Source organism: Urocampus carinirostris, chromosome 1, assembly GCF_059441175.1.
Source record: "Urocampus carinirostris isolate Australia breed hairy pipefish chromosome 1, RoL_Ucar_1.0, whole genome shotgun sequence".
Lineage (NCBI taxonomy): Eukaryota > Metazoa > Chordata > Actinopteri > Syngnathiformes > Syngnathidae > Urocampus > Urocampus carinirostris.
The window spans coordinates 72345958-72400301 of record NC_142349.1 but is presented as its reverse complement, the minus strand read 5'-3'; the positions used below and the strand labels follow the sequence as shown (position 1 = coordinate 72400301).

Genomic DNA, 54344 nt, shown 5'->3' with positions numbered 1-54344 from the left:
TTTTCATGAATTATTTCTCTTTTTTCCCTATTTACTACTTGTTCATTCATTTTCCCCTATTTTCTTTTTCTTCCCCTTTTCCCTTCCTTTTACCCCTTACTCTTCTTTCATTTTGTCAACTTTATACCCTTTTCTTTTTCTCCTTCCCTACTTCTTCCCTTTTCTCATCTTCTTTCACTCTCTCCATTTTCCCTATTTACCTTTTGTTCTTTCCTATCTTCCCCAGTCTCTTTTTCCTATATACCACTTGTTTATTCCTTTTCTTCCCCTTTTCTCTTCCTTTTACCCCTTACTCTTCTTTCATTTTGTCAACTTTATACCCTTTTCTTTTTCTCCTTCCCAACTTCTTCCCTTTTCCCATCTTTTTCTTTCACGCTTTCTCCTTGTTCCCCGTTTAACCTTTTTTTCTTTCCCATCTTCCTACTTCTTTCCCTTTTTTCCATTTTCCCTTTTTTCCGTCTTATTTTCATTCTCAGTTTCCCCTTCCCCTCCTTTATTCTTTCATTTTTTCCCTCTCCTTTTTCCCTATTTACTTTTAAATCTTTTTTTCCCTTTTTTCACCTTTTTTTTCCCTTATTTTCCCATTATTTTCTTTTCCCCCCTTTACCCTGAACAGAAGAAAAGACAAAGAACTATAGTGACATTCAAATTCATTTTCCAGTGGATGGACAATTCACCCGAGCGCGTAGTCCTTTTCTTATCAGGGTCCGAGAGTCCGTCCGAGGAGTGCTGCCATAGGTGGGGGGAGGGGCGGGGCCGCGGGGGCGTGTCCTACTTCTTCTTCTTCTCCGCGGTGTTCTGCCCTTCGGGGAGGGGCCTCATAAAGTAGGCGGGGCTGTTATGGCAATGCAGCGCCAGCAGGGCGGGGACAACCGCCAGCAACACGTTAAAAGTCACCACGCTCCAAAATTTGTCTGCCGGAACCCGGTAGGTGAAGGGCGTGCGGGAGTGCAGGGAAGCCCCTAGGTGGCACCATTGCGCCTGAAATTCAAAAAAAAAAAAAAAAAAAAAAAAACAATCACAGTACCAGAAAAAAATCGAAAGGTGAGAAAAGTGACTTTTACCTGGGCGCTGGCTCCGGCGAAGAATAAAGTCCAGTCCAGCATCCAGCTACAGCCCGGTCTCGTCAGACCATAGATGAGGAGCGTCATCAGGGGCACGGCGTAAAACAGATAAACCAGCATCTGAGGGGGAGACCACGTCAATCTATATGGCATGTTTACTGCCCAGGCTGGAAATAAAGGTCCAAAGAAAGATGCCTGAATAGGGGGGAGGAATTGCACCCTAGCTAGCTAGCTCAAACTATCACAAAGCTAGCTAGCTAGCTAGCTCAAACTATCGCAAAGCTAGCTAGCTCAAACCATCGAAAAACTAGCTAGCTAGCAGGCTGGCTCAAACTATCGCAAATCTAGCTAGCTAGCTGGCTGGCTGGCTCAAACAATCGCAAAGCTAGCTAGCTAGCTGGCTCAAACTATCACAACGCTAGCTAGCTAGCTAGCTCAAACTATCACAACGCTAGCTAGCTAGCTAGCTCAAACTATCACTACGCTAGCTAGCTAGCTAGCTCAAACTATCACAAAGCTAGCTAGCTAGCTGGCTGGCTCAAACTATCACAACTCTAGCTAACTAGCTCAAACTGTCACAACGCTAGCTAGCTAGCTCAAACTATCACAACGCTATCTAGCTAGCTCAAACTATCACAAAGCTAGCTAGCGGCTAGATGGCCTCAACATCTGCCTTGGTATAAAAGTTAAAGGGACTGTGTGTATTATTTGCCCGCTAGATGTCGCTGTATTCTGTCGTGCCACCGAAAAACGAGTGCTAAAAGCACAGCGGAAGAGGACAAAGTACGGTGACTCAGAGTGACCAAAACAATAGAAGAAAAAAGGACAAAAAAATAAAAATGTGAAGAAAAAAAAGAGAAATTAGTTTTTTTTCTCCTTGTCTTTTATCCATTTAATTCCTTTCTTGTCTTTTTCTATTTCTCCATTTTCATTTTTTATTTCTGTTTTTCTTATTTCTTCTTCTCTTTGTGTGTTTTATTCAGGGGTGTAAGGAAATAGACCTAACAGAAATGTATTTTTCGATACTTGCAGAAAGTGCGGAAGTGTGTATTATATACCATCAGTGTCCAGACCAAGTCCTGTATTTGGTATTACTATCGCTTGGGTAGAACAAACTGAAACGCAACAATCTTAATTAAAATCGACGTTTCGAATTCTTGATCTCGAACTTAATGGATAAAAATGGAACAGCAAAAGAGACTGGATTTGGCGGGGGTCATCTGGAACTCACCGTGACCTTGGGGAACCCGACAGGATCTTTGAGGTAGGGTTCGAACTGATAGATGTACTTGAAGCAGGAATCCAGAGGACAGTCCAGCACCACCTGCAAAACGAGAAAAACTGATTTTTTTCCTAATTTGAATTCGCGAAATGCTTCTTTTCTATTGTTGTGGATTGACTGCGGGTCGGCTTGATGGGGAACATCTGGATGTTGTGAAACAGTGTTGATACAGGAAATACGAAGGTGATGACTGAGCCAAGTCTGGGCGGGAAAAGCCCCAATAAGCCCCACGTTGGGCGCCACTTATTTTGGAGAGGACGTCGTTGGGCATCGCCCCAAAACATAAACAGAGTCGAGATATGACGGAAAGGGAACGTTGTTTATTTCATCCATACATTCACGTTCAAACCACGTTTGAAGTCTGTCTAAAAGACGGTCAGCTTTTTATACTGTGTCCAACAACATCGGTGAGCGGTGACGTGATGTTTTTCTCGAACTCTACAGTTTTTTTTCCCGCCCTGACTTGGCTCAGTCATCACCTTGTTATTTCCTGTATCAACACTGTTTCACAGCATCTAGATCACAGGTGTCAAACAGGCGGCCCACGGGCCAGACCAGCTAAGGGATTGAATCCGGCCCGCGAGACGACACTCAGAGAAGTGCAAGAGAAAAACAAGCTGCAAGTTGAAATATGTCAACTTGATGTTGCCAAAGCCAGGTGCCTCGTGTTTTTCTTTCTTTCTCTCTCTCTCTCTCTCTCTCTCTCTCTTCCACCCCCTTTCTCCCACTCTATCTTCGTCTCTCACTCTCTTTGTCTCTCTTTTTCTCTACTTCTGTTGCTCTGTCTCTTTCTCTCTCTGTGTCTTTTAACCTCTTTTGCTCTAACTTCCTTTTTTCATTTTCTCTCTTTTCTCTTTCTCTCTTCATACCCTTCGCGCTTTTCTCTTTTCTCTCCTTCTGTCTTTCTATTTCTCTTTGGATTTCTTTCTTCCTCTCCCTTTCTTTCCCCCTCTCTCACGACTTTTTTCTCTTTTGTTTCTCACCCTCTTTCCCTCTCTCTCTTTTTCTTTCTTTGTCCCGCCCTCTCTCCTTTTCCCTCCCTCTTTCTCTTATTTCTTTATCTCTCTTTTTCTTTCTGTTTGTTCTATCCTGTGGCCCTTAAAATGAGTTTGACACCCCTGATCTAGATCTTCCTCATCAAGCCAACCCGCAGTTAATTGTGGGGTCTAAATCGACCTCTTACATGTGGCAGAGCTATTTACAAGTTGGCTAAAGCTAAAAAGATACACCAGGCATTCGACTTGTTACAACTGCAGTTGGAGAGGGGGAGGGGCCAGGAGAGGAGGAACTTACTCACTTCCGTCTTCTTGGCCGCGCTCCTAACTCTGGGTGGCCCTTCCCCCACCAGACTGCATTTATTTACGCAGAACAAAGAAAGAGAAAGAAAGAAACGCCCCTTTGGGAGGTACCAATATTTGAAACGGAAACGTGATACCATCTGGTTTAGATATACATGTACGCTAGTTCGCGGTTCCACTTTTGCGGGTTCAGAGCTTCGCGGGTCTAAAAGATATACCTTACCTTCTCAATAAAAGCATTTATTGATTTGACGCCATTGAGCGCGAGCTTATGTCAACTGAGGACACGGTGTGGACACTCTTATTGTGAAGGGGAGGGGGAGGCCCTGACACAATGCTTAGTCATTGCCGCTTCGCTCACCCCCCCTCCTTCAACTCCTCCCACCTCGCCCCCTTCTTATGTGGCGCTGTTTATCATCGGCGACGCGACGTAAGTATATTCTCTTCTGCCACATTTCATCTCAAGTTTGACTTTATTATACCAAAAGCGAGCGGTTGTTAGTACTACCTAAACACGGCTAATGGTGTGTGGTTTCGTGTATTTGTTGTGAAAGCCGTTCGATGCCGCTAGCTAAAGTATGTTGTTATTGTCAGAAGGTAGCTCTTTCACTTTCACTAAAATGAACACAGACCATTTTTTTTAACTGTTGTTTCCCAAAACACTTCACAAACACTCATCAAATATCACATTTTCACTGTTTGTATGTGGTTGAGAGCGGTTATTACACAGGCGTCAAACAGGCGGCCCGCGGGCCAGATCAGGCCCGCTAAGGGATTGAATCCGGCCCACGAGGCAACACTCGGAGAAGCGCAAGAGAAAAACAAGCTGCAGGTTGAAATATGTCAACTTAATGTTGCCAAAGCCAGGTGTCTCGAACAAAGACATTGTACTTGTATTTCTCTCTCTCTCTCTCTCTTTCTCTCTTTCTTTTCCACCCCCTTTCTCCCACTCTGTCTCTTTCACTCTCTGTGTCTCTCTTTTTCTCTTCCCTTGTTGCTCTTTGTCTCTTTCTCTCTGTGTCTTTTAACCTCTCTTAGTCTAACTTCCTTTTCTCTCTTTTCTCTTTCTCTCTTCCGACCCTTCGTGCATTCTTATCTCTTTTCTCTCCTATCTTTCTAGTTCTCTTTGGATTTCTTTCTTCCTCTTCCTTTCCTTTCCCCCTCTCCCGCGACTTTTTATCTTTTCTTTCTCACGCTCTCTCCCTCTCTCTCTTTTTCTTTCTTTGTCCCGCCCTCTCTCCTTTTCCCTCCCTCTTTCTCTTATTTCTTTATCTCTCTTTTTCTTTCTCTTTAATCTACTAGTCCGGCCCCTGACAGAATGTTTGTTCTGTCATGTGGCCCCCCGAGTTAAAATGAGTTTGACACCCCTGGGTTAATACAATCATATTGAATGGTTCGTAGTGGTTTCGCCGCAGTCCTATTCCGTGTACATACAACATATTTTACAGGTTTTTTTGGGGGGTTATAACATGAATTTCACTCTCTCTCGTATTCCCGTATTCTTTATGGTGTACTGTATACAGCAGGGGTGTCAAACTCATTTTAGCTCGGGGGCCACACGATGGAACAAACATTCTGTCGGGGGCCGGACTAGTAGATTAAAAAGAAAGAAAAAGAAAGATAAAGAAATAAGAAAAAGAGGGAGGGAAAAGGAGAGAGGGCGGGACAAAGAAGGGTGAGAGAGTGAGAAACAAAAGAGGTAAAAAGTCGTGAGACAGGGGGAAAAGAAAGAGAGAGGAAGAAAGAAATCCAAAGAAAAATAGAAAAACAGGAGAGAAAAGAGACAAGAAAGCACGGAGGGTAGAAAGAGAGAAAGAGAAAAGAGAGAAAAGGAAGTTAGAGCCAAAGAAGTTAAAAAGACACAGACAGAGAGAGATAGAGAGAGAGAGAAAGAGAGAGAGAAAAAGAGAGAAAGAGAAGTAGAGAGTGAGAGAGCGAGAGAAAGAGAGAGAGAAAAAGAGAGAAAGAGAAGTAGAGAGTGAGAGAGCACGAGAGAATGCGAGCGAGAGACCGAGAGAGCACGAGAGCAAGAGTGAGCCAGAGAGAGAGCGGGAGAGAGAGAGAGAGAGAAATACAAGTACAGCATCTTTGTTCAAGGCACCTGGCTTTGGCAACATCAAGTTGACATATTTCAACCTGCAGCTCGTTTTTCTCTTGCACTTCTCTGAGTGTTGTCTCGCGGGCCGGATTCGATCCCTTAGCGGGCCTGATCTGGCCCGCGGGCCGCCTTTTTGACACCTGTGGTATACAGGGAAGGTATACTTTATACCTGTTTACGTTTTTTGAAGGGGCGGCGCTACTTCGCTGATTTTTAGTTTTCGCGGGTGGTCTCGGTCCCCATTAACCGCGAAAACCGAGGGATTACTGTCCACACTTTTGGGGAAGTACCCTAAGCCCACCTTACACAAATCCACAACGGTACCTACCAGGCCTCTGAAAAGGGCAACGCCAACACCTCCCAGGAGCAACAAGGCCAGCTGAAGGTCCACAGGACGGAACAAAAGACTTTTCTTCTGCTGGGAGCAGATCTAAGCAACACGGAGAAGAACCACGATGAAGGAGAAGTCTTCTTCTGAGGAGACCTTGTGGTTTTTTTCTTACGTCGTCCGCCGTGACCGCCGGCATCACTCGGGGCCTGCCGGAAAGGACCGAAGCTGCCCACAAGGGGGCCAGGAAGAAGGGGACATTTCGCCAAAACGCCGGTTGCAGGTTGGAGCCGTGTTTACCTTAGAAAAGCAAAAGAAAAAGACCTCGTTGAGATCCAGCCTGGCCGGAGAAGCGGATCCCGTAAAAGTACACAGAAAACGACGTAATCCACTACGGGGTATGTACACCTCTAGGTTCCTCGAGGAGCTTGGAGAAATAAGCAAACGACGAATTTGAAAAATCAACAAATCAACAAATGCAAAACAGTAAGTACCGTAAATTCCGGACTATAGAGCGCACCTGATTATAAGCCGCACCCACCTCATTTTAGGAGGATAACCGCTTTTGTACTTACACAAGCCGCACCTGTATATAAGCCGCATGCGCCCACATTAAAACATGTAACACAATCACGAAATTAACCCAAACCAGACTTTGAGTCCCGCTATTGTAACTGGGGGGCATTTTGTAGAGGTTTATTGTTCTATAATCTTTATCAATTATCCATTATCCGTTATCGGTCAAATCATAATACACTACAAAGCCAAGAGGCCGAGACACTTGCTCCCAGCCAAGAGGCTGAGTCAAGGTCCTAGCCACAGGGCCAAGCAGCGATCATTGCGAATGCACCGTTCCCTGAGGTACTGCAATCCCGGGCCAATGCGTGGAGTGGACAGAGCAAGCCCTTATTCCATCTCCCAATTGCAAAAATCAACTGAACAACAAAGTTTTTTTTTTGTTCTATCTTCTTTATTCATTATCCATTATCGGTCAGTTCATAATACGCTACAAAGCCTAGGAGCCGGGACTCTTACTCTCAGCCAAAAGGCCAAGCTAAGGTCCTAGCCTGCACATTTGAAGTACACGGTCCAAAAACAACAGCCAGCAAATTGATCCCATAATGATACCGGTACTTAACATATGACGCAGACCTGCAGAGTCTGGGTCCCGTTGAAAATAATCCAAGGGAAAAATATATATTTTCCAAAGGTAAGGGTGGTAAAAATATATATCCACTATTGTCCGCTGCGTCCACAAACACGTCTCACCTTTACTCCACTTCCCATCAGCCCCCGTTGTATTCGCCCCTTCTTTTTGATTCGCCCGTGGAAAACATATCAGAATAAGTCTCTAAAAAAATACATTATAAAAATATACAGTTGCAAATACACATTATATTATATTTTATCCCAAACCGTGTCTGTGAAGGGTAGCAAAACGCTACTAGGAACACGCTCGCAACACAAGAAAACGGTCTGTTAAAAAAAAATACGGTACTTGTAAAAATCACGGTAAACCGTGCTCACCTCCCTCCTTATAACTGACGTCATTAAAGTCGTCTTCCCCAGTTTGGGAAAGGGACGTTGTCATATAGACATCATCCTACGCTCCTTTATTCAAAACCCCGCTAGCAACACACTTGCATATATTCCACCGATCTAAATCTTACCTTTTGTACTCGAGCGCCGCTGGCGGCTGTTAGAAAAAGTTCATAAATTGGCCGCATCACTGAATAAGCCGCAGGGTTGAACATTTGGGAAAAAAGTAGCGGCTTATAGTCCGGAATTTACGGTAATATCCTAAAATGACAATAAGCAGTAAACAATATAAAGTGAGTGTAGTCCATTAAATGTAACTCGAATGGTCCGTTGTAGGGATAGGAATTCCGACTCTTTTTAGAAAACCGATTTTTTTCGGCTCACTAAGAAGAGTTGTCTCTTCTGGTTGTTTTTGTTGTTTAAACCATATATTACCATTATTTCTGTATTATTATGAATGACCAAAAAAAAAAACTAGCACTTAAAATGACGATCAGCAGTAAACAACATAAAGTGAGTTTGGGGAGCACAGGCTAGTGGCCTTTGTTCTTCAGCTGCCCAGACCTGAAAACAAAATGTCCGCGTCTTCTGGCCCCCATCCTTCTCAACAAACTCCTCAAACAAGATACCTTTGGGTTCCCGAGAGGTAAACCGAGAAAATATTTCACAACTGACTGTTTTGGTGCAGGAGCAAATAATATTACATGCTATGGAATTAATTCTCTCATTTTAATAAGTTGAGAAATGTCCTTTTTTATTTCTTTTGTGTAATTTCCATTCTCCTTTATCATGTAAATAAAACGTAGTTTGTTAGAATCAAACCACGTGCATTATTTATTTGTGTGTCTCTACTATTTTCCTTCTGGACTGATCGGTCATTATCCACATCAATGAAAAATTGATATTTGAAAGCTAATCTTAAAATAGAGTATTGCTTCCTTTGTGAGAAAATGTTAGAGACAAAATGAGGTTATGTTGCATCAATTTGGGTGGATTTTGAATTAAATTAATATAATGTAAAACAATTACCGTATTTTCCGCACTATGAGGCGCACCTAAAAGTCTTAATTTTTTTCAAAAGCTGACCATGCGCCTTATAATACAGTGCGCCTTATATATGGCTCAATATTAAATCGCAAGGTCTCGTAACTTACACAACAGCCGCCGACTCGATTTTCCCCCGAACGTGGAGTAGTCCTCGGTGTATGCTGGGATTTATATACCGGTGTTTCATTGGCTAACCAATGCGTCAATCATCATTTGAATCGATCGCTATTGGCTGAAGTTATTCGGAGCCTCGGATAGGCTAGAGGGCCAAAACAAACCCTGCAATTGGCCGAAAAAGATGACTGAATAGCAAGCTTGCTAAACTACGCCATAAAGAAACATGTTTCATTAGTCTGTATTTGTAAATATTTGACTCTCCTGGATTTACTTCACTCACGGTTGTAAGAAGACCATGATTGCGTATCATTATTGAACGTGAGAACTTAGGTGAGTTATGCGGCTCTATATTTTCCCGGTATCATGTTTTAGAACGATCTTGATGTTGCTGTGATGAGTTGAGTGAATTCAACTCAATTCCAAGTGTTTATTGTCATATGCACAGTAAAGTTGCGAGCGAAAAAGAAAATAGAAACTAAGGAATGGTTGGCATTTCTTGAATCCCAAGACTTTAACCTTCCGAATTATATTTGAAACGATGCATTTGAGTGACATCGTACGGACACCGCATCCGCACGTGTCCACGACACGTATTTGCTTCTTTGCAAGCTTTGGGAATGTTAAGGGGGTAATAAGTTGGACTGAACTATCTGACTGTTTTGTCGACGTTCCCATTGTAGCGCCTTATAATCCGGTGCGTCTTATCCATGGAAGATATAGGACCAAAAACTATTTTTTGGGGGTGCGCCCTATAACCCGGTGCGCCCTATAGTGCGGAAAATACGGTAGCTCTACATTGGCAAGTTAAAAAAAGTTCCCCAAAGTCAAACGCACCCGTGGCCCCCTTGACGGAGCCTAGGGGTTTCGAACAGATCGTATTGCCTCGCCCCAGAAATATGCACAAAAGTACAGAGGAATTTTGACGGGAGAGGGAGACGTTGTTTATTGATATTCGTCAGCGTTCAAAACAACGTTCTCACTCGTCTAAGAGACAATCAGCGTTCTTATACCCTCAGGAGCAAAAATATCACGTCAGAAATATCCCATGTTGCTTAGTGCGTCCCCTCGCGATGACGTGCTTGTTTTTCTCAAAGTGCATGCTTCCAGGAATTGACAGTGTTTTTGCAATCTCCGCATGTTTCTCATCAAGTCGCCGTGACCCAGCCAAGTTCCTGACAGCTTGTTCCAAACCAAGCCGAATGTTATTATTAATAACCCTCGCTGACATTTAAACTCGGGAGAAACAAGCCTGGAATTTCCTGTCTAAACAAATGTGTCCTCATTACGTCGATAAGCTCCGATGTCATTAATCCGCAACAGGGGGACCCGTGCCGCTATTTGAGAACCACTGGCATGAAAGAAACGCACTCACCAACAATAACGCCCAGGATGTGAACCAGTTGATGCGTGAGGGACGAGCCCACCCAAAGTACTGCTAAACTGCGGTACGACTTCCTGCAAAATAATCGAAATGTTCAAACAATTCCGTTTCAAAATGTAAATCATCATTTTGTTTACCCTGTGCGCATTCGGTGGATGATGATGAGGAGGAGGAGCAAGTGGACAAGCCCCTCCCAGTATGACATCATCACCGCGTAGGCCGTATTTAGGTGAGGCTCGCCCTGAAATACATTCAACGTTTTAAGAACACAAAAAGATTTTCTCTTAAGACCTAAATGCATCGTTCCGCTTCTACAATTGGATTCTAAAACGCTAAATAAACTTGATTTTTTTTTTCCCTCTGGTGGCAGCCATTTTGAAAACTCCATCAAGGTAAGATGACATCGCCAAGGACCAATCATAGGTCACCTGTTTCTGAAGCAGAGTCAGGATTGGTCAATAGCTGAAGCCTTCCTATGCCACAGTAATTCTCAAAATGGCTGCCCAATGAAAGCTTTAAAAAGGTCAATATTAGCTTCTTAACCTGGATTTTAGGAATGTACAGTACTATTGTTTTTTTAGAAAAATGGAGGCTCACAATTTTATATCAAAGTTTACCTTCTTTACCATTCTGAAAATGGCCTCATGGGATGACAACCTCAATGACCAATCAGGGGTCAGCTTTCTAAAGCCGAGCTATGATTGGTCAATAGACAAAGTCTTCCTTAGCAACAGTCATTTTTAAAAGCTTGAAGTACATATTTTTCTCATATATTTTACAAACTTTCCTGTTTTCGACGAGCACAAGCCCGTAGAATAAAAAATAAGGTAAAAAGTCTATGATGACCATGAAGTAGATTTTAATAGATATATACATTCAAACATACACTTTAATATTATTACTACAATTCAACCGCTAGGACAGGCAAATATCCAAAACGGCGTCAATAACAATAACATCACTGAAGCAGGGCCGTGATTGGTTAATAGCTCTAGTCTTCCTTAGCAACAGCAATTTCCAAAATGGCTGCCACGCAGCGCTTGAAAACCAAAACAAATATTTGCTTCTTACCTTCTTTTTTACAAATGTAAAATGTTTTTTTAGACTATTTCAAGATTCTGAGATAATACCAAATGAGGAAGAAGCCCATGTACGCCAAATATGGAGAATGGCGTGAATGAGAATGACACCAGAAATGACCAATCACAGTTCACCTCATTTCTAAAGCAGAGCTATGACTGGTCAACATCTAAAACCTTCCTCAGGAACAGTAATTTAGAAAATGGCTGCTCAAAGAAAGTTTGAAATAAAGGAATACATATTTTCTTGTTTTGTCATATTTTACAAACTAATAATGCATCTTTGGACTATTTAAGGCACTTATAAGATAATATTAAACGAGGAAGAAGCCCATGAAGACATGTGAACACACAATATGGAAAGTGATGTGAATGACGACATCAGAAATGATGACATTAGAAATGACCAATCACAGTTCTCCTACTGTCTAAAGAAGAGCTATGATTGGTCAACATCTAAAACCTTCCTCTGCAGAAAGTTTGAAATACAATACATCATATTTACTTTTACAAACTTAAAATGCATCTTTAGACTATTTAAGACATATAGAATAAAAATAAGGGAGAAGCCAATAAAAGACACCAAATCCACCAAGTTGAAAATGCCATCCAAGCATGATGACATTACTAACAACCAATCACAGTTCACCTACTTTCTAAAGCAGAGCTATGATTGGTCAAGATCTAAAGCCTTTCTTAAGGAACAGTAATTTAGAAAATGGCTGCTCACAGAAAGTTTGAAGTATAAGACTACATATTTTCTTGTTTTGTCATATTTTTCAACTTAAAAAGCATATTTAGACTATTTAAGGCGTATATAATGAACTATAAAATGAGGGGGAAGCCAATGAAGACTTACAGTATATGACACCAAATTGAAAATGCCATCCAAGCACGATGACATTACTAACAACCAATCACAGTTCTCCTACTTTCTAAAGAAGAGCTATGATTGGTCAACATCTGAAATCGTCCTCAGCAGCAGTCATTTTGAAAATGGCTCCTCCCAGAAAGTTTGAAATACTACATATTATCTTGTTTTGTCATATTTTACAAACTATGCTTTTCCTCTCCGTCTTTTCCCTCTTTTTTCTCTCACTCCTTCTTTCCGCTATTTCGCAGATTTTCAGTTTTCGCAGGTGGTCTCGGTCCCCATTAACCGCGATAACCGAGGGATTACTGTACTACATTGTTTTTTGGGGGGGAAGGAAATGTTTCTTAGTTTGTATTTTCCTAATCCAAAGGAACTTTTTGACCCCCCCAACAAAAAGATAGTATTTAATCTTACCATCTTGAGGTAAAAGCCCATGAAGCCCGATATGAGGCCATCTTGTTCCAGCGCGTTTGTCAGACCCACCAAACAGGTGAAAGATAATTCTGCAAACACTACACACAAAAAAAAACAGGTCAGTAAACGCACCACGGAATTCCCAAATATCCCAATCGGTGTTCCGATCCGTACCGTAAAATAAAGGATCCACCGTTCTTTTAAGCGGGACAGTCAACAGGTAAAGAAGAAGGAGAACGGATCCTAAAACCGCTATGCCAAGTCCTAGAATTCCGAAAGGCCTGAGGAAGAAAAAAAACACAAAAACAAACAAAAATGGAGTAATAGATGCAACTTTTAACGCTAAAAAACTAAACATTGTGTTTTACACCACTTTTCCGAAGGGTAGGCTTAGTGGCCATTTAGAGACGACCGGTTTACACCGCTAAAACTTTTGCGAATTTGTATTTTACTTTAGCCATTTTATTAGACGTTGTGAAAGAGTTGTGGTTTTGCTCTCTGTCTTTTCCCTCTTTTTTCTCTCACTCCTTCTTTCTCCTCTTTTTTCTCTTTTGCTTTTCCTCTGTCTTTTCCCTCTTTTTTCCCTCACTCCCTCTTTCTCCTCTTTTGCTTTTCCTCTGTCATTTCCCTCTTTTTTCTCTCCCTCCTTCATTCTCCTCTTATTTCTCTTGTGCTTTTCTTCTCTGTCTTTTCTCTCTCTTTTTACTCTCACTCCTTTCTCCTCTTTTGCCTTTCCTGTCTTTTCCCTCTTTTCTCTCACTCATTCTTTCTCCTCTTTTTTTCTCTCACTCCTTCTTTATCCCCTTTTTTTCTTGTCATTTTCTTCTCTGTCTTTGCCCTCTTTTTTCTCTCACTCCATCTCTCTCCTCTTTTTTTCTATCCCTGCTTTTTCTTTCTCTTTCCCTCTCCCTTCCTTTCTTTTTTCTCCCCCTCTTTCCCTTATTTCCTTTCCCATTCCTCTATTTCTCCCGTTCTAGCCTACCAGTCCGGCCCCCGCGAGAGTCACTCGGCTACCGCGTGGCCCCCTTCCCGACCTCAATCACCTCCGACCCCCGTCCATCGTGACAAGGAGCCATTCCACCAAACGGACTCCTTCCCTCTTCCCCCTTCGCCATGTCCGCCATTTTGGACGACTCCATTTTGAATCCAACATGAATTTCGGACTTACTGGTGGAGTGCCGGAGCATTGTTGACGGCGTACAAAAGCGGGGGCGCCAACAGGGAGAGGCCCAAAACGCTCACTTCTTCCGGGACCCTCATGGTGACTTTTATCCTCGTTTTAGCTCCAAAAAATGAAATTAAAGACTAAGTTGGGACGCCGACATGCTCCTCCGACTCGGTGACTCACTTGTAAGGCGACGAGTCGACGTGGCGAGCCGGTCAATTATCTCCACCTTCCCCGGGTCAAAGTACACCTCTGTTCGGGGTGAGTAGTGGCCGAGATTCGCCTTCGAACGTATTCAATTTATACTGCCTTCTTTATCTATAAAGATAGTAACAAAATAGCTCATCTTTTATCTGTATTTATTCATTTTTCAATCACGCCATAATTAATAATCCAGTGAACACTGCCCTCTAGCGGCTTAGCTCTCCCATGTCACGTAGTACAGTATTCCCTCTATTTTCGCCGTTAAAAGTTCCATCACAGCGCGTTTGAAGTGAATTTCCGTATAGCAGGAGCGAATTTAGGTTATATTTCTATTTAATATTATAATACTAGTATAAACATGTTTTGGGGTGCCAACTTGGCCTTAGTTGTTCCTTTGTGTATCTGCAACAATAATACTACATAACTAAAACATTGTCTAACATATTTTATCTTCATTTTGATGAAAAAAAATGAGACTACAGTAATACAATAATCCAAAAATACGATTACAGGACTATTACAACAAAAATACTACAAAAGACCTACAATAGTATTAATAAAATACTTGAGAAATACTGCAAATTATTAGTATGGAAATACTACAAAAATACCACTACAGTAACATTATAATACAACAATACTTCGACAGAGATATTACAACAGAAACACTACAAGAAAACGACAACAGTAGTATTAAAATAATACTAAATAAATGCTACAAATTATTAGTATGGAAATACTTCAAAATACTTCTAGAAAATATTACAAAAATACCACTACAGTAACATAATAATACAACAATGCTCCGGCAGAGATATTACAACAAAAATACTAAAAAAAAAAAAAGACCACAGTAGTATTAGGATAATACTTGAAAAATACTACAAATTATTAGTATGGAAATACTTCTAGAAAAATACTACAAAAATACCACTACAGTAACATAATAATACAATACGACGACAGAGATATTACCACAAAAACACTAAAAAAAGACCGCAGTAGTATTAAAATAATACTTAAGAAATACTACGAATTATTAGTTTGGAAATACTTCTAGAAAATTACTACAAAAATACCACTACAGTAACATAATAATATAAAAATACCTCTTCAGCGATATTACAACAGAAATACTACAAAAAACGACAGCAGTAGTATTAAAATAATACTAAATAAATACTACAAATTATTAGTATGGAAATACTTCAAAATACTTCTAGAAAATATTACAAAAATACCACTACAGTAACATAATAATACAAAAATACCTCTACAGACATATTACAACAGAAATACTACAAGAAAACGACTATAGTAGTATTAAAATAATACTTAAGAAATACTACAAATTACTCATATGGAATTACTTCTAGAAAAATACTACAAAAATACCACTAGAGTAAGATAATAATACAAAAATACTTCTACGGACATATTAACACAGAAATACTACAAGAAAGCGACTACAGTAGTATTAAAATAATACTTAAGAAATACTACAAATTACTAGAATGGAAATACTTCAAAATACTTCTAGAAAAATACTACAAAAATACCACTACAGTAAGATAATAATACAAAAATACTTATACAGAGATATTACAACAGAAATACTACAAGAAAACGACTACAGTAGTATTAAAATAATACTTAAGAAATACTACAAATTACTCGTATGGAAATACTTCAAAATACTTCTAGAAAAATACTACAAAATGACCACTACAGTAACATAATAATACAAAAATACTTCTGCAAAGATATTACAACAGAAATACTACAAAATGACGACAGTAGTATTAAAATAATACTTAATAAATACTACAGATTATTAGTATGGAAATACTTTGAGAAAAATACTACAAAAATACCACTACAGTAACATAATAATACAACAAAACTTCTACAGACATATTACAACAGACATACACAAGAAAACGACTACAGGAGTATTAAAATAATACTTAATAAATACTACAAATTACTCGTATGGAAATACTTCTAGAAAAATACGACAAAATGACCACTACGGTAACATAATGATACAAAAATACTTCTACTTAGATATTACAACAGAAATACTACAAAAATACTTCAAGCATGTAATCATGGATGGACTTCTGGAAACAGAAGTCAAACATTAACAACTCTTTCACAACGTCCAAAAATTAAAAAAATTAAATAGTTTTAGGGCTGTAAACCGGCCATCTAAAAACGTGTAAAATACAATGTGAAGTTATTCAGATTGTGTTTAAATTTGAAGTGGGACCAGTTAAGGCTTTATGCTATTGTGTTAGCTGTTTCCCGGTGAAGATGCCCATGCTACAATCTTCTGCAAGCATGGGATTGGAGACAAAAAACCCTATTTTTCTGTGTGTTTCAGTTAGGGACAAAATTTGAGAGTATAAGTTTACAAAAGAAACCAGAATTTTCCATATTGGGGACGTCTCGGGTCGGGATTTGAAGGAATTGTACAAGAACCTTGAGGGTTTTAAGTAAGCCATCTGTGGTCTTTTCCATAAGATTCTCCTAGAGGATATTTCCAATCCCGATTGGAATCTGGATTATAAACACGAGCGAGCGATTAATTCTCCAGGAATAGATAGATAGATAGATAAATAGATAGACAGACAGGGTTGGGTAGGGTTACTTTAACTGGATTACTTTCAGTTACTTTTGGATGACTCCAATACCAAATATGAGAATAAAAGACAAAATAAACTAAATATGAATAAAAAGACTAAATTTTGTGCAGGCTTGAGGAATAACGGAATACACGGAAAGGCAAAAATGATGTTTGGATTTATTTTCATTTTGTTTCTGTGGCATTTGATGTTCGTTTTGCCGGAGATCAAACAGATCAAAGCCAGGAGAGAAAGCTTACCACGTGTTGTGAGTCATCATTTTATTCATATTTAGTTTCTTTTGTCTTATTAGCATATTTGGTATTGGAGTAATGCAAAAGTAATTGAAAGTAATCCAGTTAAAGTAACCCTACCCAACCCTGTAGATAGATGGATACTTTATTCATCCTCGCAGGGAAATTTACACTAGCAGTATCCTTGTGTTGACAAATAAAATGATAAAATAAAGAAATAGAATACAAAAATAACGTGCTGATATAGAGTATTTAAATAGTGCTACGGAAAATAAACACTGCAATAAAAATAGGGTAATATGCAAATGTGGGAGTGGGGCTTTTACTCTCCCGGGTGGAGTTAAAGAGCCTCATGGCATGAGGAAGAAACTAGTTTCGAAATGATACAAATTAATAAATAATTATTTGTTTAAAAAAACATACCAACAACGGGGTAGACTGCTGGATGAATAAATTATCTATCTATTTTTTATATAATTTAAATTCTTTAAATTGATATGAAATACACGTTTTATTATAGTATTTTCTAAAAAGTTTTGGAAAATTAACTCTTGAAATGATAAGAAAAACAGCAACAGGAATTCTCCAAAATGACTACAATAATAAAAATATTACAGTTTTACATTTCTTAAGATAGATATCTGTTGACTGAAATACTATATAATAATAATATTTAATAATAAAAAAGAAATAAACTTATATTTTATACAACAATAAAGCTTTGAAAAGGTTTATAAAATAATAAAATAAAAGAAATAGAATACAAAAATACCCAATATAACGTGTTGACATAGAGCACAGGTGTCAAAGAGGCGGCCCGCGGGCCTGATCTGAGACAACACTCAGAGAAGCGCAAGAGAAAAACAAGCTGCAGGTTGAAATATGTCAACTTGATGTTGCCAAAGCCAGGTGTCTCGAACAAAGACACTGTACTTGTAATTATTTCTTTCTCTCTCTCTCTCTTTTCCACCCCTTTTCTCCCACTCTGTCTCTTTCACTCTCTACATCTCTTTTTCTCTTCCTTTGTTGCTCTTTGTCTCTTTCTCTCTCTGTGTCTTTTAACCTCTTTTGCTCTAACTTCCTTTTTTCCTTTTCTCTCTTTTTCTCTTCATACCCTTTGCACTTTCTTTTCTCTTTTCTCTCCTTCTGTCTTTCTATTTCTCTTTGGATTTCTTTCTCCCTCTCCCTTTCTTTTCCCTCTCTCTCACGACTTTTTATCTTTTGTTTCTCACGCTCTCTCCCTCTCTCTCTTTCTTTTCCACCTCTTTTCTCCCACTCTGTCTCTCTCTTTCACTCTCTGTGTCTCTCTTTTTCTCTTCCTTCGTTGCTCTTTGTCTCTTTCTCTCTCTCTGTGTCTTTTAACCTCTTTTGCTCTAACTTCCTTTTTTCTTTTTCTCTCTTTTCTCTTTTTTCTCTTCATACCCTTCGCGCTTTCTTTTCTCTTTTCTCTCCTTCTGTCTTTCTATTTCTCTTTGGATTTCTTTCTCCCTCTCCCTTTCTTTTCCCCCTCTCTCATGACTTTTTATCTTTTGTTTCTCACGCTCTCTCCGTCTCTCTTTTTCTTTCTTTGTCCCGCCCTCTCTCCTTTTCCCTCCCTCTTTCTCTTATTTCTTTATCTCTTTTTCTTTCTTTTTAATCTACTAGTCCGGCCCCCGACAGAATGTTTGTTCTATGGTGTGGCCCCTGAGTAAAAATGAGTTTGACACCCCTGACATAGAGTATTTAAATCGTGCTACGGAAAAAAACTTTAATATGGGCTTTTACTCCCCCGGGTGGCGTTAAAGAGCCTCATGGCATGAGGAAGAAATGATCTCCTCAGTCTGTAAGTGCGTTACATAACATCTCCGTCATGGAATTGCAACTTATCTCCCGAGTGAAAGAGGATTACGCGAGCGACGCCGAGGAAGAACCCCGAGCCGACGTTCAGAAGACGAGACGTTTGTGAAGTTTTCCGAGCTTTTTTCCGCACCTATTTACTCCTTCGCCATGTTCCATCCTCTGGTCATCGGCATCGTGACGGTCAACACGTCCCTCACCCTCATTTATTGGACTTTCCTGCTGGGCGACGTCTACTTCAAGTGGGTGTCGGAGCCCGAAGACAAACCCAAAAAGCTGGTCACGCCCGCTTGAGGCGACGGCTCCTCGCGCCTCACCTGCGTTCCCGGGACTCTGCTTTTAGACTTTTTGGGGGGTTTTAGTTTTTCATTTTAGGGAGGATTTTCCGGTTCGTCGCTACAGGTCAGATCATTTTTTTGGTTTTATAATCGGTAGTGTATGGTGACATCGCACTACCCCAAAAATTATATCTTGACTCACTTGAAGGAAAAAACAAAATCAACATTTTGAATTGAAATTGTATTTTTTTGCTATATTGGAAGATTGTATCCATCCATCCATCCATTATCTGCACCGCTTACCATCAGTAGGGTCGCGGGGGTGCTGGAGCCCATCTCAGCTTGTATCCATCATATTAAATGATATTGCTCCACTTTGATGATTATTTTTCTTTATTTTTCTTTGTTTTTATTTTTTTTTGTGTGATAAAATAAAATAAAAATCCAAATTTCAGTTCTTCATTGAACAAAAATAGCTTTTAAAATATTTTTCTTGGTTTACTCTATTTTTTCTCATTATTTTCACAGTAAAATATAAAGAACAATTCCTATTTTTTATTATTATTTTTAGTAAAGAAGTAAAATTTGTATTTGGGGGGATACATGCTTGTTTTTACTGCTACAATAATTTAAAAATATTTTTCTTATTTTACTATATACTTTGAAAATGTGTAATAAAATAATAATTATTTTAATCCTTTTTACTCAATAATTTTTTTAGTCTGTTTAAAACATATTTTTCAATTTTAGATGATATTATACTTCATTTTCATTTTGTTTCATTTGATTTTATGTTTTGGAAAAATAATAATTAATTATTCAAAAATAATACTTATTTTCCCGATTTACTGGAATAACGATTTAATTTATTTTTATGATTATTTTGGTATATATTTATATCTATTACTTCTCTTGTAAACTAAAGTACCTGTCTATTGATTACTGCTCATTTTAAAGATTATTTTTGGATTTAATTGCTGTATAACTTTATATTTGTTTAGTTAAATAGGGAAACGATTCTTGTCAATAAGACTATTTTAGTAAAGTGGGAAGATTCTTTATAATTACTATATTAAACCTATTTTCTGGTTTTACCATATTTTTCGTAAAATATGAAAAATAATCTTTTTTTTAATATATTAAAACCTTTTTCCTTTTTCATTATATTTTGTACATTTTTCTACTGTGAAAAACAAATCAAACAATTTCACTGTATAATCTTTTATTCTATTCTTTTTTTCAAAAAGGAAAATAATCCTTATTTTTACTATTATTAAAGCTATATTTAAATGACATTTCTTGTTTTTTTTCCTAATTATTTTGTGATAAAGTGAGAAGAATTCTTATTTTTAATATATGAATACTTTATATTAATTTTTTACAGTATTCTCTAGTAAAAGAAAGGAAATATAATCCATATTTTTACTATTATAAAAGCTATATTTAGATAACATTTCTTGTTTTTTCCTAATTTTTTTGTGATAAAGTGAGAATAATTCTTATTTTTAATATATTAAAACTTTTTATATTATTTTTTTACTGTATTCTCTAGTAAAAGAAAGGAAATATAATCCATATTTTTACTATTATAAAAGCTATAATTAAATGATATTTCTTGTTTTTCCCCTAATTATTTTGTCACAAAGTGAGAACATTTCTTATTTTTAATACATTAAAAAATTATATATATTTTTTACAGTATTCTCTCATAAAAAAAGTAAAAAATAATAATAAATATGTGTTCTTTTTTACTATATTTTCTACAATAATCACTGATTAAAAAAAATCCTTATTTCTAATCTTTCAAATATATATGTGTGTTCCTTTTTACAATATTTTCCAACAATATTCATGGTAAAAAAAAAATCCTTATTTTTACTATTATAAAACCTATATTTAAATGACATTTGCTGTTTTTCCTGATTATTCTTATTTTTAATGTATTAAAACATTTTTATATTAATGTTTTTACAATATTCTCTCGTAAAAAATAATTGTTTATTTTATTTTAGATAAACATTATAATTATTTATTATTTTATTTTTAATAGATTAAAAACATAAATAAATGTATGTTCCTTCTTACTATATTTTCTACAATAATCACTGATAAAAAAAATCCTTATTTTTAATATATTAAATCTATATGTGTGTTCCTTTTCACAATATTTTCCAACAATATTCGTGGTAAAAAAATTCCTTATTTTTACTATTATAGAAGCTATATTTATATGACATTTCTTGTTTTTCCTAATTATTTTGTGATAAAATGAGAAAAATTCTTATTTTTAATATATTAAAACTTTTTTTATGTTAATTTTTTACAGTATTCTCTTGTAAAAATATATATATGTTATTTATTTTATTTTATTTTAAATTATTATAATTACAATTATTTATAATTATATTTATAATTATTATAACTATTTATTGTTTTATTTTATTTTCAATAGATTAAAAACATAAATAAATATATGTTCTTTTTTACTATATTTTCTACAATAATCACTGTTAAAAAAAATCCTTATTTCTAATCTTTCAAATATATATGTGTGTTCCTTTTTACAATATTTTCCAACAATATCCGTGGTAAAAAAAAAAACTTATTTTTACTATTATAAAACCTATATTTAAAAGACATTTTTTGATTTTCCTAATTATTTTGTGATAAAATGAGAACAATTCTTATTTTTAATGTATTAAAACATTTTTATATTAATGTTTTTACAATATTCTCTCGTAAAAAATAATTGTTTATTTTATTTTAGATGATCATTATAATTATTTATTATTTTATTTTTAATAGATTAAAAACATAAATAATGTATGTTCCTTCTTACTATATTTTCTACAATAATCACTGATAAAAAAAATCCTTTATTTCTAACATATTCAATTCTCTCGTAAAAAATAATTGTTTATTTTATTTTAGATAAACATTATAATTATTTATTATTTTATTTTTAATAGATTAAAAACATAAATAAATGTATGTTCCTTCTTACTATATTTTCTACAATAATCACTGATAAAAAAAATCCTTATTTCTAATATATTAAATCTATAGGTATGTTCCTTTTTACAATATTTTCCAAAAATATTCATGGTAAAAATAAAAAAAGAATCCTTCATTTTCCAATATTCAAATGATTTCCAATTTTGTACACTTCTTTTTACATTGTTTTCTTGTAAACAATGAAATGTAATCCTTATTTTCCATGTTTACTGCAGTAATAAATCACTGTATTTTTCGTAAATGGGCTGTTTTGAGGTCCACCTTAATGTCCGGAAACGAAAACCCCCCAAGAAAACAAGAAAGTTGGCATAAATCGACTACTGAACTCCTTCAAAAGTGAGTCTTATATTCAGGTGCGCGTCACAGTCCAGAAAATGCGCTCATCGGAAAAGATGAAGGTCATCAGTTCCTTAAGTCAACGTAAGCAGACGAAGCTGTCCTTGGAATCTGCTGACGTTCTTGAAAACAACAAGCAAATCCTAATGGAGGATTACGCCTGAGAAGGTTTGGAGAAGGTTTAGAGACCGTCACACATTTCATTTCTCCAAGATGGACCACGACACCTATTTTTGCGGACTGCATCCCGTCTCCTGGTTCATCCTTCTGGCCAACGTTGCAGTCATCATCCTGGAATGGCAGTTTGTCCTCTCGCGTTACGTCCAGATCAACATGCCCAGGACTGAAAACGAGATTAAGCCCAAACCCTAGACCGGGACGACCGGACCGGACCACGACCGAGGAAAAGGAGCATGCCTAAACCCTAGACTGGGAGAACGGGATCAGACCACAACCGAGAACAAGACAAAGCCCAGATTATAAAGCTTAAGAACGGGACAGGACCACGACCGAGAACAAGAATCAGCCCAAACCCTAGACCGGGACGTCCGAACCGGACCACGACCGAGAAAATCGACCATGCCTCAACCCTAGACTTGGAGAACGTGACCGGACCATAACTGAGAACAAGACAAAGCCCAAATCATAGAGCGGAAGAACAGGACAGGACCATAACCGAGAACAAGAATCAGCCCAAACCCCATACCAGGAGAACTGGACCAGACCACAACCAAGAACAAGACCCAGCACAAACCCCAGACCAGGTGACCAGACACAGCCCAAACCCTAGACTGGAGAACGGGACCAGTGCACAACTGAGAAAATAATCCATCCCAAACCCCAGAGCTAGAGAACAGGACCGGATTACCACCGAGAACAAGACTCAGTCCAAACTCTAGACTGGGAGAACTGGACCACGACCTAAACAAGACCAACCCCAAACCCTAGAGCGGGAGAACGGTACCAAACCACAACCAAGAACAAGACACAACCCAAACCCCAGACCAGAAAAACTGGACCAGACTACACCTGAGAACAAGACCCAACCCAAACCCTAGGCAGTAGAACCAGTCCGATCTTCAACCGAGAACAAGACCAAAGCCAAACCCTGGACCAGCAGAACAGGACCAGACCACAACCTCCTTGTTTTTCTTGCTGTTTGGTTCTGTGGAGAGGTGTGTTCAAGTTGTCTACCTTTAAATGGAGATCCTGACTTCTTTTTTATGCTTTTTTTTCAGACACCCTCGTTTAGAAAGAGCTGTCATGGAGGAAAAAATCTGAGAAGAGCAAAACTTTTCATTTTCAGGTGAGCGATTTCAAGTTTTGATGTGGGGAGGGATGTTATTTGAAACCATACTCACTAAAACTAAAAACATAGTCCAAAAAATGAGCTGGTATAATAACCCAAAATTGCTACACGGAGCTCAGTCTCCTGTTCATTAAGGTGGGGTGCTTCGTTTGAGGTGTCCTTCAAAAATTAAAATGAAATATTTTCTCTATTAAGTATGCGTTAAAAACGCCCAACTGAGTTCAAAGAGCCTTTATATATGTATATAATTTTTTTTCCACCTAGCCTATCCATTTTAATCTTACTTTTATCATCGGTGTTCTAGTCAAGGAGCCGATTAGGCTGGAGATAAGGAGGCGGGGGGAATGAAGGGAGAGTGATTTCCCACTCGTTCTTGCGGTTTTCTTTTATCCTGGGATGAAAATGGTGAAAGTCAGAAAAAGACCTTTTCAAATACTGCCCTCGAATAGATGAAATAGGAAGAGTTTATTCCAGCGCCATTAGGTTGGAGATAAGGAGGCGGGGGGGGGGGATGAGGGGAGAGTGATTTCCCACGCGTTCTTGCAGTTTTCTTTTATCCTAGGATGAAAATGTTGAAAGTCAGAAAAGGACTGTTTCAAATACTGCCCTCGAATAGATGAAATAGGAAGAGTTTATTCCAGCGCCATTAGGTTGGAGATAAGGAGGCGGGGGGGAATGACGGGAGAGTGATTTCCCACGCGTTCTTGCGGTTTTCTTTTATCCTAGGATGAAAATGTTGAAAGTCAGAAAAGGACAGTTTCAAATACTGCCCTGGAATAGATGAAAAAGGAAGAGTTTATTCGAGCGTGTCTAAGGATTCTAAGGAGACAGGGGGAATGAGGGGGGAGTGATTTCCCACGCGTTCTTGCAGTTTTCTTTTATCCTGGGATGAAAATGGTGAAAGTCAGAAAAGGACTGTTTCAAATACTGCCCTGGAATAGATGAAAAAGGAAGAGTTTATTTGAGCGCGTCACAGAATTTCACGTACTTGTAAGTACGAGAAAATAAGCTTGACAGAGGCTGCAGGTATGTTTTCAGCCAGAAGATGGCATCGGTAAGTAGAATTTTTTAAACATAAGGGTTTCATTTTTAAATGATAAATAAATGATCAAGCCTGAAAATGTATTATTTTCAATGTTGTTAGTTCATGTTATAAAATTCTTGAAATAAAATCCTTTTTCCTGCTTTTTTTTTCATTTTTGCTTTGTTTTGGAGGGATTTTTTTCGTCTGTTTTTTGTTAATATTTTTTCCATTTTTGTTGTTTTATTTTTTTAATTAATATTTTTATTATTTCTATATATATTTTTAAATACATTTTCAGAATAATTTTTAGTTCATCTTAATCTTTTCTAGTTTTTTGGATGAACCATTTGGTTGTTTTAAATATATATATATTTAATATCTGAATATTTTTTGTAGTTTTTTCAAAATATAGACATATATACCTATTTTCTATGGTGTAGTTTTTTCAGGATGATTTTTGTAGTTTTTCAGAATATTTTTAGATATATAATTAGATACTTTATTCATCCCGGAAGAGAAATTCACACTTCCTGCGGTATTCTTGTGTTAAGAAATAAAATAAAAGATACAGAATACAAAAATACCCAATACAACGTTTTGCTATAGAGTATTTAAATAGTGCTACGGAAAATACACACTGTAATAAAAATAGGGTAATATCCAAATGTGGGGGTTTGATGTGGGATTTTACTCCCCCGGAGTTAAAGAGCCTCATGGCATGAGGAAGAAATTATCTCCTCAGTCTGTCCTTGGAACAGACTAGTAGTTTTTTTAAATTTCTTTTTAATCGTCTTATTTTTTTATTTTAGGTTTTCATGACTTTTTCCTATTTTATTTTTGGACTATAAATATCCTCCCACACACAAAGTATATATATACATATATATATTTTTTTATAAAAGTATATATATTTTTAAATCAATAAAAATGTACTGAAAATATTGAAAGACCGAAATAATAATAATTCAGAAAAACTGAAAAAAACCTATGAAACAAATCAAATGTTATAAATTTAAAAAATTTTAAAAAATAATATTTTCTTGCCTCCAAATCATCCGTGATAGGTTCAAGCTCCTTGTTACATATAAAATAAACAAGCGGAACTGATCGATTGTGATACTTAATTCAGATTTATGGTTAACTTGACCTTGTATACTTTCCATTTAATGGAACATTCTTTTCAAATATGGTGAGATTCTATTTCAGAGGCTTGAAACCTCCGTGTCTTTAAGCATCTTTGTTTTCCTCTGTCCACTAGCGCACGTAATCCGGCCTCAGTCGGAATTCTGCTGATATTAATTCCATCGTATTAAGTGGCTCCGGTTTCAAGCAGGCCATCCGGGCTTATGTTCTGCAGCGTCGGCCATATTGACGCTTCGGTCAAAATGATTAAATTAATTCACTCGCAAATTTGGCCGGAATGACAGCGCGGTCTTTTGAAGTCAATGTCAGCACGATATTGAGAAAAATAAACCAAGAGTGCATGTGAGCTCGAGGTGGGTGTTGGAGTTTGCTTTTTAAAATGATTATCATTATTATTGTATCAGCACGGCAGGGCAGTGGTTAGCGCATGTGCGGCACAGTTCAAGTCATGGGAACCACCTGCCTGGGTTCAAATCCAGCTCCAGACTTCCTGTGTGGAGTTTGTATGTTCTCCCTGTGCTGGCGTGGGTTTCCTCCGGGCACTTCGGTTTCCTCCCACATTCCAAAGACATGCATTTCAGGTGAATTGGCCGGTCCAAATTGTCCCTAGGTGTGAATGAGCGAGTGAGTTATCTGTCTCTGTGTGCCCTGCGATTGGCTGGCAACCAGTTCAGGGTGTCCCCTGCCCACTGCCCGATGATTGCTGGGATGGGCTCCAGCACCCCCGCGACCCTACTGAGGATAAGCGGTGCAGCTAATGAGCTGAGATGAGATCATTATTATTGTATGATTCGTTATCACGAAGACTTTAAAATGTAACCAAATATGCGAGGTTTACTTTGATGACCACCTGCACAGTTAGACCGCGTAGCTACGTGCCCTTTCTTACCTTTGTGACTACGTCAATGTTGCCACGCAAAGTTCCATCTTTTTTAAAGAAGCGGCGTTTTCGGCTCGGCAAACGAAAAAGAGCTGACTCTTTCGGCACCCAAACGGCTCTTCGGATTGTTTCTGTTGCTTTCATCCATATATTACCAATTTTTATGTCACTTAATGCACAACATTACTTAAAAAGGGGGGAAAAATAAAGCAATGAAAAGAAAACTAGACAAAAATGAGAGAAGAAACAAAGGTAAAAGATACAAGAAAAAAGAGAGAGAAAAAAAAACGGGAAAATAAGTTAGGAAAAAAGCAGGGGAAAATGGAAAAAAAGAAGTAAAAAGTTTGGGAAAAAAAAGAAGTAATAAAAGAAGAAAGGGAAATGAGAGAATAAAAGAAGGAAAAAGGCAAGAAAAATAAGTTAAAAGCTAGGATAAAGGAAACCAAAGAAGAACAAAATTTGTTAGGTCTATTACCTTACACCACTGAACAAAACCCACCAAGAGAGACAAGCGACACCTATTTTCTCATGAGGAGATGCTTCACAGTCACATCGGACCAGAACTGCAACAGCTCCCCTTATTTTACAACAAACAATTAAGTCACGGGGTTGATATGGGAGGAGAGTTTACTATAGCAAGAGGACACCATTGTAAAACAATGCAGCTGCTTCTCTTCTCAGGCAAATGGTTGAGTAGTTCACAAGGTTATAAAACTCTTTGGAGCAAGAAAAACATTTTACTCAACTGTAGGAAACATATATAATTAAGACAATCCTAATTCCAATTTTAAGTCTAGCATTTTAATAAATGAATACTAAATGTATTCACAATTATCCCGTCAAAATTGAAGAAAAACAGGTAAAAAAAGATGAAAGACTGTGCGATTGCTCAGACTGCAGAGGTTTAGTGCTGAAATTTGGTGGTACCATCTACTCTTATCTCACAATTTTCCAACTCTTCCTTTCGGCAAGCTTGAAGTTCTGCTGAAGATGGACACACCGAAGATTGAGGAAGAGGACGGTGAGCAGGAACTAAAGCTCTCTTCCTCAATAGACGGCTTAGTCTTGGTCCTGGTGGGGGCGCTCTTGGTCGCGGTGGCCACGTATGCGATTGTGGGACACTTGATAAAAGATCTTGTGCATGATCTGGCAGGTAACGGGAAGACCATCCCTGTCTGGTCCTGTGGCCCCTTTGCTGTGTTGTCTCAGAACCGAGCCTTTCCGCCCACAAGTGTCCCTGGGTGTTTTGAGTGTCCTGAGCCAGATTCTATCCTGTGGCTTGAGTTTATCCTTCTTGGTTTTCCTCTCTTGCTTTCAAGATGTCGATCTTCTTAGATAGATGGATAGATAGATACCATAGATACCATAGATGGATACCATAGATAGATACCATAGACCGATAGATAGAAATATAGATAGATACCATAGATACCATTGATAGATAACATAGATAGATAGATACCATAGACAGATAGATAGATACTATAGAAAGATAGATAAATACCATAGACAGATAAATAGATACCATATACAGATAGATAAATACATACCATAGATAGATAGATAGATAGATACCATGGATAGATAGATACCATAGACAGATAGATAGATACCATAGAAAGATAGATAAATACCATAGACAGATAGATAAATACATACCATAGATAGATAGATAGATACCATGGATAGATAGATACCATGGATAGATAGATACCATAGACAGATAGATAGATACCATAGAAAGATAGATAAATACCATAGACAGATAGATACCATAGACAGATAGATAAATACATACCATAGATAGATAGATAGATACCATAGACCGATAGATAAATACCATAGACAGATAGATAGATATGTACCATAGATACCATAGATAGATAGATAGATAGATACCATGGATAGATAGATACCATAGATACCATAGATAGATAACATAGATAGATAGATACATACCATAGATAGATACCATAGACAGATAGATAGATACCATAGAAAGATAGATAAATACCATAGATAGATACCATAGACAGATAGATAGATACCATAGACAGATAGGTAGATATATACCATAGACTGATAGATAAATACCATAGATAGATAGATACCATAGACAGATAGATACCATAGACAGATAGATACCATAGACGGATAGATAGATACCATAGACAGATAAATACCATAGACAGATAGATAGATATATACCATAGATACCATAGATAGATACCATAGATAGGCGGTGGGGGGGGGGGCTCCGCCCTGGTTTATTCCTGGACGCTGGCTATTTCAGCTGAAAATGAAAATCTCCATTCTGATCCCTGGATACCATAGACAGATAGATAAATACCATAGACAGATAGATACCATAGACAGATAGATACCATAGACGGATAGATAGATACCATAGACAGATAAATACCATAGACAGATAGATAGATATATACCATAGATACCATAGATAGATACCATAGATAGGCGGTGGGGGGGGGGGCTCCGCCCTGGTTTATTCCTGGACGCTGGCTATTTCAGCTGAAAATGAAAATCTCCATTCTGATCCCTGGATACCATAGACAGATAGATAAATACCATAGACAGATAGATACCATAGACAGATAGATACCATAGACGGATAGATAGATACCATAGACAGATAAATACCATAGACAGATAGATAGATATATACCATAGATACCATAGATAGATACCATAGATAGGCGGTGGGGGGGGGGGCTCCGCCCTGGTTTATTCCTGGACGCTGGCTATTTCAGCTGAAAATGAAAATCTCCATTCTGATCCCTGGATACCATAGACAGATAGATAAATACCATAGACAGATAGATACCATAGACAGATAGATACCATAGACGGATAGATAGATACCATAGACAGATAAATACCATAGACAGATAGATAGATATATACCATAGATACCATAGATAGATACCATAGATAGGCGGTGGGGGGGGGGGCTCCGCCCTGGTTTATTCCTGGACGCTGGCTATTTCAGCTGAAAATGAAAATCTCCATTCTGATCCCTGGATACCATAGACAGATAGATAGATACCATAGATAGATGGATAGATACCATAGATAGATGGATAGATACCATAGACGAATGGATAGACACCATAGACAGATGGCTAGATAGATACCATAGATAGACACCATAGCTAGATAGATACCATAGATAGACACCATAGATAAATACCATAGATAGATACCATAAATAGGTATCATAGAGAGATAGATACCATAGATAGACACCGTAGATAAACACCATAGATAGATACCATAGATACCATAGATGGATACCATAGATGGATAGATACTTCCATTCATCCCAGCAGGGAAATTCACACTTCCAGCAGTATCCTTGTGTTAAAAAAAATAAAAATATATAGAATACAAAAATACCCAATATAACGTGTTGATATAATTTAAATAGTGCTACGGAAAATACACACTGTAATAAAAATAGGGTAATATGCAAATGTGGGGGTTTAATGTGTGCTTTGACTCCCCTGAGTGGAGTTAAAGAGCCTCATGGCATGAGGAAGAAATGATCTCCTCAGTCCGTCCGTTGAACAAGACTGTGACAGCAGTCTGTCGCTGAAGCTGCTCTTCTTGACAGGCTGGACAAAAATGTGGGATGGACGGTACAGACAAAAGAATGGACGGAGGGACAGAAAAAACTGAGAAAAAGACTGGATTGATAGACAGATGAAAGACTGGGTGGATGTACAGACGGATGAATGGACAGACGAAAGAATGGATGGATGGACGAAGAGCCGGACGAAAGGATAGTCGGTTGGCTTGTCGGATGACTAAACACATTTAAAAACTGCTAATTATTCCTGATAGTAACCCATTGGTTCTTTTTTTTCCTACCAGATTTTATTCTCGGACCCAAACCGGCAGAGGAGCAGGAAGGAGTCACCACAGAAGAAGAAATGCCATCAAGATTTCGCTCTCATTCGACAGAGGACCAAAAAGAAGACGTGTTGCCGGGCTGCTACCTGTAGACGAATAGCGTCACCTATAGACGAATAGCGTCGCTTCATCATGAGAAAAAACGAAAAATATCCCTGCTCCTACAACTCACTTCAGCACTTACCTTTAAGCCGTTTGATTTCTTCTTCCACCGTCTTTGTTTCCATGGCGACGCTCAAGTAAATGCTTTATACGCCGTACATATTGAGATGCGAAATTCTGGATTTCGTTCATAGAAGAAAAATATGGCATACTGTGTCGAAATTGATGGATGCAAAATTAAAAACTCAATGTAGTAAAGAGTTTCCTTGTCCAGAGCTTTGATTTCAAATGGTCACCGACTAGGATGTGTTAACAATGCCCAACTGAGTTCAAAGAGCCCTTATGCTGTCAAGACCAGAATGGAGACAGGACCCACTTGCGTATGTTTCTTTTAGTTTGATTGGGAAGAAGGGAAAGGATTGTACACACGATCTTGCTCTGAACACGGAAGTGGTATTCCCGTGGTGAGCGATGGCGGTGTCGGGAGCGGGAAAAACAGGTCAGTAGCCGGGACAGGGGAGCAAAAAGGTGGTCGGGGTCGTAAGCCAGGAAAGTATAGTAGACGTGGTCGGGGACAAAATAGTTCGAAAGCCGGGACGAGAGAGTAGACGTGGTCAGGATCAAAAACGGATCGAAGCTGGGGGACAGACAGGAGCAAAAAACAGGTTGGAGTCAGGGTCGAGAAAAAGGCTTGCCTAGTGTACACTGATGTTCGCAGACGGACTGACAACCGGGTACGGATAGGAGTGGGTTTAGATAGGGACAGAGAGCCAATCAGAGTCTGAGGCAGTTGGCGCCAAAGGAGCGGGTACAGGTGAAGCATATTGTGGTCGATATCAGAAAATGGGTCGAAGAAGGGAAACAGACGGGAGCCAAAACAGTAGAGTCGGGGTCGAAAAGCTTGCTTAGCATAAATTGAGGTTCCTAGACGGAATGACCACAGGTTACAGAAAGACGGGGGTTTACATAGAGACAGGGAGCCAATCAGAGTCCTTGGCAGCTGGCGCCAAATTAGTGGGTACAGGTGAAACTTTGACCAGGTCCATTCGGGGCTGGAACAAACTCCCGAAAAAATGAAAAAAGAAGAGTTCATTCGAGTGCGTCGGCGACACAAATCATGTGTTACTCTGCCGCCATCTCCTGGCTTAAAGTCACGATTGCAGCCTTGTGTATATAAATGACGCACCCCACCTTTAATTGCAGTGGTTGGTCAATGCCTTTTTCACCGGTGCAAAAAAATCCAGCATTTTGTCTTGATTGTGAGATTTTTGGTTTCAATTCATTTGAATCCATTCGAACAAAAGAAAATAAACATAGGAGTTTGCTTTTGGAAAAAAATAAATTAAAATATAAACAGACAAGTATGGTTTACTTTAATTATCGCCTGCAAGGTTAGACAACAGAGCTACGTGACCTAGCTACGTCAGTGTTGCTGTGAAGCGGCTCTTTCGGCTCGGCTCACTAAAAAGGGTCTGGCTCTTTCTGTACCCGCACTTCAGATTGTTTGGGTTGCTTTCATCCATATATTAGCAATTACTGTAACATGATGCACATAATGACTTGAAAAGGGGAAAAATGAAGCAAATAAAAAAGAAAATTAAGCAAAAATTAAAAAGAAACACCAGAAAAAATAAGTAAAACAAAAGCGTCACAGTTGCCATGGCGCCCAATTGGCCCCGCCCGTGAGTCGCCAGCTGCGGCTCATTGACAGATTGGCTTTCCGTCTTTTTAAGCTCAGTGCGCTCTCTCTTCCTTTTTTAGTCCGTCAGCGAACCTCTGCCCCGCACGACGTGGGTTCTGACTCGGTCCTGTTTTCCTGTTGATATTTCCTGTCTGGTATTGTTCCCGTTTATTTTGTCCCGTTAGATATCGGGGTCCGGTTTCGTTCCCATCTAGTTTGTCCTGTTTATTTCGATCTCCAATGTTTGATATCGATTCTGTCCGGTATCGACCCCATCTGTCCGACATCAACTCGGGCAATTGGAATCAAACTCGTCGGTCTCTGGCTTCCTGTCTTTCCCCGCCGGACAGCTGCTTAACGGGCATGACTCCCCATTTCCCGTAAAATAAAAGGCTTGTGTGAGAACATCACGCGTTTGGGTCCTAATCCTGTTCCGGTTCTCAACAGTACGGACTTGTTTCCGTTCCCGACACCGCCATCGCTCGCCATGGAAGTCCCACTTCCGCGTCTGAGCAACCTGATAAAAGCGAAATGCTATTGAGTTATGCTAACGGATACGTGCTAACGAGTCATGCTAACGGCTACATGCTAATGAGTAGATGCTAAAGAGCCGTGCCAACAGCTACATGGAAACAAGTCATGATAAAAGCGAAATGCTATTAAGGTATGCTAACTGCTACATGCTAATGAGTAGATGCTAAAGAGCCGTGCCAACAGCGACATGGAAACAAGTCATGATGAAAGCGAAATGCTATTGAGTTATGCTAACGGATACGTGCAAACGAGTCATGCTAACTGCTACATGCTAATGAGTAGATGCTAAAGAGTCGTGCCAACAGCAACATGGAAACAATTCATGATAAAAGCGAAATGCTATTGAGTTATGCTAACGGATACGTGCTAACGAGTCATGCTAACTGCTACATGCTAATGAGTAGATGCTAAAGAGCCGTGCCAACAGCGACATGGAAACAAGTCATGATGAAAGCGAAATGCTATTGAGTTATGCTAACGGATACGTGCTAACGAGTCATGCTAACGGCTACATGCTAACAAGTAGAAGCTAACCAGTGGATTCTGACGCCTACATGCTAATGAGTAGATGCTAAGAGCTTTGTAAAAACAAGTCACACTAACGGCTACATGCTAATGAGTAGATGCTAAAGAGCCGTGCCAACAGCTACATGGAAACAAGTCATGATAAAAGCGAAATGCTATTAAGGTATGCTAACTGCTACATGCAAATGAGTAGATGCTAAAGAGCTGTTTTGTTTTGTTTTGAGTTATGCTAACGGATACGTGCTAACGAGTCATGCTAACTGCTACATGCTAATGAGTAGATGCTAAAGAGCCGTGCCAACAGCGACATGGAAAGAAGTCATGATAAAAGCGAAATGCTATTGAGTTATGCTAACGGATACGTGCTAACGAGTCATGCTAACTGCTACATGCTAACGAGTAGATGCTAAAGAGCCGTGCCAACAGCGACATGGAAACAAGTCATGATAAAAGCGAAATGCTTTTGAGTTATGCTAACGGATACGTGCTAACGAGTCATGCTAACTGCTACATGCTAATGAGTAGATGCTAAAGAGCCGTGCCAACAGCTACATGGAAACAAGTCATGATAAAAGCGAAATACTATTAAGGTATGCTAACTGCTACATGCTAATGAGTAGATGCTAAAGAGCCGTGCCAACAGCGACATGGAAACAAGTCATGATAAAAGCGAAATGCTATTGAGTTATGCTAACGGATACGTGCTAACGAGTCATGCTAACTGCTACATGCTAATGAGTAGATGCTAAAGAGCCGTGCCAACAGCTACATGGAAACAAGTCATGATAAAAGCGAAATGCTATTAAGGTATGCTAACTGCTACATGCTAATGAGTAGATGCTAAAGAGTCGTGCCAACAGCGACATGGAATCAAGTCATGATAAAAGCGAAATGCTATTGAGTTATGCTAACGGATACGTGCTAAGGAGTCATGCTAACGGCTACATGCTAATGAGTAGATGCAAAAGAGCCGTGCCAAGATCTACATGGAAACAAGTCATGATAAAAGCGAAATGCTATTGAGTTATGCTAACGGATACGTGCAAACGAGTCATGCTAACGGCTACATGCTAACAAGTAGAAGCTAACCAGTGGATTCTGACGCCTACATGCTAATGAGTAGATGCTAAGAGCTTTGTAAAAACAAGTCACGCTAACGGCTACATGCTAATGAGTCATGCTAAAGGCTAGTCAAGTCAAATTAAGTCATGTTTATTTGTATAGCCCTAATAAAATGACTAAATTTTGTGCAAGTTGGGGAGTAACGGAATACATGGAACGGCAAAAATGATGTTGGCAAGCTGTTTGGATTTATTTTCATTTTGTTTCTGTCGCATTTGATGTTAGTTTTGCCGGAGATCAAAGAGATCAAAGCCAGGGGAGAAAGCTTACCACGTGTTGTGAGTCATCATTTTATTCATATTTAGTTTCTTTTGTCTTTTATTAGCATATTTGGTATTGAAGTAATCCAAAAGTCATTGAAAGTAATCAAGTTAAAGTAACCCTACCCAACCCTGTTTAGACCAGGGGTGTCAAACGGGCGGCCCGCGGGCCAGATCAGGCCCGCTAAGGGATTAAATCCGGCCCGCGAGTCAACGCTCGGAGAAGTGCAAGAGAAAAACCAGGTGCGGGTTGAAATATATCCATTCGCAATGATCGCAGCAAGGCTTTAGGGCTAGGACCTTAGCTTGGCCTTTTGGCTGAGAGTAAGTGTCCCGGCTCCTAGGCTTTGTAGCGTATTATGAACTGACCGATAACGGATAATGGATAATGAATAACGAAGATAGAACAATAACCCTTAAAAACCCCAAACCCCATCCACTTGATGTTGCCAAAGCCAGATGCCTCTCACAAACGCTGTACTTGTATTTCTCTCTCTCTCTCTCTCTTTCTCTCTCTCTCTCTCTCTCTCTCTTCCTTCCACTCTTTATCTCTCTCTCTTTCAATCTCTGTCTCTCTTTTTCTCTTTCTTTGTTCCTCTTCGTCTCTGTATTTTTACCTTTATATTTTACTCTCTCTACCCTTTTTCCCTTTTTCTCTCTCTCTCTCCCCCCTTCTCTCTTCTCTTTTCCCTCCTTGTCCCTTTCTATTTCTCTCTGGAATTCATTCTTTCTCTCTTTCTTTCCCCCTCTCTCATTATTTCTCTTTTTATCTATTTTGTTTCTCTCTTTCTTTTATCTTTCCCTCCCTCTTTCTCCCTTTCTCTCCTTTTTTGTCCTACCCTTTCTACTTTTCTCTCCCTCTTTTTCCTTTTTTTTTTCATTCTCTCTAATCACTAGTCCGGCCCCCGAGAGAATGTTTTATTAGCATATTTGGTATTGGAGTCATCCAAAAGTCATTGAAAGTAATCCAGTTAAAGTAACCCTACCCAACCCTGCGTTACGCGAGTGGGTTCTGTTCCCATTCTGGTCCTGACATGAACTTGAAATTGCTTTTTTCTCTCCCGAGTAAATAAGTCAATGGTATAAGTTGTATGACGTCTTGTCATTAATGGCTTGTAATCAGTTCTTCCTACTTAGATGTTATCCCTGCAGCAGTCAGCAACACTCGACTTATTTAGAACGGCCAGAGGATTATAATCCTTTCTCAATGGTTATTCCGCATCAGCAAAGTGTAAATACTCCAACGCTGGATAGAGATTCATTTGTAAAGTAAACAAGGTCAAATAAAAAACCAGTTAGTTTTTCCTTGCCCTCATGTAGGTTGCAGATCAAGGGAATATGTCATGGTAGTATGTAGTCTGTACAGTCCTTTGAGGCTTTTTGTCAATAAGAGTTATACCAATAACTACCGTATTTTCCGCACTATAAGGCGCACCTAAAAGCCTTTATTTTTTTCAAAAGCTGACCGTGCGCCTTATAATCCAGTGCGCCTTATCTACAGTATGGATCAATATTAAGTTGCAAAGTCTTGCAACTAAAGCAAGCAGCCGCCGACTCGATTTTCCCCCGAAGGCGAAGTCGTCCGCGGTGTATGCTGGGATTTATATACCGGCGTTTCATTGGCTAACCAATGTTTCAATCATCATTTGAATCAGTCACTATTGGCTAAAAGGGGGCGGATCCTTTTTATCATTTACAGGCTCGCATAGGCTAAAGGGGCGAAACAAAGGCTGCAATTGGCCGAAAAAGATGAATGCGAATCACACATTGGGTTGCACTACGGCATGGAGAAAACATGTTTTCCTATTCTGTATTTGTAAATATTTGACTCTCCTGGATTTACGACACTCACTGTTCTAAGAAGACCACGGTTACGTCTCATTATTGAACGTGATGGCTGCAAGAGAACTTCGGTGAGCTATGCGGATTTATATTTTCCCGGTATCTTGTTTTAGAACGATCTTGATGTTTCTGTGATGAGTCTATTTTCAAACCAAATTCAATTCAAAGTGTTTATTGTCATATGCACAGTAAAGAACCCCGTTTCCCTGCACAATAAAATTCTTACTTTGCTGTCCACACGGTTTCCGTACATGTCTGAGACACGTATTTGCGTCTTTGCAAGCTTTGGGAATGTTAAGGGGGTAATAAGTTGGACTGAACTATCTGACTGTTTTGTCAACGTTCCCATTGTAGCGCCTTATAATCCGGTGCGCCTTATGTATGGAAAATAGAGGACCAAAAACTATTTTTGGGGGGTGTGCCCTATAACCCGGTGCGCCCTATAGTGCGGAAATTACGGTAATTAGGGTACCCAGTTTAATATACATTCATCCTGGAGGCCAATTAAAGCCAAGATGATAGTTTGAGGCCCCAGCCTTAAATGTGAAAGTTAAAGGGACAGTGTGTATATTTCCCTACTAGATGTTGCTGTATTCTGTTGTGGCACCGAAAACAAGTGCTAAAAACACAATGGAAGGACACAAAATACAGAGACACAAGTCGACCCTATTGCGCCTTATCATTATTATTGAAAAGAAGAGAAATCAAAAAAGACAGAAGAAATTAAAAAAGAAAAGTAAAAAAAGGACAAAAAAAGCAAAGAGAAAAAAAAACAAAAATAGAAATAAGTCAAAAAGTGAAACTCAAGAAAAGGGAAAAAATAATAATCCAAATTTAAAGAAATAAGAGCAAAAATTTGCATTTTTTTCGTTTTCTCTCTTTTCTTTTTAATTCCTTTCTATTCTTTCTTTCCTTATGATTTCTTTTTATTCCTGTTTTCATTTCTTTGCCTATTTCTTCTTCCATCTTTTTTATTCTTTCAAAAAACAAATTCCCTTCTTTTTGTCTTTCTTTCCTTATGATTTATTTTTATTCCTTTTTTCATTTCTTTGCTTATTTCTTCTTCCATCTTTTTTATTCTTCAAAAAAAATCCCTTCTTTTTGTCTTTCTTTGAAAAATGCTGGGTCAAGGAAGGGATGGAAGGCAAAAGGGTCCTTTTTGCTCCCTTTCACTCTCCGTAGTTTTTGGTCTTCCTTGGACTTGTTTTTAGTTGCATTACACAGGACAGCGACATCCAGTGGACATAAAGCACTGTCCCTTTAAGAACAGAGAAGAGTGTTTATCAGCGCTGTTTTGGTGAAAAACCCCATGTTGGGGGTATGTTGTATACATTGGGAGCAGCACACGCAGTCCTCGTTAGTATAGTGGACAGTATCTCCGCCTGTCACGCGGAAGACCGGGGTTCGATTCCCCGACGGGGAGTCCTTTTGTCGTCCGATATATAAAATAAGACACACGGTACAAAATATGTTAACTGACGAACATAATTTGAATTGATCAAAATACTTAAAATAATACGGTTTGATAATTGGCATTTTTAAAAGGGTTGAAAATATCTTAGGTGTAGGTCATTTTTACAACTTTCGAGCCAAATACCGACAATACGGCAGTGATGGGTAGTTCGGGAACGAAACGGCTCTATGAACCGACTCTTTGAAGTGTTGAGGTAGTTCCATTTAAAATGGTAAGTGGTCTGCATTTCAATAGCGCCTTTCAAGTCAATGAAGACCTCCCAGAACGCTTTACAATGTGCTTCACACTTACCCATTCACACACACACTCACACACCAATAGGGAGTCAGCCTCCAAAGGTTTTGAGGATAATCAAGATGCTAAATGGTAAATGGTCTGCATTTCTATAGCGCTTTCCAAATCAATGAAGACTTCCCAAAGCACTTTACAATGTGCTTCACACTTACCCATTCACACACACACTCACACACCAATAGGAAGTCAGCCTCCAAACGTTTTGAGGATAATCAAGATGCTAAATGGTAAATGGTCTGCATTTCTATTGCGCTTTTCAAGTCAACGAAGTCCTCCCAAAGCGCTTTACAATGTGCTTCACACTTACCCGTTCACACACTCACACACCAATGGGGAGTCAGCGCCGACCTGCTTATTGTGAGCATTAGGGATTCAGTGTCTTGCCCGAGGACACCTCGACATATCACACGGAGGAGCCGGGAATCGAACCTGTGACCTCTTAATCCCTAAACGAGCGCTCTAAAAATGTCTCTTTTAAATGTTACTACGAAAAATGTAAAAATTCTCTTATTCTGAAATGTAATTTTCAATGTTTGTCTGTCACGGACCAGGAACGGAGACGGGACCCAATTGCGTTCGTTTTGCTCAGCTTTATTTCGATCTGGTGATCGTCGGTCACGGGTAGGAGATCGCTGGAAACGCGGAAGTGGCGAGCGAAGGCAATGTCGAGATCAGGAAAAAAAACAGGTCGATGGCCGGGGCAAAGGAGCAAAAACATAAACGGGTCCAGAAAAGAGGTCGGCAACAGGAATCAGACGGAAAACGGCAGGATAGAGTCAGGGAGTCACAGAAGCTTGCCTAGCGTGTAGCGTAGGTTCGCAGACGATCCGACAAATGATAACAGGAAGGCGGGGGTATAAAAAGAGGCAGGGAGCCAATCAGCACCAAAGAATTATTTTTCCCCAATTCAATTTTGCAGTTTCAATACTTTGGGGCGGGGCCACTGATGACAATATCCGTCTTTGGGGCGGGGCCAACTTGAGCATCTCAATCTTCTCTAATCTCCTCTGAGCTCCAATCAACATGCTCCGGTTTTCTCCAAGAGGAGAACGTGAAGAACCTTTTCGGAGGTCTTCAAGGGTTTCTCATGGCGTTCCCTGTGGAGGATTTCCGTCTCGGCTACAAAGAAGAGGACGGGACGGTCTTGTTCGAGAGTTACGTCCCCCCGTCCCGGGACGCCGTCCATCTTCCCACCTACGTCCTCTACCTGCTGATGGCCATTTTCATCGTGTTTGGGGTCCTCTACGCCATCATCGGGCACCTCATCAAGGACCTCATTCATGATTTGGCAGGTGGGACATATTGCCGTCTAAACTATCTTAACAAATTTTCAATTATGTTGACCTTTCAAAATAAAGCGGTACCTCTACTTACCAATGTCTCTACATACGAAGGTTTCAGGTTACAAAGTACCTGAACGGGAAAATATTACTTCGAGAAACAAAGTCGAAAATACAGTATAATGTCAGGACCAGGACAGGAAACAGGAAGCAGAACCCACTCGCATAACGTTACTCACAGTTTAATGGGCGCACACTCGATCCGGGGATCGTTGGTCGCGGAAGTAAATTGATCGGAACGAGGAAGTGGTCAAAATCAGACAAATCGGGGTGAGAACAAAACAGTAGCAAAATACAGGCAAAAACGGGGATTCAAAGGGCTTGGCAAAACAAGGACAAAAACAGGCAAAAACGGGGATTCACAGGGCTTGGCAAAACGAGAACAAAAACACAGGCAAAAACGGGGATTCACAGGGCTTGGCAAAACAAGGACAAAAACAGGCAAAAACGGGGATTCACAGGGCTTGGCAAAACGAGAACAAAAACACAAGCAAAAACGGAGATTCACAGGTTTGGCAAAACAAGAACAAAAACACAGGCAAAACGGGGATTCACATGGCTTGGCAAAACAAGAACAAAAAAAAACGCAGGCAAAAACGGGGATTCACAGGGCTTGGCAAAACAAGAACAAAAACACAAGCAAAAACGGAGATTCACAGGTTTGGCAAAACAAGAACAAAAACACAGGCAAAACGGGGATTCAATGGCTTGGCAAAACAAGAACAAAAACACAGGCAAAAACGGGGATTCACAGGGCTTGGCAAAACAAGAGCAAAAACACAGGCAAAAACGGGGATTCACAGGGCTTGACGTATCACAACAGAGTTTAGCAGGAGTTTCGGAGACGCTCCGACACCAGGCGACTCACAAGACAGCGTTTAAGTAGTCAGGGCGCAATCTGTCAACGCGTTGGGCGCCAAATATTTCGGAGCAGGACGTCCATCGGCACCACCCCAAAACATACACAAAAGAGCAGGGAATCGAAATGAGAGGGGAAGACGTTGTTTATTTATTCCAAACATTCAGTCGTGTTCCAAAGTTGTCCGGGCGAAAGTGGCATTTATACTGTGTTCGGTCAGCGATGACGTGTTGTTTTTCTCTAGTCGGGCGCTTGATTCGAGTTGCCCTGACCCAGACAAATTCTTATCAGTTAAGCAAAGAGTTGGAGACGCCCTGACCCGGCCAAAGTCCTGTCAGTCACGTACCTTCCAAATGTTTCTACTTTCCACAATAGTGTCCATGGGCGGCACCAATTGGGCGCCGTGGCAACCGTGACAGAACCTGGCGCCACACGGCGGGGACCGATTAGGCGCCATGGCAACCATGAAAGTACAGTACGTGCTGCTATTAGCCTCTCTCAGAGTTTTGCGAACGTAAACGAATAGCTTGGCAACCGGTGCGCGTGCGTGTATCCCAGCATCCTTTTCGTGTCACCGTCACAGTTCAGAGTTCAGAGGAGGAGCGGTTCTGGCAAGGTAGCAGGGAGAAGGACGCAGCCATCATTCAATCAGACCTAATTTAAAGATATTTCAGCAACATTCCATGAAGTCTCGGAATTTGAGGCGGAAAAAGTGTAGACAAGGCATGCTATTGCTACGCTATCCGACGGATTGTCTATAGACGTCATTGGATCAGTTTTTCAAAAGAGTAAATGTATATTTTCATTTTTTTCTTTTATTATTTGTTTACTTACATGATACGCTTCTAGTTTTATGTTTATTTTGCAGTAATCAAATTTTAAGATGAGGAAAAAAAATTGCAGAGAAAGAAAAAAAAGGAAAAAGAAAAGGGAAAAAAAGAACATAAAAAAGACAAAAAAGAAGAACGAAAAGAAAAAGGAAAATAAAAAAATGAAAGAAAGAAAAAAATAAGTAAAACGCTAAGCAAAAAGGGTAAAAAAAACAACTTTTTATTATTTTTAGGGGAACCTGTAGCAGAAAGATGGCCGACAATATCAGCTCCATCTAAGTGAGGCTAATGTTTTGCAAATGAATTGCAAATTTCTCTACTTATGAACATTTTAAAACATGGGCGTTTATTAAACAGGAAAAGACAGTTTTTTTTATCGTTTTGGGGGATACCTGTAGCAGCAAGATGGCCAACAATGATGTCAGCTGCATCTAAGTGAGGCTAATGTCATTTTCTCTACCAATGAGTATTTCAAAATGGACGTCTGTATCCTAGTTCATGTATTTGTGCTTATTTTATTAGTTCAGTTTTTTTATATGAATTAAATTCTTCCCACTAGGAGGCGCTTAACAATACACATTGTCCCTTTGGACCAGGGGTGTCAAACTCATTTGAACTCGGGGGCCACACGATAGAAGAAACATTCTGTCGGGGGCCGGACTAGTAGATTAAAGAGGAAGAAAAAGAGATAAAGAAATAAGAGAAAGAGGGAGGGAAAGGGGGAGAGGGCGGGACACAGAAAGAAAAAAAGGGAGAGAGGGAGAGAGCGTGAGAAACAAAAGATATAAAAAGAAAAGTCGTGAGAGAGGGAAAGAAAGGGAGAGGAAGAAAGAAATCCAAAGAGAAATAGAAAGACAGAAGGAGAGAAAAGAGAAAAGGAAGTTAGAGCAAAAGAAGTTTAAAAGACACAGAGAGAGAGAAGAGACAGAGAGCAACAAAGGAAGAGAAAAAGATAGACACCGAGAGTGAAAGAGACAGAGACAGAGAGTGGGAGAAAGGGGGTGGAAAAGAGAGAGAGGGATAGAGAGAGAGAAAGAGAGTGAGAGCATGAGAAACAAAAGAGATAAAAAGAGAAGTCGCGAGAGAGGGCGAAAGAAAGGGGAAAGGAAGAAAGAAATCCAAAGAGAAATAGAGAGACAGAAGGAAAGAAAAGAGAAAAGAAAGCGCGAAGTGTTGGAAGAGAAAAAAAGAAAAGAGAGAAAAGGAAAAAGGAAGTTAAAGCAAAAGACACAGAGAGAGAAAGAGCAAAAAAGGAAGAGAAAAAGAGAGACACAGAGAGTGAAAGAGACATAGACAGAGTGGGAGAAAAGGGGTGGAAGAGAGAGAGAGAGAGAGAGAAATAAACACAAGTACAGTGTCTTTGTTCGAGGCACCTGTTTTTGGCAACATCAAGTTGACATATTTCAACCTGCAGTTTGTTTTTCTCTTGCGCTTCTCTCAGTGTTGTCCCGCGGGCCGGATTCAATCCCTTAGCGGGCCTGATCTGGCCCGCGGGCCGCCTGTTTGACACCTGTGCTTTAGACTTTTAAGGCTACGGCCTTAATCAATCACTCCGCCGGTCGCTAGTTTGAGACCCCTGACTTAAAGGAACAGTGTCTATTATTTGTCCATTAGATTAGTTCAGTGCTTCGCGATTATTTTCAGTCACGCCCCTCCTCAAAAGAAGAAATCCTCTCGCGTCCCCCCCACCCAAGATGTCTGTCTCCTCATCCGAGTTAATTCATTTCTCTTGGAGTCACTTGAGGTTCTGCTCCACTTCACACTGGAGGTTAAATGTAAACAAAGCGTTGCCAACGAGAGCTCCACTGCTCCCTAGTGTCGCGGAGGTGCAATTACACTTGATATTTCGAAAAGTAAAAACGGGGAAAAAAAAAGTCTCCCTATATATATACATATACATATATTATGTTTTATTTCCAGATTGTCTTTTGGGGGAGCAGCCCGAGGAAGTGGTGGTCAACTACTGCGAGGCCAAAGACAAATTTGTGGCCGACTGGTGCCCGGAAAGTACGCCCGAGTTGCGGGAAATGGCCCGGGTGGAGGAGAGCAAGAACGCCGACAAGGACTTCATGAAGTCCCCCGCGATCTGGATCATTTCCAAGGAGCCCAGAGGGGCCAAAACGGGACCCCGCGTCGTTTTTGGAAAGCACGCATGAGAAAAATGGAGGACCGCAGTCATGAGGATCGTTGTGTAAAAAGGATAATGTATCTAGAATAGAATATACCTTTATTGTCATTGTTACAAAATGGGTTGAACATATTGTGACAACGAAATTGGACGTGGCACTCCAGTTTCACGTATTACAGTGAGGATAGAAGAGAACCAAGAAGATAAAGGAACAAAGAAGATGTTTGTATTGTCTTGTTGCAGGCTTTGTTTTTCTCCGGAGGGGTGTGTATGAGTGGGTGAGGGACAGACAGAGATGGCCGGATCCAACTCGATTTTGATCTTACTTTGGTCCAGTGTTTTTCCCCCCTGGTTGCACAGTCCACGAATTGAATGAATTTGGGAAGTACAGTCCTTAAGCATGCCTGATTAAAGTCGCCGGCGACGATCAAAGCTCCGTCGGGTGTGCAAGCTGCTGTTTATTGATAGCAGCGAGCAGGAGATTTAGTGCTATGCTAACGTTAGCATCCGGTGGAACGTAAACAGCAATCACAATGACCACAGTTAGCTCTCTCGATAGATAGAAGGGTCTACACCACAGGTGTCAAACAGGCGGCCCGCGGGCCAGATCAGGCCCGCTAAGAGATTAAATCCGGCCCGCGAGGCAACACTCAGAGAAGCGCAAGAGAAAAACAAGCTGCAGGTTAAAATATGTCAACTTGATGTTGGCAAAGCCAGGTGCCTCGAACAAAGACACTGTACTTGTATTTATTTCTCTCTCTCTCTTTTTTCCACCCCTTTTCTCCCACTCTCTGTCTCTCTCTTTCACTCTCTGTGTCTCTTTTTCTCTTCCTTTGTTGCTCTTTGTTTCTTTCTCTCACTGTGTCTTTTTAACTTCTTTTGCTCTAACGTCCTTTTTTCCTTTTCTCTCTTTTCTCTTTCTCTCTTCCTACCCTTCGTGCTTTCTTTTCTCTTTTCTCTCCCTCTGTCTTTCTATTTCTCTTTGGATTTCTTCCTTCCTCTCCCTTTCTTTTCCCCCTCTCTCATGACTTTTTATCTCTTCTGTTTCTCACGCTCTCTCCGTCTCTCTTTTTCTTTTTTTGTCCCGCCCTCTCTCCTTTTCCCTCCCTCTTTCTCTTACTTCTTTATCCCTCTTTTTCTTTCTCTTTGATCTACTAGTCCGGCCCCCAGCAGAATGTTTATTCTATCGTGTGGCCCCCGAGTTAAAATGAGTTTGACACCCCTGGTCTACACGATACTGCTATATACTCTATATCGGGTGAGCAGTGTGTGTCAATGATTCTGCTGTAATTGCAGCGCATAGTCCCCCACCCCTGTTTTTACCGGAGTCTCCATCTCGATCGTGCCGGTTCTGACATTCCCAGTACCAGAAGTATTTGCAAACCTTTTGGCAGTTTTATGTAACTTCTTTCCCCCCTGAGTTGTTTCATTCGGTTTTTTGGTGTCTTTGTTTCTTTCTTTATTGGTATTTTGGTTTATACTGTTACCAAAACATTGTAAGACTTTTGAATGATTATGTAAATATGTTTCCTCAATAAAGCATTTAAAAAAAAAAGAATGACGGCCATCAGAATGCCGTGGCTATTTGGTCAAATAAGGATATCTAGTGGTAGTTTTAGATATTGCAGTTCAACATTTTTTTGCTTTCCAACTGTGACGATAAGAAATGTAATGAAGAGACACTAACAGGGTTGGGTAGGGTTACTTTAACTGGATTACTTTCGATTACTTTTGGATTACTCCAATACCAAATATGCTAATAAAATACAAAATAAACTAAATATGAATAAAAAGACTAAATTTTGTGCAGGCTTGAGGAATAACGGAATACACGGAAAGGCAAAAATGATGTTTGGATTTACTTTCATTTTGTTTCTGTCGCATTTGATGTTAGTTTTGCCGGAGATCAAAGAGATCAAAGCCAGGAGAGAAAGCTTACCACGTGTTGTGAGTCATCATTTTATTGTTAGCATGACTTATTAGCAATAACCATTAGCATTAGGTAATTAGCTTTTAGCTCTTAGCATCTATTCGTTAGCATCCACTTATTTCAATCCACTCGTTTAAAGGTATTCGTTTAAAGGTCGTCGTTAGCATGTAGCCGGTAGCATGACTTGATAGCATCTATTTGTTAGGATATTGTCATTAGCATGACTAATAAGGATCTACTCATTATCATGTAGCTGTTAGCATGACTTATTAGCATATATCCATTAGCATGAGGTCATTAGCTTTTAGCTGTTAGCATCTATTTGTTAGCATCCACTTATTTGCATCCACTCGTTCAAAGGTAGTCTTTCAAAGGTCATCGTTAGCATGTAGCCGTTAGCATGACTTGTTAGCATCTACTTGTTGGGATATTGTCATTAGCATGACTTATAGGGATCTACTCAACATGTAGCTGTTAGCATGACTTATTAGCATTAGCCATTAGCATGAGGTCATTAACTTTTAGCTGTTAGCATCTATTTGTTAGCATCCACTTATTTCCATCCACTCGTTCAAAGGTAGTCGTTTAAAGGTCGTCGTTAGCATGTAGCCGTCAGCATGACTTGTTAGCATCTACTTGTTGGGATATTGTCATTAGCATGACTTATAAGGATCTACTCAACATGTAGCCGTTAGCATGACTTATTAGCATTAGCCATTAGCATGAGGTCATTAACTTTTAGCTGTTAGCATCTATTTGTTAGCATCCACTTATTTCCATCCACTCGTTCGAAGGTAGTCGTTCAAAGGTCGTCGTTAGCATGTAGCCGTTAGCATGACTTGATAGCATCTACTTGTTGGGATATTGTCATTAGCATGACTTATAAGGATCTACTCAACATGTAGCCGTTAGCATGACTTATTAGCATTAGCCATTAGCATGAGGTCATTAACTTTTAGGTGTTAGCATCTATTTGTTAGCATCCACTTATTTCCATCCACTCGTTCAAAGGTAGTCGTTCAAAGGTCGTCGTTAGCATGTAGCTGTTAGCATGACTTGATAGCATCTACTTGTTAGGATATTGTCATTAGCATGACCAATAAGGATGCACTCATTATCATGTAGCTGTTAGCATGACTTATTAGCATATATCCATTTGCATGAGGTCGTTAGCTTTTAGCTGTTAGTATCGTTTTCGTTAGCATACATTTATTAGCATCCACTCATTCAAACGTAGTTGTTCAAAGGTAGTCGTTAGCATACCTTTTGCTCACGGTTGCACTTCATGTGGGTCAGTGACCCACTCGAGCCACCCTTGAAAACTTCCCTTGTTGCCATGGTGACCAAGTTTTGGGGGAAATCCAATCGCGTGGAAAGTAAAGAAAGCAGCATTTGTTCGGCCATGTTTGTTTTTCCGGAAGCTGGGCGGTAAAGTCGGTTTAGCGACTCGGCGTCAAAATCCAGCACAGAGACCCTACTCTTTTCGTCCTCAACCCAAAAGAAATCCTCCATCAGGATTGAGTCGGTAGTTTATTATCATTTATGACACGGCTGCCGAACGTGCGGCCCGCGGGCTGGATCTGGCCCGCTTAGAGTTTTCATCCGGCCAACTGAAGTGTGAGAAAAATGAGCTGCAGTTTGAAATATGTCCACTGGATGTCCCCACTCACACTTTCTTTCTTTTTAATCTCCCTCTCTTTATTTATCTACTTTCTTTCTTACTCTCTTCTGTCTGTTTCTTTTCCCTCACTTTATTTCTTTCTATTTCTTTCCGTTTTGTTCTATCTCTTTGTTCTTTTTCTCTTTCTTTCTCACCCTCTCTCTTTATCAGTCTCTTTCACTTAATTTTCCTCACTTTCTCTCTCTCTCTCTCTTTCTCTCTCTCTGTCTCTCTCTCATGCTCACTGTTTTTTTCTTTTATCTTATCTTGTTAACTTATCTCATTATTTTTCAATTCCAATTTATGGGTTTCATAAAGCAAATTAGCAAAAATGTTTGTAGCTAGCTACATGGCTACCTTTTTAGCTTTGTAACTAGCACTCCTATATCTTTAGCTATTTAGTATGCTATACATTTTTGGCCTCCTTTCTAGCTAGCTATTTAGATTTGTTTTTTAGCTTTTTGTCTTTTTTGTCTCTTGTATCTTTCACTTTTTCATTTTGGATATTTTTCTTTTCCCTTTATTGTGTTTTTCTTTTTTTTCTTTTCTTTTCCCCCCTTCTTTTTTTGTTCTCTTTTATTTTTTTTATTCTTCCCATTTTTATTTCTTTAATTCTTATTTTCCGTTTTCTTGATATTTACTTATTGCCTCCTTTCTTTTTTTTTGTCTTTTTGTCTTTTTTTGTTATATGTTTTCTTTTTTATTTCCTAAGAGTGTCTGTATTTTTTATTTCCTCCGGTTGTGCTTTTAGCACTCGTTCTTGGTGGCACAACAGAATGCAACAACAACTAGTGGAAATATCATCCACTCTTTAACTTTCATATTACGGTGGGGGCGTCAAACTAGCATCCTGAGGGCCACAATTTGCCCCAGTTTAAACATTTGATACCCCTTCCTTGGAAGTATATAAATCTAATTTGCCATCGACATCTTCTTATTCACACATTTTAGCAGCAGACTGGTAAGGTTTGGTCCCTCTGAGCCACTGTAGAAAGTCCGTTTGGGATAGAGAGTTCCTGAGTTGTAGTGTCATCTAGTGGTGACATTTGGTGGTGACGTTTCTTAAGCAGTCCCTGTCATCACAGTCGTCATCAGGGTTGGGTAGGGTTACTTTAACTGGATTACTTTCAATGACTTTTGGATTACTCCAATACCAAATATGCTCATAAAAGACAAAAGAAACTAAATATGAATACAATGATGACTCACAACACGTGGTAAGCTTTCTCTCCTGGCTTTGATCTCCGGCAAAACGAACATCAAATGCGACAGAAACAAAATGAAAATAAATCCAAACAGCTTGCCAACATCAACTTTGCCGTTCCATGTGTTCCGTTACTCCCCAAGCCTGCACAAAATTGAGTCATTTTATTCATATTTAGTTTATTTTGTCTTTTATTAGCATATTTGGTATTGGAGTCATCCAAAAGTAATTGAAAGTAATCCAGTTAAAGTAACCCTACCCAACCCTGGTCGTCATGTAACGCATTTATTTGGACTATCATCATCATTTTTTTTTTGGAATCAAGATACAAATTAAAAAATAAACATAGTATAACATGATTTTAAGATCTGTGGCTTTCATTTTTCCTATTTTTATATAATTACTATATATTTATGAAATCATTACTATTGTATTTTATGTCAAGAACCAGAACAGGATCAGGACCCAAACGCGTGACTTTCTTACACAAGCTTTTATTTTACGGTAAATTGGGAGTCATGCACGTGAGGCAGCAGTCTGGCGTGAAATGACAGGAAGCCAGACCGACGAGATCGATACCGATTGCCCGAGTTGATATCGGACAGATGGGGTCGATACCAGACAGGACGGGACAGACAGGATAGATAATGAATCAGGATATCTAAAATAAACAGGACAAACTAGATGGGAAAGGAAAACTGGAAAGAATAATTAACAGGACAAAAATAGACGGGAATGAAACTGGAAATCGATATTAAACAGGACAACAATAAACGGGAACCATACCGGACAGGAATTACCAACAGGAAAACAGGACCGAGTCAGAACCCGCGTCTTGCGGGGCAGAGGTTCGTTGACGGGCTGACCAAGGAAGAGTGAGAGCATTGAGCTTAAATTTTTGGAAAGCCAATCTGCTAATGAGCCGCGGCTGGCGCCACACGGGCGGGGCCAATTGGGCGCCATGGCAACCGTGACATTTTATTTTTTAAAAACGAATGCATGGATGAGCAAATTTGTTAGAACATAAGTAAATAACACCAGTGTAATATTAAAAATGAGAAAAATTATTTGTGAAGATTTTCAGCGATGGGTATTTTGATAAAAATAATGATCAATTATTTAAATAACTAAAGGGACAGTGTTTGATATTTTATGCTTCCTAGTTTTACAAAAAATAAATACATTTGAATAATAGGCAAAAAATACATAAACTATCATATCAATGTTAATTTGTATTCATAAAGATGGTAAGGCGCCCGCTTTGAGACTGGGAGGTCGGTGGTTCGCGCCCCGGCCGAGTCATTCCTAAGACTTAAAAAGTGGTCGGCGGCGCCCTCTGTTGGCTGCGGCTGCATCGGCTCGCTACAACGGGTCAGGTGCAATCGACATTTCGTTCTGTGTACATTGTTACACAGAATGACAATACAAGGAAATTATTATTATTATTATTATATAATTATAAATGGAGAAATGTGTATGTCCAATCTTTGTCTGGCATCTTGCTGCTCTGCTGTGCTCTCTCTGCAATGGTTCTCTTTAGCACTAGACAATACAGTGCCATCTAGTGGTCAAATATTACACGATGCACTTTTAAAGTAAGCAAAAGTGAGTGTCCTTGGCAGGTCGGCTTGAATATTGTAAAAAGACAAATGTACTTAAAATAAGCAAACATTTTTAGCTATTTTTATTGTAATAAAATGAATGATTAATTATTTCTAAAAAGAAAAGGAAAATGATGCATAATTTAGTGTATGGTTAGCATGACTCGTTGGCATGTAGCTGTAGCCGTTAACATGACTCATTAGCATGTAGCCGTTAGGATGACTTGTTAATATGTCGTCATTAGCATGTAGCTGTTAGCATGACTCGTTAGCATGTAGCCGTTAGTGTCTACTTGTCAGCATCCACTCGTTAGAATCCACTGGTTAGCTTCTACATGTTAACATGTAGCCGTTAGCATGACTCCTTGGCATGTAGCTGTAGCCGTTAGCATGACACATTAGCATGTAGCCGTTAGCGTGACTCATTTGCACACAGCTCTTAGCATAAGTCATTAGCATTTAACTTTTAGCATGACTAGTTTGCATGGAGCCGTTGGCATGGCTCTCTAGCATCCACTCATTAGCATGTAGCCGTTAGGATGACTTGTTAGCATGTCGTCATTGGCATGTAGCTGTTAGCATGACTTGTTAACATGTAGCCGTTAGCATCTACTTGTTAGCATCCACTCGTTAGAATACACTGGTTAGCTTCCTACTTGTTAGCATCCACTCGTTAGAATACACTGGTTAGCTTCCTACTTGTTAGCATGTAGCTGTTAGCATGACTAGTTAGCATGTAGTTGTTGGCATGACTCGTCATCATGTAGCCGTTAGCATGACTCCTTGGCATGTAGCTGTAGCCGCTAGCCTGATTCATTAGCATGTAGCCGTTAGCGTGACTCGTTTGCACAAAGCTCTTAGCATAACTTATTAGCATTCAGCTTTTAGCATGATTAGTTTGCATGGAGCTGTTGGCATGGCTCTTTAGCATCTACTCATTATCATGTAGCCGTTAGGGTGACTTGTTAGCATGTGGCCGTTAGCATCTATTGTTAGCCTTACTCGTTAGCATGTAGTTGTTAGTATCTACTTGTTAGCATCCACTCGTTAGAATCCACTGGTTAGCTTCTACATGTTAGCATGTAGCCGTTAGCATGACTTGTTAGCATCACTCGTAAAAATGACAAACATAATACTTAAAATAAGAACAATTATTTTCAGGATTTGTAGTTATCGTTTTTCTTACTAAAATAAAAAATAACTATTATATTAAAAAAAACGTGTTAGTATGTTTATTGTTTTTCCTATTCCAGTAGAAAATAAAGATAAACTATAGTGACTATTTTTGGTCATTCTGAGCCACCGTAGCAAGCCTGTTTAGTATCGCATGTCCCGTTATTACAGTGCCCTCCAGTGGTGTAATTTCATAAACGGTGACATTATATTATATCATATTATATTATATTAAATTATATGATATTCTATGTTTTTTGTTCTTCAGAGAATAAAAATCCAAATGAATTCCTTCACACGTCTCCCAGACGCAGAGTGCCTCCATTTTCCGTCAGTGTTGCGTTTTATGGCGTACGGAGGTCGTACACGCCCCCTCCTCCGCCTCCCTCTCCTCTTTTTTCGCCTCCTCCTCTCGCTCTCCTGCAGCAAACGAAAAGATACCCGTCGCTCAAGGGGAGCGCTTATTCTAAGGCGATATGGACGGTCGCCGATCGTAAAAAGGAATTATTCAAAACCTGCATAGGTCGGACTTCATCGCCGATGTGGGGCGAGTGTAGAAGGTGAGAGGCTGTTCTTTCCGTAAGGTGATTGAACGCATCAGGCAATTAGCTTGAATGCTGTTTTGATTTTTAAATGTTAGCGGTGCCATTTTCTATATTATTGATATTTTATCGGGGTTAAAACCACGAAAACGTACTACTAGCAAGGTAAATTGACGTTTAATATTGTATTTAATATAGTACAGTCATTTAGTGTTTATATTTAATAGGCTATTTGGTGTTTAACTCGTGAATTTTTGGCAATTAGGAGAAAAAGAGAAACAGTGTGTTAACATTGTGTGGCATTAATGGCGTCATTCCATTGAGTGCCGTGTTGGGACACGCAGCAAATGTCTTTTTGTCTTCAGCTGTTTAGAGGAATTCGGGAATCGTGCAGGGCCCCGCGTCGCCTCCGGCTATATTTTTAGCGCCGTGCTAAGGAGTGAGCGAATTCGGTGGTTGAAAGCAGGGGCGTAACCAACCTGTTTTGGGCGGGGGCTAGCGCACCCCCAAATTCAACCCTAGCGCCCACCCCAAACATATTTCCTGTTTTCCCTAACATTTTGCTTCTTCTTTTTGTCTTTTTCCAGTCTTCTTTTATTCTTTTGTTTTTCCCCCCAAGTGTTATACTTCTTTTTCCCCTTTGATTTATTATATTCTTTTTCTCCTTTTTTCCTTTATTTTTTTCTTTTGTGTTATTTTTTCCTGCCTTTTCCATTTTCTTATGTTACCACTTTTTTCCTGCGTTTTTACTTCTTCTTTTTGTCTTTCCATTCTCCTCTTATTCTTCTGCCCCCACCAGTGTTTTGGTTCCTTTTTTCATGCCTTTTATTTCCTTTTTTTTCTCCTATGTTTTTTTTTTCTTCTTCAGTTTGTTTATTTTCCTGGCTTTTCCATTTTCTTATGTTACCTCTTTTCTCTGTCTTTTTACCTCTTCTTTTTGTCTCTTCATTTTCTTATGTTACCACTTTTTTTTCCTGCGTTTTTACTTCTTCTTTTTGTCTTTCCATTCTCCTTTTATTCTTTTGTCCCCCCCAGTGTTTTGCTTCCTTTTTTCATGCCCTTTTATTTTCTTTTTTTTCTACTTTTATGTTTTTTTTTCTTCTTCAGTTTGTTTTTTTTCCCTGCATTTTTACTTCTTCTTTTTGTCTTTCCATTCTCCCTTTTATTTTTTTGCCCCCCCCAGTGTTTTGCTTCCTTTTTTCAGGCCTTTTTGTTTTCTTTTTTTCTCCTTCTGTTTTTTTTCTTCCTCAGTTAGTTTTTTTCCTGGCTTTCCCATTTTCTTGCTATTCCTCTTTTTCTTATCACTTCCCTGCTTTTTTACTTATTCTTCTATATTTCTTTTTTCTTCTGTCCCCCACCCCAGCTTTTTAATGATTTTTTTCTTGCTTTATAATTTTCTTCTTTTTTTCTCCTTTTTCCCCATTTTATTTTTTTTTCTTCATTTGTTGGTCAATTTTTTCCCTGCTGTTTTTCCCCATTTTCTTTTTTTTCCTTTTCTTCCTTTTTACTTATTTTTTTCTTGCTTTATAATTGTCTTCTTCTTTTTCTCTCTCCTTTTTGCTATTTTATTTTTCATATTCTTCTTTTGTTTGTCAATTTTTGATCTATCGGACTGACCAGTTTTCTTTGGGTGATCAGAGCGTGTCCATGGGTGGGCACTGCCCCCTTGCCTCCCCCCTAGTAACGCCCCTGCTAAAAACACGCCTGTTTCTGAATTGGATCTGTTCTTTGTTAGATGGGCTTACACAAGACATTTTGTTGAAGCTATCAATGAGGTGCAAATTTCCTCCATTTTGGGGACGAAAGGAGTTGTAAAAAAGACCAAAATCCAACGTCCAAAAGATAGCACAAGAGTGGGATCCATTTCATTGACAGTTTTGGGTCTCGGTCAATAGAGTCGGGGCCTTGGAAGCTAGGGTCCGGGTGAGGTCCGGCCAAATGGGCTTTTTCACAAAAACGGCGCTGATAAAAACATTCCGTGGTTTTTAAAGGGACAGTGTTTTATATGGATCCATTGGATGTCGCTGTCATGTGTAGTGTGACCCAAAATGAGTCCAAGGGACACTGCAAAGTACAGTCTCATTTTTCACTTTTTTCCTTTTTGTCTCATTTTTTTCTCTTTTTTTTCCTATTTTCTTTTCTTCTTGTAATTTTTCCCAGTTTCACCTTTTGTCCTATTCCTTTCTTCATTTTTTTCTTTTAATTTCTTTTAAAATTTGTTTTCTTGTTCTTGAGTTTCAATTTTTTAATTTTTTTTCATTTTTCTTTTCTCTTTTTTTCCCTATTTTCTTTTCTTCTTTTTCCATTTTTGTCTTCTTGTAATTTTTCTTTTTTTTTCCAAGTTTCACCTTTTGTCCTATTCCTTTCTTCATTTTTTTGTTTTGGTCCGTTTTTTTCCTTTTTCTTTTAATTTCTTTAAAAATGTGTTTTCTTTTTCTTGAGTTTCATTTATTTTTTCATTTTTCTCTTTCCTTTTTTGTCCTTTTTTCTTTTTAAGTTTCCCTTTTTGTCTTGTTTCTTTTTTCATTTTTATTTTCTCTTTTTTTCCGTATTTTCTTCTTTTTCCATTTTTTTCTTCTTTTTCCATTTTTCGTTTTTTTCCCAGTTTCACCTTTTGTCCTATTCCTTTCTTCATTCGTTTGTTTTGTTCCATTTTTTTCCTTTTTCTTTTAATTTCTTTTAAAATTTATTTTCTTAAGTTTCTTGTTTCTTGTCTTG

The 54344-nt window shown here is 39.1% G+C and overlaps 2 protein-coding genes, 1 long non-coding RNA gene, 1 other non-coding gene and 1 pseudogene across 5 annotated transcripts; 3 read left to right on the top strand and 2 right to left on the bottom strand.

The window, feature by feature from the left end:
• Window positions 1-633: 633 nt before the first annotated feature.
• tm6sf2a (transmembrane 6 superfamily member 2a) lies at window positions 634-14068 on the bottom strand. The gene is made up of 10 exons (XM_088350388.1): window positions 13690-14068; window positions 12696-12802; window positions 12522-12619; window positions 10292-10395; window positions 10146-10228; window positions 6246-6370; window positions 6071-6172; window positions 2296-2388; window positions 1065-1184; window positions 634-981 (listed from the first exon to the last, which is right to left on the bottom strand). The coding sequence occupies exons 1-10, from the start codon at window positions 13779-13781 to the stop codon at window positions 772-774; spliced, it is 1134 nt and encodes a 377-aa protein (XP_088206514.1). The 5' UTR covers window positions 13782-14068; the 3' UTR covers window positions 634-771.
• LOC148376758 (U2 spliceosomal RNA) lies at window positions 6910-7131 on the bottom strand (annotated as a pseudogene).
• A 4589-nt stretch (window positions 14069-18657) lies between the features above and the next one.
• Window positions 18658-30888, top strand: LOC148376756 (uncharacterized). Of its 2 annotated transcripts, none has more exons than XR_015852299.1 (3): window positions 18658-19009; window positions 23475-23542; window positions 30487-30888. It is a non-coding gene; the product is annotated as an uncharacterized LOC148376756 (long non-coding RNA). The 2 variants fall into 2 exon arrangements; XR_015852300.1 differs by lacking the exon at window positions 18658-19009 and adding an exon at window positions 22361-23411.
• Window positions 30889-37942: 7054 nt separating this feature from the next.
• trnad-guc (transfer RNA aspartic acid (anticodon GUC)) lies at window positions 37943-38014 on the top strand. The gene has a single exon. It is a non-coding gene; the product is annotated as a tRNA-Asp (tRNA).
• A 1382-nt stretch (window positions 38015-39396) lies between these two features.
• Window positions 39397-45154, top strand: LOC148376754 (uncharacterized). Its single transcript, XM_088320383.1, has 2 exons — window positions 39397-39651; window positions 43309-45154. Exons 1-2 carry the CDS (start codon window positions 39447-39449, stop codon window positions 43542-43544), a joined length of 441 nt encoding a protein of 146 aa, XP_088176509.1. The 5' UTR covers window positions 39397-39446; the 3' UTR covers window positions 43545-45154.
• Window positions 45155-54344: the final 9190 nt, after the last annotated feature.

What these genes read in the sequence shown, in the direction of transcription:
- tm6sf2a (XM_088350388.1), bottom strand. Translation starts at nt 13,781, where the DNA reads ATGAGGGTCCCGGAAGAAGTGAGCGTTTTGGGCCTCTCCCTGTTGGCG. An exon ending in CGGCGGTCACGGCGGACGAC is followed by an intron (nt 6,173 to 6,245) that starts GTAAGAAAAAAA and finishes CGTGTTGCTTAG; the next exon opens with ATCTGCTCCCAGCAGAAGAA. An exon ending in TTGCCCTTTTCAGAGGCCTG is followed by an intron (nt 2,389 to 6,070) that starts GTAGGTACCGTT and finishes CTCGTTTTGCAG; the next exon opens with GTGGTGCTGGACTGTCCTCT.
- LOC148376754 (XM_088320383.1), top strand. Translation starts at nt 39,447, where the DNA reads ATGGCGTTCCCTGTGGAGGATTTCCGTCTCGGCTACAAAGAAGAGGAC. An exon ending in CCTCATTCATGATTTGGCAG is followed by an intron (nt 39,652 to 43,308) that starts GTGGGACATATT and finishes TTTTATTTCCAG; the next exon opens with ATTGTCTTTTGGGGGAGCAG.